This window comes from Sminthopsis crassicaudata, chromosome 3 (genome assembly GCF_048593235.1).
Source record: "Sminthopsis crassicaudata isolate SCR6 chromosome 3, ASM4859323v1, whole genome shotgun sequence".
Taxonomy (NCBI): Eukaryota; Metazoa; Chordata; class Mammalia; order Dasyuromorphia; family Dasyuridae; genus Sminthopsis; species Sminthopsis crassicaudata.
The window spans coordinates 278,747,385-278,808,332 of NC_133619.1; the positions used below are offsets into that span (position 1 = coordinate 278,747,385).

Consider the following 60,948-nt stretch of genomic DNA (forward strand, 5'->3'; position numbering starts at 1 on the left):
CCTGGTACATCCTCAATAATTAATAATGAGCAGGATATGATCTAAAGCGATATTATATAGCAGCAGTCACCAAAACCATTTGGTATTGGCTAAGAAATAGACCGGTCGATCAGTGGAACAGATTAGGTACAAAGGACAAAAAAGGGTACAACTATAGCAATCTAGTCTTTGATAAACCCAAAGATACCAACATTAGGGATAAAAATTCATTATTTGGAAAAAACTGTTGGGAAAACTGGAAATTAGTATGGCAGAAATTAGATATGGATCCATCCTTAACACTATATACCAAGATAAGATCAAAATGGGTCCATGATTTAGGCATAAAGAATGAGATCATAAAAAGATTAGAGGAACAGAAAATAGACTACCTCTCAGACCTGTGGAGGAGGAAGGAATTTATGACCAGAGGAGAACTAGAGACCATTATTGATCACAATATAGAAGATTTTGATTACATCAAACTAAAAAGTTTCTGTACAAACAATACTAATGCAAACAAGATTAGAAGGGAAGTAACAAATTGGAAAATATTTTTACAGTTAAAGGTTCTGATAAAGGTCTCATTTCCAAAATATACAGAGAAATGACTCTAATTTATAAGAAATCAAGCCATTCTCCAATTGATAAATGGTCAAAGGATATGAACAGACAATTCTCAGATGATGAAATTGAAACTATTTCCACTCATATGAAAGAGTGTTCGAAATCACTACTGATCAGAGAAATGCAAATTAAGACAACTCTGAGATACCACTACACACCTGTCAGATTGACTAAGATGACAGGAACAAATAACGATGAATGTTGGAGGGGATGTGGGAAAACTGGGACACTGATGCATTGTTGGTGGAGTTGTGAAAGAATCCAGCCATTCTGGGGAGCAACTTGGAATTATGCCCAAAAAGTTATCAAACTGTGCATACCCTTTGACCCAGCATTGCTGTTATTGGGATTATATCCCAAAGAAATACTGAGGAGGGGAAAGGAACCTGTATGTGCCAAAATGTTTGTGGCAGCCCTTTTTGTAGTGGCTAGAAACTGGAAGATGAATGGATGCCCATCAATTGGAGACTGGTTGGGTAAATTATGGTATATGAATGTTATGGAATATTATTGTTCTGTAAGAAATGACCAGAAGGAGGAATACAGAGAGGCTTGGAGAGACTTAAACCAACTGATGCTGAGTGAAATGAGCAGAACCAGAAGATCATTATACACTTCAACAAAAATACTGTATGAGGATATATTCTGATGGAAGTGGAAATCTTCAATATAAAGAAGATCCAACTCACTTCCAGTTGATCAATGATGGACAGAAACAACTACACCCAGAGAAGGAACACTGGGAAGCGAATGTAAATTGTTAGCACTACTGTCTATCTACCCAGGTTACTTACACCTTCGGAATCCAATACTTAACGTGCAACAAAAAATTGGATTTACACACATATATTGTATCTAGGTTATACTGTAACACATGTAAAATGTATGGGATTGCCTGTCATCTAGGGGAGGGATGTACCATACCCAGTCCCAAGTCACTCCCTTTCCTGGTATCCCCTCATCTCTTTGTCTTCTTATTATAAAAATTGTAAGCTTCTATAATGATGGGGAATCTTTTAGGCTCCACATATATGTTCATTTCTCTTGTAATAAACCTGGTTTTCTCATAAGTCTCATGGCATTGTGATTGCTTTTTGATAAAGACCAGTGTTCTATCCAAAGTGCTATCTACTTTTTTAAACTTTTTTTTTACTACTAATTAGCTATTTTTTTTACTACTAATGAACTAAACTATATTACTGATTTTCTGAGTTCTATAAAATATATCTTGCATATAATATAGAATTTGCTAAAGAAAATACCATTTGACTAAGTAGCATTTCACAAATAATATATCAAAATACCAGTTTATTTCATTTCAATTCCATAAACACCTGTTAGGTGCCTACCAGATACATGGCACGGTCACAGAACTAGGGATACAAAGCCAAGAATAAAATAATTATTACCCTTAAGGATCTAACATCCTACTGTTCTTCTGTAGAGCTGTGAGTGATAATGGCACTGTGGACATTTTTGAACAAGGAATAACTATAAACTGGACAGTGATTATATGCTAATTATTGAAAGCAGCAGGAAAGAGGACTCAGTGATAATGATCTACCCTAGGACTTCAGATATTTAGTCATTTTCATTAGTTTTTTTTTCCTTTCCTCATGTCCCTAGTAGTAATCAGTGCCAGACACACAATAAATATTTAATAATGCTTGAATTTTTGTTGTTGTTGCTGTTGTTCTTGCTGATGATTTTATCTTTAACCTTTCAGGTCTGGAAGGATCTCAAGATTACTCTGTCATTTCCACAATGTTTCCCAGATATGATTTAAGTCTTAACTTTGCTTTGATCTTTTATTTTGATAAAGTCCCATTCTTATTTTGATTCCAGTTTATTTCTACTCTCAGATCCTTCTGCATTATGTTACAGTGACTAATGATAGAGACAGAGATCATAGAGACATAGACAAAGTCAGACAGAGAGATGGAGACCCAATTAGAGATATAAAGAGAGAATGACAGAAATACAAATAGGCAGAATGGAGAAAGACTAGAAAGAAAAAGAGAAAAAAATGAGAGAGGTAATGAGAAAGATAAGTAGAGGAGAAACAGACCCAGAAAAATGGAGAGAGAAAAAAATGCAACAATAAAAATGGGAAACTAATGAGAAAGACAAATGGAAGAGACATAGACAGAAAGAGAAGGAATAAGGGTTAAAATGGAGAGAGGCAGGAAAGGAGAGAAAGGACCAAACCATAAAAATAAGGGATGCCTGAATCGTGATCAATTTTGTAGACTGTGCCCTGGATAAATACTGCCACCTGATGGCCATGACAAGTGTGTGTGATTACCTTGCAAATTGGAATAATTTAAAAGCACAATAAACTGGAGAGTGTTTTCTATTTAAGTTTCTTTGAAAAATGTTGGAGGGTGCGAGGCCGTGGTTCCCAGAGTTAGAAGAATGGTAAAAGTGAGTGAGCTTTTAGGCAAACAGAAGAATATATTCTTTGGAATTGTGGGAACCAACAGACCAGAGAGTTTGATGAATCAGTTGTTATTAAAGGTTGTTGCATTTCTTCTGAATGCTCCCATTACAAACATTAGTAGGCTGAGGGATATCAAAATAACCTAACAGAAGAGAGAATTTTTTTGGGGTCAATCATGAAGGTATTTGGCAGGCTTTGCAGAAGTGACTTTGAATGTGAAAGACAGCAGATAGGACCTAATCACGTCAAAATTTTTTATCATTTGAATTTTTATTTATTTTTAACATTTTTTTGTTTTAAATTTTGAGTTCTATATTCTCTTCCTCTCTCCTACCCCTTGCAATTCATATTCACTAAAAAGAAAAGAAATATGATATCAATTTAACATATGAAATGACTCATGCGATAAAATTAAATAATCATAATGCAGACCAATATGTAATGTAATATAATGCCTTGGTATAGACTATTAGCAACTAATGTGAAGAATTATGAAGGAGAAAGGTAAAGGATAATGAGTGAGCATACCACATTTTAAATCCAGCTTTAGGTTAATACATTTCCAAAGCTTCAAAGGGATTTAGACAAAGGAATAATATTGAATCTAATTTGATAAACTGAGTTTCCATTTCCCAAATTTTATAAAAGAAAAAAATGAACAGTTCCCTATTCTTTTATATTAGGAAAATATAAATCCATATGCCCAGTTGAGGATCTCTTTACTCATCAATGTTCCCCTAGAATACATCCCCAATACATCATGTGTATTGGATGTATGACTCACTTCCTTATAAGACTTTGATGTAAAATATGTATTTTCTATCAAAGATGAATTATGCAATGTCTCAGAACACAGCCATCTGGGCAGAATCTTTAGATTGAGCCATTCTAGCATCCTCATCAGTTATGAGAGTCCCTCTCTGGCTAGCTGGCTCCATGCCTTCTGACTGGCCTTATTCTAAAACTGGGCTTGGTCTAGTCAATTGGAAAATGTCATCCTAGGTAGCAGATGTGCTCTTATTTGGCTGACTGATTTAACGTTTTCATGGTTCAATTAGGTCTGTCAATGAGACATCAAATTCTACCAATTTATCTCTCAGGCCAGTACAAACATTGATTAGTCTTAGAGAATTAGAGAGTTATCTAAGTCATAACATTTATTTTCTGTAGGAAAGGGCTGAAAACAGTATTGCTCTGAGCTTGTAGCATCTTCATTTCTCCTATTTCCTGCCAAGTACCAGTGCCAGATCTGAAAATACTCTTGCTTCATCTGAATAATGTTGTGTTGGTTAATGGAACTCTGGCTTATCTCTCTTCTTCAGGACTGGTGTTCCTGAGGGGAGCAGGGAAGTAGAAAATGGAATTCAAATCAATCTGAAAGATTTATGAGACCCACAGAATGAAGTCAACATTCGCTGAGGTGAATCATGATTAGTTTTCCCTATCACACAAGAGGAAACTGGAGAACATGTCATAGAACCATAGAATATTATAATTGGGAGGGGCTTTAAAGGTCATTGAGTCTAATCTTCCACCTGTAGAAATAATGGAAGGAAGGAAGGAAGGAAGGAAGGAAGGAAGGAAGGAAGGAAGGAAGGAAGGAAGGAAGGAAGGAAGGAAGGAAGGAAGGAAGGAATTCTAACCACATGCAAAAATTACCAATCCATAGCTGCAAATTTTCAGTGTGGGCATTTACATGTCAAAAATTGGCAAATAAATTAGGACTTGATTTATTGTTTATTGAATGTCTAGACTTAATATTAATAAAGTGATAGAGAAAATCTTAATTCTGATAAAGCTTGAAAGTGTGTCCTGTATACTTTTCTTCTGAAAAACATGTTATTAAACACTTCCCTGCACTTCCTTCATTCAAAGGGACTTAAAGGTCATTGACTGTCATGTGTACCTGAACAAGAATCCTTTCTATGTGTCCCTAGCAAGTGTTCACCCATCTGATGCTTGAAGATTTCTAGTGAAAGGAAACCTTCTACTTTTAGATATCTCTGATGATTTTTTTTCCTTTATGTTAGGCCTAAATCTGTCTGTGAAAATTCCTCCTATTGTTCTTAGTTCTTCTCTCCGAGGTCATGCAGAACAAGTGCCATGAATATGACAGCTACCCTTCAAGTGGTAAACCAAAGTTTCTTAAACTATGGATTGTGACTCTACATGGGACTGTGTAATTGAATGTGGGGATCATGAAATTATGATTTATTATCAGTAATTGATTTGTATACATATTTTATATATCTGCACTTGAATAAAAATTTCTCAGGTGAAAAGGGATTGGGAATAGAACAATTAGTCAGCCAGTAGTGGCACTTAGTAGGCACTTAATAAGTAGACACTTACAGCTTAATAGCTATAATGTATTCTGTTTTCCTTTTTTTTGTCTTCTTCAAATTGAAGAGTTAATCTTTCAACCAATCCTTACATGTCATGAATTTAAGGCTCTCCACCATCTTCATTAGCTTCCTTTTGTTGTCATTCAATTTATCTAAAATCAACCATCATGCTAAAGTTGTGGGTCTGAGTTCAGAAGTACCATTGTCTTTGGAGTCTCATTCATTTTCTTTTTGAATTACTATTAGATTTTTATTCATTAAATTTGTACTCCACTAAAAACAGCAGGTCTCTTCTATTTAGCCATGTCTCTCCATCTTGTACTTGTAAAATTAAATTTGTGAACCCAATAATTCATTATTCAACAATTACACATCCCTATTAAACTTCATGAAATTAGATGCAATTCATTTCATTAGAAACATCCTGATCTGTCAATATGTTTTGGGATCCTGACTAAGCAATAATTTTCTTTCATTAAAGCTCTTTATTTTAAAAAATTATACATATATAATTTTCAACGTTCATCTTTGCAAAACTTTGTGTTCCAAATTTTTTTCTCCCTCCCTTACCCTTACTTTGCCCTGGAGAGTAAGCAATTCAATAAATGTTAAACATGCGCAATCCTTCTATACATAGTTCCACAATTATCATGGTACACAAGAAAAATCAGATCAAAAAGAAAAAAACGAGAAAGAAAACAAAATTATGCAATAAAAATTAACCAATCACCAGCATTTATATTTGTTCAGTTGTGTCCAATTCTTTCTGGCCACATTTAGGGTTTTCTTGTCAAAGATACTAGACTGGCTCGCCATTTCCCACTTCAGTTCATTTTACAGATAAGGAATTTGAGGCAACGAGGATTAAGTGACTTACCCAGGGACACACAGTTAATAAGTGTCCAAAGTCAGGTCATAATTTAGGAAGATGTTTTCTCGAGTTTAAAACCAGTGCTCCGTCCACTGCACTTCCTTAGTTACCCCAGTATTTATATAGTGCTTATTATGTACCAGTACTGTGCTAAGCTCTTTACAAATATAATTTCCATTGGTCTTCACAACACTCTGAGGCAGGTGCTATAATTATCACCACTTTACAATTGTGTCCAATTATTTGTGATCCCATTTGCGTTTTCTTGGCAGAAATGCTGAAGTGATTTGATTTGCCATTTCCTTCTCCAGTTCATTCTTTTTTGGATGAAAGCATATTTATTTCCAGTATTATCTTTTTAAAAACATATATTTATTTATTTAATTTTTCCCCAGTTACATTCAAAACAATTTTCATTTACATTTGTTTTTAAGATTTTTGAGTTCTAGGTTCTCTCTCCATACTCCTTCTGCCATAATAATGAGAATGTTTTAATGAGTTTTAAGTATCATCCTCCCATGTAAGAATGTAAACATATAAAATGTATTAAGTCCTTTATGATATCATTTTCCTGATTACCTCCTTATGTTTCTCCAAAGTCCTGTATTTAAAAATCAAATTTCCCATTTAGCTCTGGTCTTTACAATATGCAATCTTGAAAATTTTCTGTTTCATTGAATGGCCACCATTTCCTCTGATGGATTATACGCAATTTTGCTGGGTAGGTGATTCTTTGTAGCAGTTCTAGCCCCATTGCTCTCTGGAATATCATATTCCAAGTCCTTTGGTCCTTTAATATAAAAGTGGCTAAATCTTGTATTATCCTGATTGTGGCCCCACTATACTTGAATTGTTTCTTTCTGGATGCTTGCCTTATTTTCACCTTGACCTGGGACTTCCAGAATTTGACTATAATATTCTTGGGACTTTTTATTTGGGGGTCTCTTTCAGGAGATGATCAGTGAATTCTTTCAATTTCTTTTTTACTCTCTGGTTCTAGAATATCAGGACAATTTCTCTTGATCATTTCTTGAAAATTGACATCTAGGCTCTTTTTCTGATCATGACTTTCAGATAGATCAATAATTTTTAAACTCTCTCTCCTAAATCTATTTTCCAAGTCAGGTATTTTTCCAATAGGATATTTCACATTTTTTCTATTTTCTTCATTTTTTTTTGGTTTTATATTATTGTATCTTGATTTCTCATAAATTCATTGGATTTCATTTGCTCAATTCTATTTTTAAAATTATTTTCCTCAGTGAGCTTTTGTACCTCCTTTCCCAATTGGCCAATTTTGCTTTTGAAAGCATTCTTGCCCTCATTAGTTTTTTTGTATTTCCTTTTGCACCCCTCTCAATTCTTTCCCTAATTTTTCCTCTAGCTCCTTAGTTGATTTCCAAAGTGCTTTTTGAGCTTTTCCCTAGCCTAAGCCCAATTCTTATTTTTCTTGGAGGCTTTGGGTGTAGGAGCTTTGATTTTGTTATCTCCTGAGTGTGTGTTTTGTTCATTCTTGCCACCATAACAACTTTCAATAGTCAGAATTTTTTTTTTGGTCTGCTCATTTTCCTAGCCTATTACTTGGCTGTTTAAGTCTTTGTTAAAGTAAGGTTCTGTTTCCAGGGTGGAGGGTGTATTCTCCCAAGCTTCAAGGGTTTTGTGCAGCTATTTTCAGAGAATCTGACCACAAGCTCTCTTTTCTGCCCTGGAACTGTTAGGGGTTTCCCCACCCTACAGTAGCTGTAAGATCTAGTGGGCTGACCTGGGCTGAGGCTCTGCTGACCAGGAATGCCTTGGAACTGCACACCAGACTCCTACCTCATTGCCACAGACTCTCTCCACTGACCTTGTGAGTCCTCCTTGGTGTTCCTAGGCTGAGAGGTCCAGAAGCCTCCAGGGCTGCTGCAGATTCAGAGGTCCCACTTCCCTGAAGCTGAGGCTGAGACTGGGCCTGCAATGGGATGGCCTTGGGCTCCCACAGACCTTTTCTGCTAACCTTCCAGCTCCTCTTTGTGGTCACTGGGCTGAGAGGTCTGAAAACCCTCAGGACTACTGCTGATTCAGAGGTCAGGCAGGGCTGGGCTCAATGTAGGTCAGGGCTGTGCCGGACTAGGGACTCCCACCTTGATGTCATAGACCTTGCTAAATTGCCTTCAGTTGGAAAATGTTCTACTCCATCTGTCTTTGACTCTCGTGCTCAAAAATTTGTCTAGAGTCATTATTTAAAGGAATCTGGGGCAGTTTAGGGGAGAGTTTGGGTAAGTTCCTGCCTTTTCTCTATTGTCATGGTTCCAACTCCTGAAGTTCATTTTTCAGATGAGAAATCTGAAGCCAAAAGAAATAATTTACCTGGGATGACATAGCTAGTACATGTCTGAGGCAGGATTTGAATTCAAGTCTTCCTAGCTCCAGGCCCACAGCTCTGTCCAGGCCCTAGCTGCTCATCAGTCATTAACATAATAGCCTAAATGAGACCAGAAGCAAATGATGGTGCAATAGATAGAATTCTGGACCTAAGTTCAAATCCTCCCTCAGGGATTTACTACCAAATTATTATTCTAATGAGAATATTGATGTTAATAACTTAGTGAGATTAAATGATTTTCACATGCTCTTCAAGTTTGGAATCATGATTTAAAAAAAAAAAACAACTTTATTTCTGTGGGTTTGTAGTATAAGATGGAGAAGGGAAATGATGGGGTTCATAGAATGCTTTTAAAACCAAAAAAAATCTAAGATCATTGAACTCATCATTTCTTATAGTATACAAGAATTTCATCACAGTCATATACCACAACTTGTTAATCTATTCCCCAGTTGATGGGTATTCTGATAATTTCCAATTCTTTGTCACTTCAAAGAGAGCTGCTATAAACATTTTTAGAACATAGATAGTCTTTTCCTTTTTTCCTAATCATCTTTGGAAATAGACCTAATAGTGGTATAGGTTATTTTGACTGTAATAAATACACAATTGGCTGTAAAGGACAAATAAAGGACACTATCTACATCAAGAAAAAGAACTGATAAATAAAAGTACATATAGAATAATTTTACATCTCTCCCTCTCTTTTTCTCAATACTATTTGTATCTAATGCAAGCCATCTCTAGAGTAGGGAGAAGGGAGGGGAAAAAAGAATAAAAAGGAAAAAAAATTTACATGATATCTTTATTATATTTCTAAAAGGAATATCAAGTTGTACATAATAGATCTGCAGTTTTGCGTGCAGTCATCTTTTTATTATTCCGGTATAGAATGCTTGTTTTATTTCATAAATATAAAATAAAATAAATTTAAAAAAACTAAAGAGAGCTCTCAATTTTTATTCAGTGAGCCTCATGAATCGAAATGAAAATGGGAAGAGCCAAGTGCTTTGGAATGCAAATCATGCTCATTATCAAATAGGAAACCTTTAAGAAATATATAATAGAAAAACCATCAAGAGAGGGGGAAAAAAAGCAAATCTCTTTTCTAGCTCTATTGAAAGGAGTGTGTCTGGGAGCAGGTTGCCCAGAACCAGCTTATTATACTTTCTTCCTCTCTCTCCCCATCTCCCTTTCTCTCCAAAGAAAGCAGCGGATCTAATTGTGGGATCTCAGACCTTTACATTGGAGGAATATTGATAAGCAAATATATAATGCAGATGTCTGAATGAGATACTAGTTTCTGAACTTCAGGAAAGAGATGCATAAATTCTCAATCAGGACTTCATCATGTCCCTGCGACATGCCTTCCTTTTCTTATTTTTCTCATTCTTTCTCTTTTTATGTGTTATTCTCATTTTCAACATTACAGCAAGGAATGATTTTTTGCCTTTTCTTGTATCCCAGCACTCACTATCATGTCCTAGTGCTTAATAAATATTTATTGACTAACTAACATCTCCACTATTAAGGTTACTACTTTGGATTAAAAGCAATGCATCTACAATCACCAATTAAAATAGAAATGCATTATTTGGAGAGAGTAAAATCGTATATATTTCTAATGAGTCTTGAAGATCCAAAATATAGAAGACAGGCTGGAAGGGAGTACCAAAAGATATGTGTAAATGGGATGGGTGGGTGGAAGATAGAGATTGGAAAGAAAGCTACAAAGGATGATGAGGGGAAATTCTTAATAAACTCTAGTTCATGATGTTACTCAAAGCTAGCATAGGTTAAAGAATTATAGAAAAGGAAAATGAGATCATTGAATCCTACCCCTTCATTTTATAGATGAGGAAAGCAGAAGACCAGAAAAGTAAAATAAAGAGCAGTTAGATTGATTCGACAGGCATTTATTAAGTACTTATTGTGTGTCAGCACTGTGTTAAATACTGGGGTTACAAAGAAAGGTTAAAAAATAAATAAATCTTGACTTCTAGGAGCTCACTGTCTAAGGGGGGAGACAACATGCAAAAAACTACGTACAGAGAATACATACACACATACATATATGTGTGTGACTATGTATATGTTCACATATATATTATGTACACTATGCATATATACACACATATATTATATACACTGTATGTTTCTATATACATGTGTGTTTATATGTACACAAGTGTATGGAGGTATTACATGTGTATTTTTATGTGTGTGTCTGTTGTTATTCAGTTGTTTCAGTCTCCATGCCAATTTGTGACCCCACTTGGGCTTTTCTTGGCAAAAATAGTGGAATGGTGCGCCACTTCCTTCTTCAATTCATTTTATAGATGAATAAACTGAGGCAAACAGGGTAAAGCTACTTGCCCAATCACACAGTTAGTAAAGTTGGATCTGAACAAAGATGGGTCTGACTCCAAACCTGATGCACTGTGCAGCCCAGTGCCGGTATGTGTGCATGCAGATGAGTGTGTGGGTATGTAAATATATTTGTGTGTTTACATAGACATATATATGTGTATACATCTGTGCGTATTGGAGTCTCAAAAAGAAGGCACTATGATTAAGGAAGACAAGGGAATGCTTCAAGCAGAAGTGGGATTGTAGCTGAGAGAGAGGGAGAGGGAGAAGGGAAGGAAAGAGAGAGAGAGAAAAGGAAGGAAGAATGGGAGGGGGAGACAGACAGAGAGAGACAGAGAAAAAGAGACACAGATAGGCAGAGACAGAGAGAGACATACAGAGAGAGACAGAGATAGAGACAGAGAGAGAAAGAGAGAGATACAGAGACAGAGACAGAGAGAGAGAGACAGAGAGACAGAGAGAGAGACAGAGAGACAGAGAGAGGGAGAGAGACAGAGACAGACAGAGACAGAGAGAGAGACAGAGACAGAGACAGAGACAGAGAAAGAGAGAGAGAGAGAGACAGAGACAGAGAGAGAGAGACAGAGAGACAGAGAAAGAGAGAGGGAGACAGAGAGAGACAGAGAGACAGAGAGAGATGGAGAGAGACAGAGAGAGAGACAGAGACAGAGACAGAGAGAGACAGAGAGAGAGACAGAGACAGAGACAGAGAGACAGACAGAGACAGAGAGAGAGACAGAGACAGAGAAAGACAGAGAGACAGAGAGAGGGAGAGAGACAGAGAGAGAGAGAGAGAGACAGAGAGAGAGAGAGAGAGAGAGACAGAGAGAGACAGAGAGAGAGAGACAGAGAGACAGAGAGAGACAGAGACAGAGAGACAGACAGAGACAGAGACAGAGAGACAGAGAGACAGAGACATAGAGACAGAGAGACAGAGGGAGACAGAGAGAGAGAGACAGAGAGAGAGAGGGGAGAGAGAGAGAGAGAGAGAGAGAGAGAGAGAGAGAGAGAGAGAGAGAGAGACAGAGACAGAGACAGAGAGAGAGAGAGAGAGAGGGAAATAAGGTCTGGGAAACAGTCAATGAAAATACTGGGAGCTGAGAAGTGCAATGCAGTATGAGAAAAACAACTAGGAGAGTGGTTGTCACTTTTGTCACAAGTATGCATGAGGATAAGGTCAAAGAAGACCAAAAAGACAGGAAAGTACCAGGTTATTAATAACTTTAAAAGCCAAACTGGGGAATCAAATGTTAGTTTCCCTCTGACAGATTTCCTAGGTGTCAAATGGGGAAAAGAGAACAAATTCTGTAGTTCCCCTATTTGAATCTGGAAGTGATGGCAGAGAATCTCCGGTGGTTGGTGATCTCCTCTCTTTCTGATAACAAACAATGATCCAATCCATTAATAAAGATGCTGCGGCCCAGGGAGTTTGGGATTTGCCTGAGAATGATTGTGGTGTGACTTTCAGGGAATACACTGAGCTGGAGGAGAGAGACCACGAGAAATTCAGATTGAGCTTGGCCATCAGGGAGAGGAGCAGTCTGTTAGAGTGAAAGTGCCTGAGAATCCATATGTCTATCAAGAGAATTTCCACTGGGAAAAAACAAGCGTTTCTAAGGGTTCTATTTGGGAGTTCTTTTATTTTTCTTCCAGCTTTGTATAATATTCACCTTTTTTATTTTTGTGAAGGGAGTCACTTCACCAAGAGGGCTGCAGTCAGATGGTGATTTCTTCAGATTTTCTAGGCAGAAGCTGGAGAAATGAGAAACTGCCAAAAGTAAATCTGTGTCCTTCATTTTATGAGTCTCTAGCTTACATGAACTTTATTTTTTATTGTAGTTTATGGGCAATTTGGGGTTAAGTGACTTGCCTGGGACCACATAGTAAGTGTCAATTATCTGAAGTTGTATTTGCATTCAGGATCTCCTGACTCCAAGGCCAGTGTTCTATCCACTGTACCTATCTAATTGCCCTTAAATGGACTTTTAATTGCAAATTTAAAATTAAATGTTTAAAATTATTATACACATATAACCTGTATCAGATTGTCTTGGGAAGGGGAGAGGAAATTTAGAACTCAAAAAATCTTACAAAAATGAATACTGAAAACTGTCTTTACATGTAATTGGGGAAATAAAGCACTACTGAAAACTCTGATTAAGCACCTAGTATGTATAAAGGGAAAGGAAGCAAATAGTCACAAGGCCTGAACCTGAGTACCTCTTGACACACCATCGCTGTGGGACAGCAGGCAAGTCCCAACACAATGCTCCCGACTCCTCCTTCCGATGACAACTTGTAGATAAGTTGCCACTTTCATTGGTGGAGAGAGTTTCCTAATGGGCAGTTCATTACATAAATGAAAGGCAGAGACAGAAACAAAGAGAAAAAGAGAGAAATAAAGAGAGACAGAGACAGTCAGAGAGAGAACAACCACACCTGAGAAATCAGGAAGTCAGGAAACCTGGGGTACAAGTTCTACATCTGATAAATAGTAGCTATGTGACCATGCACAAGTCATTTTTCAGTGCCCCAGAGAGTTTTCTAAGCCTCTAAGTTACAGAAGAGTTGCCGGTGCATCCGGATAGGGAGTCCTCAGCCTGACAGAATCACGGTCCAGACTTAAAATCATAAATATTAATTTATGTCTCAACATTCCAACTCAGAAACTGGACCATCAAGATGACTGGGAAAAATATCTAAGCCATGAATTAGTCATTAATCCGCACCGTTTGGTAAAGGAAATATGGTGTATATTGCGACTTCCTCTTCAAAAGATCATATTGTATTTTGTAAAGGATTTATTTACAAAAACAATATGGCTCTTGACCTCAGGAAGTTTTGCCTCTTCTAGGGAGGGGGACACATTATAACATGCTCATTTAAGTAAGTGAAAATTTAACTATTAAATTATTAACATTTATAAACAAAAAAAAATATTCTAGGAAGATAGGAAACTAGAGTCAGTCATCTGCAAGTACTGACATGTGTGTTCCTCAAATAAATTTTTCAGAACGTATAGCAGTTTCCCAGAGTTTGTACAAAAGCCAAGGTTATTCTGTCAAGTCCTATCTCCATCAAAAGACAAAATCCCTGGGACTGCATCTGAGCCAGTAGCCAAAAGCCGGACAGATTGACTGTCAAATGAAGCAGTCCCAGATGGGCCCCTTCGCACACTGCAGTTGTTGACAGCCAGCTCTCTCAAGGAGCTGATTTAACATCAAGTGTGCTCATTCTAAGAGGCTTTCTAATGCTGACTTTTTAAACTCAAGGTCACTGCCAATTGATGTAGGATCCCTGTTTTTGTGGTAGCAAAAATACTGGAAGGAAAATGAGAGCTTAATGATCAGAAGAGGTCGAACTAATGAACAACTTTGCCATGTTAATGTACTATTTTTTAAAAATGAGAAATTCAGAGAAACATAGAATTAACCGCATGAATTTTTAGGGAAGGGGTTTTATATGTCCTTATATAAACTAACGCAGAATGAAGAAAGCAAAATCAGGAGAACTACATTCACAATGATGACAATAACATTCACAAATGATGAGAACAATCAAGGGCAGTCCCACCAAGACTAATTGTAATGAAAAACCTTAGCTCTGGAGAATAGACAATTAAATGCATTATTCCTCCCAGTAGAGAGATAGGGACCCAAAGGGATAGAATACTGTAAACATTATCATATGCATTGGTTTTATGGGTCAGATTGCTTAACTTTTTCTTTGAAAGATTCAATGGGGACTTGTCTTTGAAAATGAATGTCAAGTAAATTAAAACAAAAACCATCAAAAATGAAAATTTTCTTAGGACCTTATAACAATGGCAGTGGTATAATTCTGAGGAAATTTAGTGGCATGGGAAATAGAACAGTGGTTCTGGAAGCAGAAAGGTCTCAGTTCAAAATAACAGGCTTATATACTCATTAGATCTGTGGTCATGAACAAGTCTCTTAGCCAGTATACCTTAATTTCCTCATCTGTATAATGGAACTAATAAAAGCTCCTTAGGGTTGTAATGATATTAAAGTGAGGTAATATTTATAAAACATTTTTTCAAATCTTAAAGTGCTATAAAATTATCATTTTTATTATTTATTTTATTATATAAATAGTTTTATTACTATTAGTCTATTTATAGATCAGGAAACCAAGGCCCGAAAAAGTTAATTGTGCAAGATCATACATGGTAAGTGGTTGAGCTTAAATTTATATCCAGCTCCTCTGATATCGGATTCAACATTCTTTCCACTATACCACATCAATAAATCCTTTACAAAATACAGTGTGATCTGCAGAAGAGGAAGCATCACAACACACACCATATTTCCTTTTACCAAATGGTGCAGATTGACAACTAATTTATGGTTTAAGATATTTTTTCCAGTCATCTTGATGGTCCACTTTCTGAGTTGGAAAGTTGGGTCATTTGTATCTAAGTATTTCAATTGTCATAATAACCATATCATCTCAATTACTTTCAATTTATCACTGTCAAGTATTCAAGTACTCCCAGATACTAGAGTCCTAGCTCTGAGGATGAGTCCATGATTGGGTCCCCACTAGCTACTGATTATAGATTTCCCTAACAATAGGCTCATCCCTTCTTGGGCTGGGATTAATTGCCAGCTGCCCTGCTCCCTTGCTGGACTTCCTTTATGCTCACCTCTCTAGACCTCCTTACATTGCCTGCCCTGAATTTGTCTGCCCTGTCCTAGAAGGACTGTCCAGTCAATGGATCCCACTGAGCCATGGTGATAGTGCTTGCCTGTACACATGCACAAAATGTGGGAAGGGACAGCTAAGTTGCAAAGTGGGTAGTGTGCTAGGCTTGGAGTCAGGAAGGCTCATCTCCCTGAGTTCAAATCCAGCCTCAGATACTTAGTAGCTATGGAATCTTGGGAAGGCCACTTAATTTTGTCTACCTCAGATTCTTCAACTGCAAAATAAGCTGGAAAAGGAAATGGGTGAACAACTCCAGTATCTTTTTCAAGAAAAGTCCAAATGGGGTCATGAAGAAATGGACACAACTGAAAAACAACAATGTACAGAATAGAATAACTCCCTGGGTAAAAGAGAGGATCTAGGTATCCTTGGTTTAGTAACTAAACCCACCCAATTCTTTGTGACTACTGATAATAAGTAGCATTCTCTAACTGAAGTTTTAAATACATCATCTATCCCAGTAGAATAACTTTAAAAAATTCCTATTTTAAGAGTGGTTTTTGGATCCTAAAAGCAATAAGCAGGAGTACGTGCAGAGAATGATGTACCATCAAAAGAAACAAAAAAGCTATTTATTAGAAGCAATGACTGCAGAGTGGCAGCCAATAAAATCATAGGTCCATGATATATTTATTACAGTTACTGGAGTGGACATGATTCAGAATATAAAACTGGCAACGTGCTCACAAGAAGTACAATACTTGTGTATACAGGACCATGACAACTCTTTGATGATAAAGGTAATTTCCAAGGAAATGTTCTATGTTTGACAATCAGCTTTAGGGCCTTCTCTCTACTTTTAAGGCCAAAAAGATGTTTTTCAAACGAGTTAAATTCAAAACTGGTATTATCAGACTTCCAAGTTGTAAAGGTGATTACTGAAAGAGTATTTTGTGGAAGGATGAGGTCAAAAAATTTTTTAAAAGGACAGATTTCTCAGCAACAGATACATATTTATGATCCTGTGAAAAAAAAGAGGGTAATATTGACCCAGTCCTGTATCCATAAATTTGAGTTTTTATAAACACAGGCAATAAGGGAAACAACATCAACCAGAACAGATGTATATTTCTTCACCTCCCCTTACCAAAGTAGATGTTATTCAATCAAATCTGTTTCCACAAGGTCAAAGAACCAAGAATTCATTCAGAAGCTGTTAAAATACTGGCACCAATGCAAAAAGCCTTTCTTATTGCAACAAGTTTCCCTTATGAGCTTAGTGACAGAAAGCAATGACACCTTGGAGTTGCATAGCACTTTTTGAAAGCACTGTCATGATATCATCATCATCTACTTTGATGATAAAAACACCCCTATGAGGTAGGCAGATCAGATACTACATATGTTAGATGAGGAATGGAGAGACAGAGAGGTGAGTGAACTATTTAAATGTGGACAATAGGGGCAAAATTAGAAGCCAGGAATAGTTGTGCTGCCGTGCACAGAAACACAATCATAACAGAAACTTTTTCTTCACTAAGTAACTACAGAAAGAACAGCTTTAAACCTTAGTTTTATTCTATTTCTAATATATTAGTTTTTGAAAAAATATTTTATGTGGTCATATGTACATGTCTATGTACCTTTAAATATATGCTGCTGTTTACATGCACAGTTAAGTAACTCTGTGTATATATACAAGGATGTATCAGCATGTGAACACATGTGGGTACACACATACACACACAGATTTGCATTAGACCTAAAAAACAGTACCAAGGACTATTGATGTGGGCTAAGATTGATGTGGGCTAAGAGGCAGCAAGATGGTGAATAACACAAGATGTTTTGTTCTTATTTGAACGAAAAAGGGAATTTTCTGACTTTACATGCATACAATATTTAACACATTGATAAAACAAGAGCATTTCCAATAAATCTGCAAACACAAAATAAAGGTGAGATTGATCAGTAGTCTGTAGGACATGTCAACCAAAGTATATAAATATAGGAAATTACATGAGTATGCTCTTTAAAGTGAAAAAACATTTACACTGTCTCATTTTCCCAGAATATAACAAAAAGACATATCAAATTGTATGCTTGTATGTACATTTCATATTTTCTATATGAATTTAAAACCAATGTGAATTACAAACAAAAGTGAGAACTTTAATAAATACATCTTTCTAGACAGAACAACCATGCAAAAAGACTAGATCCCTGACACAATGTGCATTTAATGTTCTTAGTTTAAACTTATCTTACATTCTAATACTCTCATCATTTCCTTTTTAATGATATTAAATGATGTTCCAACCTGGTAACAGATATTACATGGGAAAAATTGTTAAGAGAAAAATAAAGATATTTGATAATAGTTTCCCCAAGACAATCAAATAAATATTTCCCAAATTCATGTCAATACACCTACATACATACCCTCTACACAGGGTACCAATTTGAAGAAGTAAATAAAAGAGGAATTGGTGAATCAGAAGCCTTCTTCAGTTTGTCATAATTACTACAGATTCAGAATGTATCCAAAAAATGAAGATCCAAGGTAGTCACTAGATTCTTGGTTACTTAATTTCTTTGGAGCAGTGGAGAAGGATGATGGTATTAGGATCTATATTATGGTTAATTTGTCTTTTTTAACAAATGAGTTTTCTCTTTTAATACCCTACCTAGATAACCCTGGCCTGGAATTTTCATGTGATTTTCTTATAAAATTTATACTGATTTGGCTAAGTTTGGGGGGATATATGATATACTTTGAAATAAATTTTTGGTAATAAATATCCGGTTTTTTGTGACTAAAGGAGAAGACTGAGAGAATAGAAAATTATTTTCAAGGTGACGTACATCTAACCATCCTGAAAAAGAGATCCTGTTTGTAGAAGCTCCCAGAGGAGATTGCATAACTCCCTCAGTCATTTTAATGCTTAATGAGCCTTATGGTCCAGAAAATTTCCTATGTATCTAATGGTATGACCATAGCAGTAACTAAGCCAACTCTTACACAAAGACCATCTTCAAATCTGATTAATAAGCTGGGATTTTAGACAGAATAATCAGGAAATCCAAGAAAAAAGGGAGATCTTTTCCTCAGTCAGATTTCCCTATTTTCAAAAAAAAAAAAAAAAAAGCTGACATAAAATTCTATGAGGTTCTGACCTGCCCTGTGACAAAAGCATGCTGTCCTTTGTTGTTGTTTTTAAACTGAAGAGGAATATACCAATTAGGAGAACACAATCATTCATATTTATAAACACAACCTTTGTTGGATAGGGTGTCAGGCATTGCACCTCGCTAGAGAGATAACCTGACATTCTCCTTGCCAGTCTCTGCACAAACATACATGCACATTCACACAGGTATTCCATACTCCAAGGGCACACAGAACAAGCTAGCTGGCAGAGAGTAGGGGGTGCACTTGCAGGGATAACTTCCTGTCCACTCAAAGGTATGTGCAGTATTGTTACAGGTGGTCTGAGCAAGCACCAAGCAGACCCCAGAAAATAAGACCAGAGGCTGGTACAGACCAGGAGAGACACCATCTTACTACTGGTCCCTTTAAGACTCAGCAGGGACTTTCAGGTTTGGATTTCTGTTCTGTGGCTCACTTTTTTGCCTCTGTATGGGGGTTTCCGAGTCATCGGGTGACTTCAAGTCTGCTCTTTCTGCTGGATCACTGCGTTTCTGCCTCTTACATGGAAAACAAAGACATCTGAAACATGTCAACAGGCCTTGAGAAATACTAAAGGAGAAGAGCTTTTTGCAAGGGTGGAAAAACTGGTAAAACACTAGCATGAAGAGGATGGCTGTGCAATATGCAATCAGCAGCTTCAGAATGAGCAAGGGAGCACACACGTGTATGTAAATATCTGTCTTGTAGATGTACCACATGAGGAGGAGGAACGCATTCTCAATGAACCTCACCATATAATAGACTGTTAACCTATACCAGTTCTGGGACTTATTAATCAAGTCAGGACTGTTGATCTTCAGTTGGACTGCAGACCAACAGAACATGTTGATACCTGCATACAGGAAGGTGAGGGAGCACAGCACTATGGTGGTTCCCAGTCTGCTCATGGTCTTGATATTCTCTGGAAAAGGAGAGCCACTCCTCCAGAAGAGAATCCAGGGATAGAAAAAAAAGCCAAATAAATTGAGGAGCACCACTGGGAGGACCCAGATCCGGAGCACGGAGCTGAAAAGGACCAGAACCCCAACCCGTGTGGCAATCTCAAAACTCCGCCAGAGGAAGATGCATAAATAGGCTGCAGGCTTCACGTGGATCTCATAATCATCATACTTGATCTTGATAGCCAGGATGTTGCAACGCAAGGCCCCATACACAATGGACAGCAGGGAGAGTGCCATGAAGGTACCTGTAAGACAAAAGATGAAGGAGGCTCAAGTACCAGCTCATATATAAAGCCTTACAGAAACCTCCATGAAGAGGAGATTTTGGGAAGATTGATTCATGAAGCCACAAGTACTTACTAAGCACTTGCTGCCGAGTGCCAGATGTTATGTTACATGGTACACACCAAAGACAGAAATGAAACAGTCCCTGCCTTCAAAGGCATTATAGTCTACTGGGGAAACAGAGCATGCCCAGATATAAAGTAATTTGGGGAGACACTACCAGTTGGGGAATGGGGATTGGGCTCCTAGAGGAGATGGAAGTTGATTAAAGTTGTGAAGGGAACTAGAGCTTTTAAAAAGAAGAGGGGTGGAGGGGGGTCCCCTCACAGGCACTGAGGATGGTGTGCACAAAGGTATATAGAGGTGGGATGTCTTCTGTGTCACAAAATACCACTCCCCTACCGAGGAGAGAGTGGAAAAAGCTGCTGGGCCCGGTCAGACCCCTTTGTTGTGTTCCATGAATAGAGGCTTAAAGGAACAGGTAATTGTTTTCTCCCACTCTGGCGAAGACTGAAAAGTTCTGAAACTTGACTATAAATTCAAGGATTTACAGTCTCAGATAAATGAAGTTTTCTCCCTGCCTGGAAGGGAATGAGAATGTTGTGAGCACTAAGCCAGAGAAAGGTAGGAGCAAGGTTCATCTATTTTTCTCTCCAGCTTTGGATGTAAAGGCAAAAGCATCCACCACATACACAAACTGCAACCAAGAAGAATAGGCAGCGGTGATGGGAAGGGAGGGAGTAGAGAGGGAGAGAAAGACAGGGACCAGGTGAGGAGGATGGGGAAGGAGGAAGGGAAGAGGAAAGGAAAGAAAGACAAAAAGAGAAAGGAAGGAAGGGAGAGAGATAACAGAGAGAAAGCAATCTACTCAATCTATTTCAACATCTACTAGAAGTCTGCTGTCATTGAAACATTATGAAACATCCTAAGCGCGCGCACACACACACAACAGAGAGAGAGAGAGAGAGAGAGAGAGAGAGAGAGAGAGAGAGAGAGAGAGAGAGATTAAATGATCTCCTTCCATCCCTCAAATGAAGTAGATGACACTAACTATACTGCTGTCATTGAAACATTATGAAACATCCTAAGCACACACACACACACACACACACACACACACACACACACACACACACAGAAATTAAATGATCTCCTTCCATCCCTCAAATGAAATAGATGACATTGACTAGACTGATGTCATTGAAACATTGTAAATATCATTTCTTCTTTGAATTCCTTTTTAGCCTGCTCACCATCTCTTTCATTTACCTTAATACTTATACCCTGTCTTGTTATGGGCCAAATCTTTGTACTTGAAACCAGGATTCTTACAAGGTGTTAAGTCAGTGGAATTGATAAGACAATGATTATCCATTTTAGCATGTGAGTTCTCTGGTTCGGTATGACTGAATTAATCTTACAACAAATAGTGGTTCTCTAGTGATATAGTGATTGATTTATATTCAGTATACTGCATATAAACTGGGACAAACTCAGCCAGAGACAAACTCAGAAGGGCCAGGGTCAGCCTCAGAGACAGACCGAGAAGACAGAAGACTGGAGCCTGGAGCACAAGCTCTCAGACTGAGACAGACTTCAAGACAGAGACCGTGTGATCCTCCTGACTCCCCCACAGAAACCAAGACACATTCTGGAGGCCCTCAAGAAAGCCCGGGCCCCAGGCAAGTAACTAGATTGTGAAGGGGATAATAAAGAATTTGGACTTTATCCCTGGCTATTCTCGTGGAGCTGAAACGAAGGCTGGTCAAAAGACCTCCAAAAAACCAACCAGAACACTACACTGTCTAGCACTGTTATGTACTATAACTGTTTGGCACATACATGGCTTGCCTCCTTTACTTGATTAATTTCTGTTAACCCCCAATCAGTGAGATTTATATAAGAATTCACCACCAGAGCAGAACAGTCAGTATAATTAAATATTCTTCCGGCTTAAGCTTTACCCCAAATGCTAATAGCACACTTGATGTGAAAGCATGAACATTTTAAAATTCACCATTATAACTGAAGAAAAAAAGAATTTTGAGAAATAAAATATTTTCCTGATGCAAAATATTCATTATTTCAAAACAAATTTCAACTATTGGGAAAAAATGTGAATATCTAAATTTTATTTTTATTAAGTATAAACAACAACTACTAATTTTTTAAAAATTATTTTAATGTAAACAGCATTTAGCAATAAAAAAGAGACAATATGGCGTAGTAGGAAGGACTCCTAGTCATGAAGTCTGAATTCAAAATCTTGCTCTGACACCAGCTGTGTGATCATGTCAAGTCAATAACTTCTTTGATGTTTGATATCTTCATTTATAACATTGAGATAATAAAACTCATACCACCCACCTTATATTATTTATGAGAAAAGTGCTTTGCAAATCTTTAAGGGCTATTAGGTAATTTTTATTTAAAAGGGGAAGAATTATCATAATATTAAGAAGGTTTGAACACAATCACAATAGGAGCCTTATTTTAAATAAACAGTTCTCTCAACCTGTAAATTTAAAATTATCAACATATTTTCCTATGAATTGGAGTGAGGTAAACATTTTTTATGCTATAGAATTAACAAAATAATTTTATATTTGTCTGCAAGTAATTTACTAGGCTTTTCAATGCAGTATCTTTAGTGCTTGTATTTTTTCTACTATTAATAAGAAGTGTAACATGAAGATTATTTATCATGCAGATGGAAAACAGAGATGGCATTTCAGGCTTAGAGAACAATGTGAACAATGATACAGAAGTAGAGCAATATACAACACGTATGAGGGTCACTTTTCCTGGAGAACAGTATCCACCAAAGGAAGGAGGAACAAGCATTTATTAAGTAATTACTATGCCAGACAAGTAGGGTAAGTACATTAAAATTATCATCTCATCTGATACTCACAACAATCCCAGGAAGTAGATGCAATTATTATCTTCATTTTCTAATTGAGAAAATGGGGCAGGTGGCTTGCACAGAATCACATAGCCAGTAAGTGTCTAAAGCTGGATTTGAACTCAGCTTTTCCTGACTGCTCATCTAGCCTTTTGTGCCAACTCGTGTAATAGTGTGAGATAAAGAAGAACAAGAAGGTAATCAGAGATTGTAGAGGTCTTTGACTACCAAAAGTTTCTCCTTCTTCCTTCTTTCATTACTACCAGTATAACTTCTTTGAACTATGAATCCTACCTAAGGCATCCATCCCACTAATGCACTTGCCTTAGTGCCTGGAACATAATAGGTGTTTAATGAATGCTTGCTGACAGACTGACCATTAGTTCAACTGAGCCAAGCTAAGGATTAAGAAGCTATACTGAAGAATTTAGGGAAATAATAATAGCATAAGGTACAAAGTTCATAGAATCATAAGCTCTTCCTTTCATTGTTACCCAATACAACATTGCTTTAACTAAGTTTCTCTCTTGACTTGCTCCTTTGCTTTGTATGTCCCTCTCAACACCTGTGCCTAGAACCGTGCCTAGAACAGTGCCTTTTATGCAAGAGGAGCTCAGTCAATATTTGCTGAATGAATAGAATTTATTATGAAAGAATATTTAACTAACATTGCAGGATTATATCTTCTCCCCACCCCCACACTTGTTTTCTGAGTTTCCCTTGAAAAATGAACTAATCAAATCTCATCACAGAAGGTAAAAAGTTTCCTTTCACCCATATAATTGAATTAGTTTTGGAAACACTTTTATCTCCCCTCATTGACCAAATGCCAAATATTAATTTAATATAGCAAGAGCTCAGTGCTTCTGGAAATCTCAAATAAAAAATTAATTTTCTATAAATGTAGTCAGGAAGAAATATTTACAGCAACATCATATCCAATTATTTAATAACTTGTTATATTTCTAAGTCTGAATAATAGAGATCTTCCAATTGTAGAAATCCTTTTTAAACATCTGGAAGCCTACCAAAAAATTTATATCACTTCAGTAAACATCTTCTCATCCTTTCTTCCTGTCTCCTCCTCCCTTTCCCCAAGAGGCAGTACTGTATATATAGAGAAAGTACTATATCTGAAGTCATGGAGCTGGGTTCAAATGCTGACTGACTTTTAAAAAGTCTAAATGTAGGCAACTCTATTTCTCTAGGCCCAAGTTTCCTCATCTAAAAAAAAAGACACATTTGATATAAATCAGTAGTTCTCAAAGGGCCACTCTTTCAGGAGGTCCATGAAGTCAACTATTTTAATAATGCTAAGATATTTCAGTTTCTAATATAGTAAATTTAAATAGACACATATAATCAAAATAGGAGCCTCAAAAATTTGTAAAGTGTAAAGTAAAAAGTTTTAGAATCACTGATCTAGATGAACTATTGTTGTGTAAACTCCATTTGGTTTTTTGTGGCAAAAATACTGGAGTAGTTTGCCATTTCCTTCTCCAGTTCATTTTACAGATGGGGAAACTGAGGCAGATAGGTTTAAGTGATTTGGAAAGCATGGTACAGTTATATAATGCCTGAGGCCACATTTGAATTCAGGACTTCCTGACTCCAACCTGACACTCTATCCATTGTGCCATCTAGCTGACCCCTTACGCAGAATTAGTAGAACAGATATTATGGCTCTTTACAGAAGATCCTAAGTTTAGTGCTGAAAGGCACCTTAAACATCATCCTGGTCCCTTGTCCCAGGACTGGTTAATATTTGATGCAATGCATCCCCAAGGATTCACATATGAAATCCATTTAGTTATATTATATTATTTTATGTGTGTGTGTGTATATATATATATATATATTCAAATGCCCTCAGGTTAAAAAAACTCTCTAAGGAAATGAAAAACATTTCATAAGAAGATTAAAAACAGGGAAAAGCCATAGGCAAGGAAATTAAAAGCAATAAACAAGAAATTCTCCAGGGCCTCAAAAGTTCTCTGCCACAGGTTTAGAGTTTGCCCAAAGGGATCTGTGTCAGGTCCCCAACAATCCACCTGGGAACAAAATTCATTCCAGGTCTGGTCCCTAACTTTTACACTCACAGAAATCCTGGCTGTATTGTGGGATTGTGAGGAGCTAGCTCAAGCCTGCCCAGATCCACTAAAACCTGGGCCTATGGCATTTTACAAGTGAAATAACTGGCGTCCTGGGAGATTGTGATATTGCATGCCCAGGACCACGAAAGTGGCTGAGTGACTGAGACAGGATTTAAACCGAAGTACTCTGACATCAGTCTGATGCATCACACTGCTTACTTGTCATTGCATACTCAAGCAGTCAATAAACATTGACTTAATGTTTATTAAGTGCAGACACTGTTCTCTGAAGGGATCTTCTCATTTCTCAGATATATTCTTTTTTCTTGCATAAAGAATTGGATTATGTCATCTCTAAGGTTTTTTTTTTTTTCAACTCAGAAATTCCCTTGAGTCCCATTTACAATTTCATCACAAAATAATAATAAGCCCCATGTTTCACAGGGGCAAGACTATGCAGCAAGCAGATTGATCTTGGATCTTATACTGTGAGATACCTTCATTTGTTGCCCTTTACATAACAGGAAGGGAGGAGTAATCAGGAAATTGCCAAAGGCCACCACAACCCTACCTTCTTCTCAGTTCCCCAATGTACCTTGGGGTTCATTTTTTATTTTAAAAGTGCTCTCTTATTTGGTTCCTTTAAAAAGAAAGCATGTAGTCATTCTGGGTCTGGCCATCTTTGGCAGGTGTGACTGACTTTTCAGGATTTTCTGTATATCTGGTTTTGGGAGTAAAGAATTTACAAAAAGAGAAAAGTAATCACCAGCAGGAGTTGACTTCCTCCCTCTCCAATCTACCCTAACAAGTTAATTCAAACTTTCTATAAGGAAGGTGGCAAGTGGACTGCTCCTAAGGGGCTCCATCTGTTAAACTACCAAAGATGTGACCATAAACCAGACCTGGAGGGTCAGGTGCTGAAAATTCCACCCTATGTTATCAGGTTTTCCTAAAAGAAATTAATAATTCACCGAGAGCTACTGGGGAACTAAAGCACCAAAACTGAGGTTTCTGCCCTTTAGATTTATCCTTCTAACCCAAGAATTCTTAATCTTTTGTGTCATGGATGCTTTTAGCAGGCTAAAAAAACCTATGGCCCCTTTATCAGAATATTTGTTGTTTCCATTTACAATTGTAGGAAATAATAAAAGTTCATTTAGAAGTTAGTAAAAATGAAGATGTGTTGGGGTTTTTTTTTTACCATACAACTTAGTAAAAATGAAGATGTGTTTTTCTTTTTTTTTTTACCATCCAAGTTCATAGTCCCCTGTAATCTACTCAAAAACTCCTCTGAGGATCCCAGATTAACAGTTCTTGCTCTGAGCCATGAAATGCTTGTGGGAAAGATGGTGATAAAAGATCAGATGCAGTGAACCAAAAATAGTGCTACTCAAGAAAGGAGACCTGATAAAGCAAGCAGCATCAGTGTTTGATCACTGAAAAGCTTGGCTCCCTCATGTAATATCCTTTCACCTGTACCACAAGCACAATCATACAACAGAAATAATAAAATAATTTTCCTGAAGGCCTAGAATTATTATTTAAGACCTAAATTCTTATTTAACTAATTTGGTATGTTAGACAAATGGAGAATAAAATCAATGCATAGTTAATAAGGATGTGTGAAAAAAAAAGAAAAAGAAAAAGATGGAGAGTTATAAATATAATGTGGCTAATTATTATATATGCTTTCTTGAAAGAGAAATTTATTATTACATATGTTGAATCCTTCATGATGTTCTACTGGGCACATGACAATGTTTTGTTTTTACATTTTACTTTTCTGTCTTTCTTTTTCTATTTTATTTTTTCTTATTTTATATTTAGTTTTAAGTAAGTAAATGGGGATATATGCATACATTTTATGCCTATGTCTATAAATAACACTCAATATATTATATATGTTTGCACTCAATAACTTAGAACTTCACTAAGCCTTCTGGGACACACTTCAGATGTCTAAATGACAATAATATAATACCAATTAGAAGCAACTATTTTCTATAATAAAATACCAGGCAACTCTCTTGATGAGAAATGACTTCCTTACAGATTCCCTGGAGAGTGAACTATATAATGATGGAGAGCTTTCACACTAAAAATCTTAATAATTAGATGAGGTGCCCTAATTTTAAAAAGACAATGCTGCCAGGGTATAGCTCTGAAGGTTATGTCAATATAAAAGAAGAAAGAAGTGGTAATGAGTGGCAGGATGACCCAGGTGTAGGATTAAATAATGATACAGTCCTGACACAGGATCAAGAACTCCTAGTCCTGACATGGGACAGGTTTTTCTGGCTCCACAACTGAACTGCTTGGTTCTCCAACTATAAAATGCCCCATCTGGTTTTGCTGAATTCTTAGGAATTTTGATGGAGAAAGATGAGTCAGGAGAAAATCTGAGAAATAGAAGCAGCAGAAGAAAGAAAGAAGGATGAGGAGGAAATTATGTTCATAACATCTTAAAGTTTACAAAGTATTTCAAAAATATTTCATTTTATTCTCACATCAACTCTAGAAGGCAGGTGCTATTATCTCTATTTTAGAGATAAAGAAACTGAAGTAGATAGTGACTAAGGGATTTCCCAGGATCACATATATCTGAAGCCACATCTAAGCTCAGGTCTCCTTGACATTAGGTCCAGAGCTCTATTAAATTTAGTAATCACAACGCATTTCTATGCAAGGGGCAACTCAGTCCCAGGTATTAGCTCCAGAGTGGAGTGTGGCAGAGTGGTTAAATGGCTTTATATAAGTGGCTGTGTATATACATAAAAGATTGTACTCAGTGTAATGAAAAGTACAGTGCTATGGTAAAAATCCATTCTGAATGAAAAACCCAGACAACGCAGAGAGAGAGTTGGTTTTCATTTCTATTTCCAGACAGAAGGGATATTGCTGAAAAAAGATCACCATAATACTAGATTCACTTCTATGTTAAAGTACTGTGAATCCCACTGTGAAGGATTAAATAGTCCTCTCACCCTACAAACCAAAAGAGCCAATCTTTCCCTAGTCATATATAAAGTCTGAATGTGTCCTTTTCTACCAGGGCAGAGTATGATTATGAACCAGTTACCAATTTCCTATTTTCTCCAGTACTCGGCTCTCAGATCCCAAATAATGGTCCACACTTGTAGGTACAGGGCTGGGATCCAGGCTCCCTTTATTTAATGCTTGATTCAGAGAACTCTATTTAAAAAAAATAGGCTTTTTACTACTTTTGCTATTTTTTTTACTTTTTAAAATATTTTATATTTATACATATATAAATATCATATTATAATATATAAATTATATATAATATATATTATTATGCAAATAATATATATATATATAAATTATATATATACATACATATATAACTACTTTACTATTTAAAAAATAACTTTGGGTGCTAGAGAACCTGACCTATATTTATCTCCCGGACTGCTATTTCCCCTCAATAATATATGTGAGCTTTTGCCTCTGGCTGTTCTGCTTTAGGTACCATTGAGGTACCTGAGAGAATGTTACCACAGCTTCTTTGTTTTTCCATTGTCAAACATCCCAAAACTCATTCAAGCTACAAGACACTTGCAGGGCTTAGAAAAGGCAGAGGGGAAAATTAGGTAGAGTTGACATTCATGACTAGCAAGACAACAGAGTAGTTGTTTTCTACTAACTAAAAATTGTAGAAGAAAAAGTACAGCAAAGGAACAAAATGTAGAGTAACTAAAGATGATTCCACAAGATAAGGCAGAAACTATTGTACAAGGTTAAAAACCCATGAAATAACACTGGAGAACTTGAGTACTTAATGCTTGCTACCCCCTATTTCCCATCCTCCCTACATTCAGGCCACTTTAGGCCAGTTGCAAACAGCTTCCCAAACTTGTAATTTAGAATTCATTTGAGGTAGCCCTGCCTGGCTTATCCATGGCAATGACTCAGTATGAAAATCTCCAATCAATAGGGAATGATAGGGAAATTCCAATGATAGGAGAAAAAATGACTTGTCCAGGATTACATAATTAATATATGCCTGAGGCAGGACAAGTGCTCTCTCCACTGTGTCACCTAGCTGCCCATAATGATTCCAAAATAGAGTTCTCTAAAAATTATTGATGAATTGATTAATTAATCTGTAGTGACAGCAAAGGAGATTAGATGAGTCTGCCATGTGCTTATTGAAACTGTTTATTTAGGAAATTCTAAAAACCATCAATAAAGATTTATACTTTATGATTCAGGGAAAAAATGTAGTCATCTGTGACCATTGGGAATTCTGGAGTACCCAGTGATCTCTAATTTTCACTTAACTAGCAATTCAATACAAAATACACTTAGACCCTAATGAATGATCTTATTTCATTTTCACAAATTTCTATGAGGACTTAAGAGCAATTATCATAGTCCCCATAATATATATTAAAAAACCAAGGCACACAAAGATTTTTAATAATTTGCATATAGTTACAGAATAATGAAAGTCTTCTAACTACTAAATAAATCTTCCCCCAAAAATATGGTGGTGGGAAGAGGTTCGAGAAAAGACGGATCTTTCATAGATCTAATATAATTTATAGTATATTATATTATGATTTAGATTAAATTCTACACATTGCATTAATTTATGACTGCATATGGCTATTCATTATTCACTACAGATATCATAAGGAATCCTAAAAGTCCCAACACTTTCTTGGCCCTAGAATGGTTGAATTTGGTTTTAAACACCAATTGGCTCACCCGAGCAAGGAATAGCTCATCTCAGCCAAATAATTCTGCGGCCTTTCTCATCAAACCTGGATCTCTCTCTCTCCCTATACTGCTAAGCCAGAAAATGACCCATCCTGGGAGGATCAAATTATCTAGAGGACATCTTCCAACAGAACTTTCTTTAATGTCCTTTCTGTTGGATGGACCTCACCTGGGCTCATCTCCAGTTCTGACCCTTTGAAGTTGGCTAATGAGATTCCTAAATGAGACTCTCCAAAGATCTGCCCCATGTTGCAATGCTGCAATCACTCAGAGAACTCCAACCAAGTAGCACAGCATCAGCCCTGCATGGACAGTGCATTGTGTGCCAGGGTTTGCTGGGATGGAAGGCACTGTTCCACAATCAGAGAGAATCTTTTCAAAAGACTTTGACAAGCCAAATGAGTAGGAACAGCAGGATCTTTTTCCAGGCTTGGCCAGTCCTCAGTCCCAATTCATTAAGAATCACATCTCCTGTAAGTAAATTATACTTAGGTAACAGTAACAAGCAGGCAGACAAACAAGAAATATGGATAGCCCACCGTCAGCAGATGAATTTTTAAAAGTTGTTTATACTGTCATTTTTGAATACCTTTTCTTTAGCATTTCATGCACACTATCTAGTTCACTAATTATATTATTTCCTGAAGGTTATGGGGGTAAGTAGAGAGAATTTCACTTTTTTTTTTTTTTTTTAACCAAGAGGGAAATATAGGATTCCTTGGTTCATAGATCATAAAATTACCACAGACAAAACAAATCAAGGTTTGATTCTGTTTTCACAGAATCTTTCATGATATTCTTGTGGACAAAGCAAGCATGAGTGTGCAAAAATGAGTCTGTTAATTGGATTTTCTCAGAAAACTGGAAAACCCCCAAAAAAGTTTTTCATTTTATTTAATGTTGTATTTTGAAATTAAACACTAAAAAGGGAGATTTTTACATTTACACAAAACAGAACACAAGAACAGAACATTTACACAAAAACAGAAAATAAAAGTGGGTCATATAGAGAACTGTGAATTTCTTTCATACTTCTTTTTTTAAAAAAATTAATAATTTTCATATATTACTTTTAAAATTATCCTATTTGTTTATGCTTTCTTCTGTATTTTTATATATTGCTAAATATAAGAAGAATAAATCCAAGTTTATCTGAGAGAGAAGTATTTACATTTGAGGGAACGGAAAATATTTCACTTAAGCTACATCTTTCAGAAAGCAGGGATTTTATAAGGTGGAGGTGAGAAGGGAATGAAATTAATTCAAAGGGAGCATAGAAAGGGTTACGAAATGGAAGATGGACCAGAATGAGGAGGAATCCAGGAACTTTGTCCTTAAGGGAAAATTTTTGAAAGAACTGTGAATTGATGAAAGAAAAGGCATAAGGGAGACATAATGGTTGTCTTCAAATATTGTCACAGCTGTCACATGGGACAGAGTAGATATACTCTTTTATTCAAATGCACAGAATATTTCTTAGCTTGTAATAGTTGTAGGGAAAGAAATATCAGTTTAGTGTTAGGGAAAACTATCTAAATGTCAGAATAGGCATAAGCTGTGTGGTAAAAAGCAGCATGTATTATGTAAGCTAGGCTTGGCTAGTTAAAAAGTATTATGTCCATTGTCACCAATATTACAATAAGAGAAGAAAAAGAAACAGAAAAAAATTAGGGAATGAGTTAATAAAAATATGTCTTCTTGCAAATGATATCATAATATACTTGGCAAGTCCCAAAGACTCAACTAAAAAGCTAGTTGAAACAATTAATAATTTTAGCAAAGTAGCAGAATATAAAGTAAATCCACATAAATCATGAATGTTCCTCTAAGTCATAAATAAAACTCTGCAAGAAAGGATAGTAAAAAAATACCCCATTTAAAATAATTCTAGACAGCATAAAATATCTGGAAATATACTTGTCAAAACAAACTCAAGAATTATATAAACAAAATTATTTTTAAAAAACTTTTTGTACAAATAAAAATTGGATTTAAATAATTGGAGAAATATTAATTGTTCATAGGTATGCAGAGTCAATATTATAAAATTGACAATTTTACTCAAACTAATTTATGTATTCAATGCAATCCTAATTAAATAACCAAAACATTGCTTTTACTGAATTAGAAAAATAATAAAATTCATTTGGAAAAACAAAAAATCAAGTATATTAAAGAAAATGATGGAAAAAAATGTAAAGAAACAAGTTTTATTAGTACCAGATTTGAAACTATAATATAAAGTACTAATTATCAAAACTATCTAGTACTGACTAAGAAAAAGATCACTGGAATAATAGTGTAGACATACATTTTGCTGCTGGAAATAAACATAATAACCTTGTATTTGACAAGTGTAAAGACATTAGATTTTGTGATAATTCATTATTTGGTAAAAATTGCTGGGAAAACTGCAAAGCAGGATGGCAGAAACTAGACATGGACAAATACCTTATATCATTTACCTAAAGAAGGTCAAATTAGATACATGATCTACATATAAAGAGAGATTTTACAAATAGTTAAAACTGAGGCAAACTGAGATTAAGGGACTTGTCCAAAATTACATAGTAGGCAGTTAATAAATGTTTGAATTTGAATTATGAGAAATAGAAGGGATCTTGAAGGTCAGTTCATTGTATAAATGGGGAAATTTAGGATCAGAAAACAGAAAACAGAGACAAAGCCCAACCTGGAACTTCGGTGTCTGTACCCCTTGTCTTCCTAATCCAGAGACTGCAGTATTCACACAAAATGGGAAAATTCTATTTTTTTAAGTTATACTGAATTTTTACCAATGAGTTAGCACCACAGGTTAAGTAAACCAAATGGAGCCCATCCACCACCACCACCATCAGTAAATGGCTTCTAATATATTTAATGAATTCATCTAAGGTCTTGGATACAAAGAGAAATGGCTTCCAGCAAGAGACTCTGAGACTAAATGTCTTTGTAAAGATCTTAAAAAAATAAAATAAAATAAGATTCCTACAGTCATTAACTGACCTATTAAGAGACTGATATGAAGATTTCCCTGGTATCATTATTTATCTGGAAACTTTCAGAGAAGGCAAAAAAAAAACAACAAAAAACCTTTTAATAGAAAAAAACAAAAACCTCTTTGGACAGATAGCTACAGAGAAAGAGAAAGAAAAGGAAAAAGGGAGACAAAGCTGCTTTCTTATCAAGTCTTCTCTGAGTCACTTGCCAATAACAATGAATAGCAGAGGAAGACCAAGTTTAATTTTTAAAAAATTTAAAGGAATCCTAAATTCCTGGGGATCAGCAAATAGATTGTGATAAATGAAGAGAACTATTTGAATATGTTTTCTTATTTTTCTATAAACTGAAAAAAAATGTGTTAATCTCACAATAGTTCTGTGAAGCAGGAAGCTCTGAAAATCTAGTTCTCATTTGATGGATGAAGGGAAGAAATCTAGAGAAAATGAGCAAATGAGGTATTGAAATATATTAGAATGTGAATTGGTTATAAATTAAGAAAAATTCAAACCCAAATATCTTTGATGCTGTGTGGCCATGTTGTAGCTTTCCTAGACTCAGTTTCCTCATCAGTAAAATGAAGGGGTTTCATTGGATGGCTTCTAGGTTAATGAGCTTAACAACTGGTTTGCTCATACTCAATAGACTTGAACCCAATTTGCCTATTCTTGACCCAGTAACTTCATTCTTTCTGGGCCACTCTTCCTTTTTATATACAATTATAGGAATAGGTAGGCAGAACAAGTCAAGTATAATCATGCTATTTAATTTACTAGTGTTTAAAGAATAGAACAAAATGTTATATTCTATTCCATGGATAATAAACACATACTAATACCAAGGAGCCAGGCCAAAATGAAAGTCCCAAGCTTATTTTCTGACTCTTTTCATTTTTATTATCAGAGCAGAAGACAGTTTATGGGTTACAGGGCCAGCTGAGGCAATGGGAAATTCAGGGATGGGGGAAAAATGAATTTGCTTCTAATATCTTACTCTCATACTCATTAATTGATATGTTTCAACCAACAAAGTAATAAGTTTACTTTATTTCAGCAAATATAGAGATATGTACAGCAACGATATTAGCAAAATTCACATGGAAAAATACTGGGTCTCCTCATGGGAAGATCTCATATAAAGAGTTTGCAAATTAAGCATTCTTTTTTTTTTCCTATTCTGCTTTATCTTAGTCTTCACCTGTGTAATTACTTACTTCTTACATAAGTCACAGAATTGAAGATCAGATCTCAAAATCCAAATTTTGTTGTTGTTGTTGTTGTTGTTGTTGTTGTTGAGGCAATTGGGATTAAGTGACTTGCCCAGGGTCACACAACTAGGAAGTGTTAAGTGTGAAAAGTTAAGTGTAAGATCAGATATTCTTAACATTGAGTGTGTGACTTAGTATTTGAAGTTTTCCATTTACAAAAGGAAAAATAAACTTTAACACTGTCTCCTAATGACATCACAGGAACACTGTGAGAATACCTGAAATGTGAGTCAATTTTGCACTTCCTTAAATAATCCTGCATTTTGTAGCTTACATTTTGTATCCCTGACCAACAAAATAAAACCACCCCTTCTCTAAGGTATAAATTATTATACGCTTTTTCTTTCTGTGTAGTTTAAAAACAACATTATTATATAAGCTCCTTGAGGGAAGGAAGTTTAACTTTTGTCTTTGAACGCTCATTGTTCAGAACAGTACCTGGCACATAGGGGCTTTATAAATTTGTTGGCTTCAACTGAATTGAATTATTAGGTATATGGTAAGCATTTGATGTAAAAAAAAAACTCTGAATTCATAGGCTCAAATTGAACCTTTAAATCCCTATGAACTTCAAAGTCAGCACAAGGTATTGTTATTTCTCAAATTAATATCATAATTCTCCCTTGGAAGACTAGCATATATACTACCTGACCAACTGTTGAATGAGAATTACTTCTATTTGACACACATTTTAAAACTATAACTCAGTGTTGTAATAATGTTATTTTCTAGTATAGATTGAAAATCATTTACCCAATCTGTCACTCAAATATTTATTAAGCACCTACTATGTGATGTGCAAGATGCTATGCTAAGTTCTGAGAGTGCAAAGAAAAATAAAAGAAAATTCCTACCCTGAAAGAGTTCACAATCCCAATAAATAAGACAAAATGCAAATAACTACATACAAGCAAATTACATACAAGATAAGTTGGAAATAATCAACCGAGAAAAAAACATTAGAACTAAGAGGAAGGGGGAAAGGCTTCCTATAGAAGATAGGATTTTTAGCTGGGACTTGAAGCCAGGAAATGTGGGAGAAAGAGAGAGGAAGAGTATTCCATGGATGGTAATTCTAGTGAAAATGTTCAAGGAATAAGGGGACCAGTGTCATGAGACTACAGTGTGTATATGTGGTAATGTACAGTGTAAGAATATTATAAAGTTAGGGAAGGCAGAAGGAAAAGGAAGGAAAGTTATGAAGGGCTTTGTATGCCAAAGGACCATTTATTCTATTTCCTAGTGAAGGCAGAAACTTTTTTTCAAGCACATGAATTGCTCCTCTAAGATCTAGAAACAATTATATTAATCTCACTTGCCTAAAGTAATCAAATATTATACTTTGCAAGCTAACAAAGAATGGAAATGATAAAGTTTTTAATACAAAAGACTATCTTATTGTATGTCAGTGAGACAATTTCAAGGGCTAATGATTCAGTGGTAATCATATAGTCTCAGATAGATAAAACAGTTTTAAAGAAACGTGATTTCTTCAGTTACTTTTGTAATTAATTTGAGTGAAATTTATATATGTTGTTATTAATTTCAGAATGTAGCATAGCAGATATAACTTTGGAATCAGAAGGAGCTGAATTCAGGTCTTGCCTCTGAGACATACAATTTGTATCAGTAAGAGAAAGTTAGTAAACCTTTCAGTTTCTCAGGAAACTCTCGAGGATTTTTCTATGGTCACACATAAAAAATGTCTAAGGAAGGACTTTAATTCAGTTTTTCCTGACTCCAAGTCCAAGAATATGGGGAAATGGTCAGAATAAGAGCTAGAATAAGTGGTTAATGAGGTATGTATCCAAAGCAGATGCACATAGATGCACAGCACAAAGAAGAAAACTTTTAATATTACTTTTTTTATAAATACCTACTTTCAATAGATAATTCTGTTATTCATGACACACAAGGATTTATTTTGTTAAATCATATGTGTTTCAGTGAGGTTCAAATTAACACCTGAGAAGATGTAATTTTCAAAACCTTTTTTGGATAATAATATGCCTTTCTTTGGCTCTGATCATAGTATGACATTCCCCAAGCAGATGAGGATACTCAAACACTAAAGGGTATAAAAAACCATGTTAGAATCACAAAGGAATTTCAGCTACTTTTCAAAATAACTACTGAGATATGAGGCTGATATTTTAAGTTTAGTTTTTTTGAAAGCAGCAGATGTGATAGCTATCATAATATTTCTTCTGACACCTAATGCATTAGCTTGGCAATTATAGTTTGCAAATTCCATTTCAGCACTTATCACGACATTAAGGTAATCCTAGTTTTTCAAAGGTTTGAGTGCAAGCTCTGCCAACTTGAGATTTCCAGTATGGGACTGATGCTCCTTAGCAGAAAGCTCACCACTAATAACAAAACTCCCACTTTGCTCTCAGCAGAATAAGGCTAAAATGTAAGCCATCCATGTTTATCTATAGAGACACTGTAGGATAATTGTATAGAGCTGGAAGGTCAGAGAAGTCCCTAAAACTCTCATGAATGAAGAATGAACTCATCTACTAAGGCTTAGAAGAGTGGTAGAGGATTGAGTCATTTGAAGGTTTTGAAGATGTTGGTTGTTGAATGTAATGCCTGAGTGGGATGCAGCAGCCAGTTGGCTCATAATACAGAAGGGTGAAACAGGAGAACTGTGCAAGTCCAGCCCCAAGAGGGAGGGCTCTGATGTGGCCTGAGGGTTTGTGGGTGGAGACTACTGTTGCTCTTCTTCATGCAGAAATCAGAATATTCAGCCCTGCTCTGAATATGAAGTTAATTAGCAACATGAACAATGCTTTTTCATCAATTTCCCTACTGTAACCCACTTAAAAGCACAAGAAAATTCAGAGGAGTAATTTTTATTTGCTTATTTCTACAAGCATTTTCAACTCTCATTTTTTTCATTCACTTTTGAATAGAATCTATATTTAAGTTTACTGAGTATTTCTTCATACATTTAATAATTTCAAGTATCCCCCTCTCCCTCATCACTTTCTTTTCTCTCTCCATGTCTCACATGAATACGGATTTTCTTAAATTAACCAAGCAGAAGCCACTTTTTGGTCAATCTACTGATGAAAGGATAATCAAAATATTCACTTTGTCCTAACTGGATCAGAAAATTATAACTTAGAAGCTAATAAATGATTACTCATTTTAAAGGCAGGTCTTAATAAAGAAATTGCTTTCTGGGTAGACTAAATACTTGGTATATACAGACATTTATTAAGTGCTCTCCCCAAATTTACCACCACAACAAAATTAGAAAGCCATCTATCTAGGATGCTTTTCATGCAATGTGACCCAAAAAACAAGAGATGAGATCAGATAACCATGGGAAGTGTGAATGAATTTAATATATACGTACTTCTCCCTATGGTGATGCTCTGCTGCAAAATGCTTATGTATAGCTGGAGGGTCAGCTGAGGTGCCGAACCCAAAAAAGCTTGGATCACCGATGCTCTGCTGAATGCCGATCTGTGGGTGAACAACTTGCCTTCTGACCTGCCCACTTCTTTCTCAATTTCTTCTGTAAGTCCATTTTTAGGAATCTGCCTCTTCTTGGTGATGCTGACATATGGCTCTTCAACTCTTCCAGCTTGAAAATATATGCAAAAGACTTCCACACACCTGGAAATGGAATCAAAATTTTTATTAGATGCCTAGAAATCCCCATTTTTATTTTTATTTTTTAGCTATCCCAACACATTTTATCTGTAGCTAGTATTCCCAGATTTACCAACATGTCACAGTACAATAGAAACTAAACTTGGAATTCTAAGACCAAGATTTCAGTTCTACTTCCACCATTATGTGCCTTAACCTTTTTCAGAATGTCATATAGGGATGATAATACTTGCTCTCTCCATAATAAGGGGTTGATGTGAGGATCAAATGACAACAAATGTGAACACATTATGCAGATGTGAGAAATAATACTTTGTCTCCATCATTAGTTCAAGAATGTGCTGGAGCCAGCTTCACTAGACTAGTGAATGCTGACTGTTAAATTTTCAATGTGGATCTTGACAAAATGCCACAAATCAAGGCTTGATTTATGATTTAAGAAAATAATGGGAAAATGGTAATAATGCATATCAGACTTAAAGTGTGTCATATATACTTTTTTTTCCCCAGAGTTCACATCCCTGCTATATCCAACTTTAACTTTTGTTTTTTAATATCATCTAATTCCCCAAGATCAGGAAGAACATGCAGAACTGAAAAAATAAAAGGAGAAGAGGAGGAGAAACTAAAAGAAAACAGAAAGAGGTTAAAGCAAGAAAAAGCAAGAGTATCAGTGAAAACATCTGATTGGTCCTGGCTCCAGCATTGTGGTTTTCGGATCCTGATATGTCCAGTGTCTCTTGAGGCTGGAGTAAGAAATAGGAAAGCAAGGGAGAATGAACAAAATGCATGGCTCAAAGGAGGTCAGAAAAGGGAAAATGGTATAGGGATAAAGTAATGGAAGAGCAAATTAGATGAGGAAATGCAAGCCTATGTCTCTTCCCTGCTAAACTACAAACTCCCTGAGGGCAGGAACTTATAATTCTTTGCTGATCATGTATAATCCAAAATATTCAAATTAAGAAGTATTTATTATACACATGCAAGACCCAGTTAAGATATGAACCTTAATTTCAAAGGACTTAAATGAAGTAAGGAAGATAATAAAAACTTAGAGCTTTAATTTTGACTGCTTTCTTCATAACAATCCTGTGAGTAGGTGATTCAAGTACTATTATTTTCATTATATAATGAGGAAACTCAAGCTCAGAGAGCTTTAGTGGTTTGGTTATAGTCACAGAGTTGGTAAGTTTCAGAGGCCTAATTTGAATTCTGGTCTCCTCACTCCAACTACCACACTGCAAAATCCAATATAAAAGCTCAAACAAGGTGGAAGGTAACTAATATCATAACTATTACTACCACCACCACCTACCACTATTACTATTACTGCTGCTACTACCACTACTACTAATTAGTATTACTACTATTATTCTATATCCTATTCTATTACTATTACTGCTGCTACTACTACTACTACTACTACTACTACTACTACTACTACTACTACTACTGCTGCTACTACTACTACTGCTGCTGCTGCTGCGCTACTGCTACCACTGCTACTGTTGCTGCTGCTGCAACTACTAGTACTACAACTCATGGGGGCTGCTTGCTACTATTACTGATGTTACTACTGTTACTGCTTCAGGGTGGCTGCTGCTACTAATTTATTATTTGCAAAATGCTTTACAAATATTTACTCATTTGATCCTCAAACCCCAGGAGGTCACTCCTATGATCCCCAATTTCACAGACAAGGAAACAGAAAAGATAGTGGTTAAATAATTTGCCCAGTATCACAAAATTAGTAAGTATATGAGGTTGGATTTAAAAATGAGGTCTCCTTGAATCTAGATCCAGGACTCCACTCACTGTGCCACCTATCAGCCTTTTCAGAAATAAGGAAATACTTAAACAATTATTAAAGTGGTATTTGTTCCTTGTTTGGCCTATGCTATGCAATAAAAATGACAGTCACCCAAATTAGGATACAGATTCATATATGGATTCATATGATGCTTCTTGTGGTAAGTGGAATTATATGTTGATCTAAATCTACTTTCTGCTAAACTGTTCCATTTTTCCTAGAAGTTCTCACCCAAAAAAGGTCTTTTTCATCTTAAAGTTTGTACCAAATGAATATGTCGCAAACATAAAAGGGCATATAATTAAGCACATAGGCACACATGTGTGTGCAAACACACACACACACACACACACACACACACAAAACAGTGAAGGACAGAGGCAGTAGTTTTCATAATTAGGATTGGGGGTAATTCTCAAACAAATAGAAATAAAAGCAATCTGAAAAAAGAATAGATTGTTTTGATTACATAAAATTAAAAAACTGAAGAAATTGAAACCATTTCTAGTCAAGGTGCTTGCTCTAAATCACTATTGATCAGAGAAATGCAAATTAAGATAACTCTGAGATACCACTACACACCTGTCAGATTGACTAAGATGACAGGAAAAAATAATGATGAATGTTGGAGAGGATGTGGGAAAACTGGGACACTGATGCATTGTTGTTGGAGTTGTGAACTGATTAAGTATATGAATGTATGGTTAATAAACCATTCTGGAGAGCAATTTGGAACTATGCTCAAAAAGTTATCAAACTATGCATACCCTTTGATCCAGCAGTGCTACTATTGGGCTTATATCCCAAAGAGATCTTAAAGAAGGGAAAGGAACCTGTATGTGCAAGAATGTTTGTGGCAGCCCTCTTTGTGATAGCCAAGAAACTGGAAACTGAGTAGATGCCCATCACTTGGAGAATGACTGAATAAATTGTGGTATATGAATGTTATGGAGAATTATTGTTGTATAAGAAACGGCCATCAAGATGATTTCAGAGAGGTTTGAAGAGACTTACATGAACTGATGCTGAGTGAAGTGAGCAGAACCAGGAGATTATTATAAACAACAGCAAGATTATACAGAGATTATTTCTGATGGACATAGCTTTTTCCAACAATGAGATGATTGAAACCAGTTCCTGTGCTCTTGTGATGAAAAGAGCCATATACACTCAAAGAGGACTGTGGGAACTGAGTGGATCACAACACAGCATTTTCATTCTTTTTGTTGTTGTTCACTTGCATTTTGTTTTCTTTCTCATTTTTTCCCTTTTTGATCTGATTTTTCTTGTGTAGCAAGATAATTGTATAAATATGTATACATATATTGGATTTAACATACATTTTTAACATGTTTAACCTATATTAGATTACTTGTCATCTAGGGGATGGGGTAGGAGGAAGGTGGGGGAAATTTGGAACACGAAGTTTTGCAAGGGTCAGTGTTGAAAAATTATCCGTGCAGATGTTTTGAAAATAAAAAAGTTTTAATAAAAAATAAGATAAAATTAAAAAAAAAACATTTGCACAAACTATTAATTCATTTTGAAATAAGATAAATTGTTGAATACAGAAATAAAATCTTTCATCAAATAACAGATAAAAGTTTGGCATACTAAATATATGTATGTATGATACATATGTGTGTGTGTATAGGGAATTGACTGTATACTACACACACACACACACACACACATATATATTTCACAATATATATGAAGATAAGGTCAAAATGGGTATATGATTTAGACATAAATGGTGATACTCTAAACAAACAAACAAATTAGGGCAACAGAAAACAGGAAATTTTTACAGCAAGTTTCTCTGGTAATGGTCTCATTTCTCAAATATAAAGAGAACTGAATCAGATTTATAAGAACCGCAAATCATTCTTCAAATGATAAATGGTCAAAGGATATGAACAGGTAATTTTCAAAGAAATCAAAACTATAGTCACTGCTCTAAATCAATATTGATTAGAGAAATGAGAAAACAACTGAGGTACCACCTCACACATCACAATCAATATCTAATTGGCTAATATGACAGAAAAAAAAACAAAAGATGTTGGAGGATAAGTGAGAAAATCGGCACACCAATGCACTATTGGTGGAGTTATGAACTGATACAGCCAGTCTACAGAGTAATTTGGAAGTATGCTCAGACTCTTTGATCCAATAATACCACTACAAAGTTTCTATCCCAGACAGATATTTTAAAAAGGAAAAAAGATCTATATGTACAAAAATATTTATAGCAGCTCTTTTTGTTGTATAAAGAATTGGAAATTGAGGAGATATTCATCAACTGGGGAATGGCTGGACAAGTGGTAGTATATTATTGTGATGAAAGACTATTGTGACATAAGAAATGACAAACAGGTGATGCTTTCAGAAAAATCTGGAAAAATTTACATGAACTAATACAAAGTGAGCAGAACCAAGAGCACACTGTACACAGTAACAGCAATATTGTATGAAATCAACTGTGAATGACTTAGCTATTTTGAGCTATAATATATATGAAACATATTTAAAATATAGAATATATGGTTAATATATAACAATATAATATATGACAATTCTGAAGGGCTCATGAGGAAAATGCTATTCATTTCTACAGAAAAACTGATGGAGTTTAAATACACATTGAAGCACACTTTTTGAAACTTTTTATGGGGGAGGTTTTGAACTCCTTTCTTTAACAACATGACTAATATGGAAATATATTTTGCATGACTATACAAGTATAATCTCTATCAAACTGCTTTCTCAATGAAGGTGCAAGAGAGGGAGGAAGAAAGAGAATTTGGAGCTCAAATTTTTTTTTAAATGTCAAAAATTTACATGTAATCCAAAAAATCATTTTTAAAAAGTCACTAAATTATTTATACTATTGATGAGATTTGAGCACCAAAATGATGTGTGTGGGTATGGAAACAACAGATGACAACAGGTTATGGAGACAAAAGTTGGAGTTTGGTCATTTAAAGAATTCACATTGGCAAAAGGAAGATTTATTTAGGGGAAAAGGTTACAGACAAATTGAAGGGATATAATAGACACTGGGAATGGTAAATATGAGATAAAGAGTGGAAGAGAATATGAAAGACAAGTTCCTCAGTAGAACTCACAATTACCCAGTAGAAAGGGAGCATCCATGAGGTTGGGTCACATGCCTTTAGCTGGCAGATTAAATCCTGAAAGGATCTTAGGACCCTAAAAGCATTAGTTGTAAGGAGGAGAAGTGGGGTTGGGACGCAGAGTGGAGTTAGGGGAGATGCCATGTAGCATGAGGCAGTGTGCTATGATTGAGCCAAAGGAGGCAGCAGCCTTGGGATGGATCATAAGTAGATTTCGTAGGGAAAATTTAACCTCAGGGACATGGCTGGGATTTGACAGGGGAGCAACGGGAGACTGCTGGAGACCCCCAAAAAGGGTGGGTCTCGGAGGTTTGACATAACTTGGATTTCAGACTAGACCACCTCCCCAAAGGCTGATCTTGGAGCTAAACTGATCTCTATCAATCTTCTCCCTGCCTGCCTCAGGGGATTTTTTATCAATTCCTCAACTAACCACGCCCAACTTTTAAAGACTTGATCCAGAGATTTCATTATTGGACACATACTTCAAGGAAGTCAATGACTAAAAGAAATGTTTCCTATATCCTAAAATACTTCAAAAACTAGAAATAAAGTGAGAACTCGATTGGGGGATGGTTGGATAAACTGTAGCAATGATTTTTTTTTTTTTTGGTACTGTAAGAAATAACACATACAAAGAACTAAAAGGAAGTATAGGAAAGTTTGATGAATATATGCAAAATAAAGTAAGCAGAACCAGAGAAAATAACTATATAATAACAATATATGTAATATATTGCTTTATATATATATAGTTTTATATTTTTATAATGTTTTATAATAAAATAACTATATAATAACCAAAAAGACAAAACTACAAAGATGCAAACGAAAAGAAAACTAATTCTAAATAACATATTTTAAGGATCAGTCTTGAGCCTGAAAGACACATAATGAACCATATCTTCCGTCTTTCCTTAGAAAGCCTATAAGTGTAGAATATTATAAGTGCTGTCAAATGCTGTCATTGTGTTTATTATTTTGGCTTTATTATTTTTATTTGCTATAAATGAGTTTTATGTGGAGTGAGGAGTGTGGGGGCAGTAAATCAAGACGTGACTGACATAAAATCCATCAAAAATATATTTTAAGGATATATCCAAGACCTATAATAAGAATTAAATACTTAATTGAATGATGGATAGATAGTATCACACTCTAAGAGGGAACAGCCACAGGCAATAAATACTTTCTTAGAAACAGGTTTTTGCTATAAAGAAGTCTTAAGATGGTAAAAACCTATGGAAAGAGTGTAATATTTAAGTCAGAGAATCTGGGCTGGTATCCTGCATCTGCATTACTTGTGGCAATCACCTAACTTCTCTGGGCTTCCATTTCCTCAGCTGTAAAATAAATGGTTAAGACTCTGGATGGTCTCTGCATCATCTACTTCTAAACTTATGAATCTGTAAATTTGTGGTCTTTAAAATCTATTTTCTAAGCTAAGGGTTAAGTAATGTGAGCTTTCACTCCTAGATTTTTAATGAAGGAATTCTAATATGAAGTGTTGGCTTATTCCTGACAGCCACAAGTCCCCTATCTTCTTCAAGGCATTTCCTTATAATTAATTGATCACAGCAAAGTTGTGAAATTCATCCACATAAAGCTCATGCTAAATCTATCCCTTCTAGCTACTGCTATTTATTATTCATTATTATTTCTATTTGAAACCCCTTTGCTATTCCTTACCTCTAATATATTTTTTCCATTACAAAGAAGGCTTATTTTTATTCTTCCTTTACAGCTCTTCTTATATAGCTATTATCAGTTTCAAAATATTCATTAACCCACAGTCACTCTTTATGTTTTATGTCAATATGAGAATGACCCATACAGCTTCACTTTAAGTGGTATTGAAATACTTATACCATATAGATCTTTTAAAAATTTATTCTAAACTTGACAAGTTCCAACAAATAAGCATTTCCATATGCAAAGAATAGGAAAAGATACTGCATGCAAAACTACTAATTTTTATTATGTATTTTTAGGATTTAAACATCTAACCAAAGCAAACCATTAGTCTCAAAATTGTCTTATCTTTGTTTACCTCTGGATTTCCTCTTTTTTTCTTCTATGTATTGTTTTGTTTGTTTTTGAGAGGCAATTGGGGTTCAGTGACCTGCCTAGGGTCACAAAGCTAAAGTGTTGTAAGCAACTTGGGCTGCATTTGAACTCAGATTCTCCTGACTTCAGGACTGGTGTTCTATCCACTGTACCATTTAGCTGCCTTTTGTTCTATATATTAAAAATATATATTCACTTTTCTATCCTTTTTCCATACTTTTGTTTCCTTAGCTGCAATATAATTTGCTTGCTCCAAAAGAATTTTAAACCCTCCCTTACAACAAATAAGCAGGATAAAATAAACTTCTATGTTGTCCATGACCATGAACGTCTCATTGTTCATCTCTAGTATAAAAAGTGAGAAGCGTGTTTTTTTTTTTATTTCTTTGAAGTCACTACTAATCATTGATCAGAATACTTAAATCTTTCAAAGTTTTTTTACAATGTTGTAGTCATTATCTAAATTATTCTCTTTGTTCTGCTCACTTCATTCTGTATCCTTTAATGTCTTCCCAAGTTTGTTTGAATTCATCCCTTTTGGCTCCACCATTTCTTACAAGATCATAATCAATTACATTTATATACCATACTTTGTTCAGTTATATTCCAAATGATTGGTAGCCCTCCTCTCTTAGTATCCAATTTTTTCTACAATAAAAAATGCTCTTTTCAATATCTTTATACATGTGCATCCTTTCCCTCTTTTTTTAATTCCTTTGGTTTATATTCCCCACACTAGCATCTCTGAGTCACAGATACACAGTTTAGTGACTTTTGGAATGGAGTTTTAGAAGTTTCCAGAATGACTACACCATAACTCCATTATTGTGCCTATTACTCTACATTCCCTCCAACAATTAATAAGTTCCTCTTTTAAAGCACTCTTTGAAATATGAGAATTTTTCAACTTGTATTTCTCTTGTTGAAAGAAATGTATTAGTCATTTGAAGCATTTTTAAATTTGGCAATTGATAGTTTTGCTTTTCTGCTTTTGAGGATTTTATGTTCATCCTTTATTAGAGAGTGACTCTTGTTCTCTTATTTTTAAATCAGCTCCCTATTTTAGAGCTGATTTAATTTACTAGTTTTTTCCCCAGTTAATTGTTCCTCTCTTTGTCTTAGCTGCATTGATTTTGTTTGTGCAAAATCTTTTCAATTTTATATAGTCAAAATTGTTTATTTTATCTCTGGGTCATGAACTCTTTTTTATTCATAATTGCAAAAGATATCTTTTTCCTTGCTCTCCTAATTTGCATATTAGGTGAGTTTTTATTTCTAGGTTACCTATCTATTTGGTATTTAATGAAATTAACCATTTGATATAGGCTGTTAGATAGTTTTCCAAACTTAATTTCTGTCAGGCTATTTTTCAGTTACTGCCCAGGGATTTCCCAAACCAAAACATATTTCCATATACACATTCCTCTATATGGGTAGTCTGTACCTATTAGAATGTAAGATCCTTGAGAGCAAGAACTGTTTCATTTTTGTATTTATATTGTGAACACATAGCACAATGCCTTTATAAATGCACACTTTATAAATGTTTTTCACTCATTTATTCATTATTATGTATAATAGTAGAAATATAGTCTTATGCTCTCAAATATGAGACAGAAAAGGATGTCAACTTCCCAAAGATGGCATTGTAGAGTTAGGAAAAAATAACAAAATTCATAGAAGAGCAAAAGTTCAAGAATCTCAAGGTAAAAGGTGAGAAAGGGAGGAAGGGCCTATCACTAACAGATTTCAAACTATACTACAAAGCAATAATCATCAAAGACTTTATTATACAGTTATAAACAGAAAGTTGATCAATGAATTCGATAATATATAAAATCTAGAAATAACTAAACACAGTAATATAATGTTCAAAAAACCTTAAGATCCCAAATATTTACTATTTGACAAAAATTTTGGTAAACTAAGACAAGCAACTTGATTCTCTTCAATTGCCATAAAAGTATTCTATATGTGTATTTATGTGTATATATGCATATATTTAAATGCACATATATATTACATATATACACAATACACATGTTGGGATTGAGGGGGACCTCAGAACATTGGTATTCTGGGCCAGTGATGCAGGTGTCCCAAAAGAAGATGGAGGATTTAGATAATGGGAATGGGGGCTAACAAAGACCTCTCTTTCTTCTTTCATGAAACTAAGAAACACTCATTGATTTGATTTAAAACCTAAGAGAAATGGGCCTTGATTTGGACTAGGCCTCCAGTGTCCCCTATACACACCCATACTGTGACAAACAAGAAACTAAGGCTATACATGTTCATTTGGCATCTAGAACAAAGGCACAGTAATAAAATTTTTATGCTAGTGATGATTCCCATTTAAATAACTTGTGTAACCCTATAGACTTTGTCCTTTGGGTTTTCTTGGCAAAAATACTAGGGCAGTTTGTGGCTTTCATTTTAGACGTCCTATTTTACACACAAGCAACTGAAACAAGTAGGGATTAAGTGAATTGCTTTGTGTCACAGAATAGTAAATTTCTGGGCTGAATTTGAACTCAGGTCTTCCTGTCTCCAGGCCTGGTACCCTATTCATTAAGCCACCCAGCTGCCCCCTTATAGTTATAACTTTAGTCTAACCTCCATCAAAGTTAGTCCCATTTTACATTAAAAATTCTTAATTAAAATAATTTTATAATCCAATTCAGAAGATTTCAGTAAAATGAGATAGGTATTGTCAATATTTTATGGGTTTTCACCTAGAAAAGAACTAAGACTTGTTTTGTTTGGTCCCAAAGAGATAGATGTGACCTACAGCATTTCCAGGAATAATTAATTCATGCTTTCATTTGCATACCATATTATTATTTATTTATTTATTACATTACTTCTTAAGCACTAAACTATTACTTTGGAAAGCAGAATTACTGCTTCATTATTTAATGCGGTGATAGGAAAATGCCTTAATAAGGAATAAGTGCAATGCTCTGCCAGAAAAATATGGCTCTGCCCTGAAAGGTAATGCATTAGTGAGCAAGTAAACATGTGGCAAGAGAGTTTATGAAAATTCCTATCACTTGACTGTTTTAAGGAAAAATTTTAAAGTTTTGTATGAAATACCTCCACATAATTTCTATAAGTTTATTTTTACCTTAAGTGATCAATAAATTGTACATATCTTCATATATCATGAGCTAAGTTTCTTAGATCATTTCATGGTTTGGAAAAGCCATAGCCTTTGAATTCTGGAACCATTTTAAGTAATGCACAGGAAATAGCAAAAAACAGGGTAAAGCCCAACTTACACAGCACTAAAGTCTCTGGATTGATTTTTTTTCCCTTTGCAAAGACAAGTTTTCCTGCTTTGCTATAGTTAGAAGTAAGGGGACTCACAGAACCCCTTAGGGCCAGAAATTTTTCATTCCTATGAATTGGGTAGTGAAATGACAATAACTTGGTATATTTTTGCTTCTTTAATCAAGCACATTAAATATAAAGTATCATATGGCTAAATCTTGTCACCTGAAATAAAACAAAATATCAGTAAGTTAAATCTGAGCTCCTAAGTATTGTGTTAAAAACCTCCAAAATGACTTAAAAACCTCAAAAATGACTCCTGGAATGGACCCAGCATTTCAGGACCCTCACAAATCCAGCCTGACCTTAGCTCTAAGGAAACTTGCAAGGTCTGGAGGAATTGCATGACCCTGTATAATATTACTACCTTCCCTTTTTTGACCATCTCCAATTTATCTTACAATATTGTTTGCATGTTGCCATCCCCCCTCTCCCCAATGGAGTGTAAGCTCCCTCATGAGCGAGGATGGTCTTTTTCCTTTCCTTGTAAACCCAGTGTTTAGCACAGTATCTGGCACATAGGAATCACTTAATAAATGCTAACTAATATGTAGACTATATCTGTTTGTGGGGAAAAGAATGCACTGATCCCAAACTGACCACTATTTCACTCCCACTTCCCACTGCTGCCATGGATAGAGTGCTGAATCTGCAGTCAAGACTTAGTTCAAACTCAGTCTCGCACAGGTAATAACTGTGTGACTCAGGGCAAGTTTGCCTCAGTTTTTTCATCTGTAAAATGAGCCAGAGAAGGGAATGGCAAGCCATTCTAGTATCTTTGCCAAAAAAGCCCCAAATGGGCTCATGAAGAATTGGACTGAGAGAAAATTAGAAATACTAACTCAGGATTGTAAACAGGGAGAATAAGAGAAAGGCAAACAAGAGATCCAGTCGGGGCTGAGAGTAATAAGAACAATAATTCACTTGTTTATAATACATAAAAGGTTTACCAAAACCAAGGAAACTTGGTTGGGTGAAATAATGATAAAATAATAATAATAATAATATCATTTATAAATCATTAGATGATTTATATAAAATAAACATTATATTATATAAATGTTAAATATATTTAATTATAAATAATAAACATATATAAATAAATAATTAATATATTATATAAATAATCATTTATATGATGTCTATTTTATGTCAGGCACTGAGCTAAAGCTTGCAAGTATTATCTTATTTCATCCTTACAACCATGGGGATAGGTGCCACTATTGTTCCCATTTTAGAGTTGAAGAAATTGAATCAAACAGATTTTTGACTTGTTGAAGATCACACAGTTAATGTCTGAGGTTGGTTTTGAACTCATTATCTCTGAACATACAGTCAAAAGTTCAAGTGCAGGGGTTTAAGGAAAATTAGTCAGAGATGATAATTATTTGAGGAAAAGAAACCAATTGCATACAAAATCATTCATATGACTAAAGAAATAATTCAGAGTATAAATCTCTCAACCTCCTTAAAATTCCCTAGGGTACTTTGTTGGATCTCTTCTTTGGTGTTATTGAACTTTATCTTGTATCATACGTATTCATATATGTCATTCCCTCACTATATGTTATTAGTTGTTTAAAGGCAAGATTATCTTATTTTTCATTTTTTGTCATTAACACCAGGCAGTGTAGTGAACCAGAAATCCCTGCAGTCAAGCCCCATTTCTGACCCATTCTATTCAAAATCCTAAATAAGTCCCAGACTCTAGCCCAGAAATGTTAATTTGCAGCCCACAACTTTTAGTTTTAATTGATATAATTATTTTATTGATTATCTTATTTATTTATAATATATATTAAATATTTATTTTAATATTTATTCTATACTATAATTTGCATAATATATAAATGTATTTATAAAATAGTAATAATGAAAATAATAGAAAATTAATAAACATTAAGCAAAATAAATAAATAATTTAAATTAGATTAAATTTATTCATTTAAAATGTAATTGATTAATTGAGAAATATTCAACAAAATGAATAAAAATATAATACCACAAAGATCCCTATAGTAAGGAAATCAACACTCTAACCCCTAATCCTCACACCTTGCACTGTGCATTAAACAAGCACCCATCTATCATACAGTTGCTAAATTGGAGTGAATTGATCAGGGCTTACTAACAAGTGAATCCTGCTGAATGGCTAAGTATTTTGCAGCTTGGAGGTAGTGTATAAAAATAACAACAATAATAACATGCTTATGCTGCTTTTTAAAATTTTGTGAAGTGATTTATAAATATTTATCCATCTTCACAGTTCTCAGAGACAGGTGCTATTATCTCATTTTTTTCAAAAATTGAGAAGTTAACAGAAGTTAAGTCAATTAATCAATAAACATTTATTAAATTCCTGCTATGTGCCAGGCACTATGCCCAAAGTCATACTGGTAGTAAATAAACAAAACTAAATTTGAAGTTAGGTCTTCCTGAGTCCACTGCTCTATCTTCTGTGGCATAGATGTCTCAAAACTAATTTTTTAAAATCACAAAATCATTTATCTTCTTATTTATGAGTCTTATTCATGCTATAGTATTTTTTAAAAGATGGTTCAATCATAACATCTTTCAAAAAAAAGCAGTTGATACATTGAGTGCCATGGTATGCAAGTATTGTGCAAAAACTGTATGACTACCTTTTAAGACCTTGCATCAGTGGAGAGGAACTTTAAATCAGGGGATCAGGATTTGAATCTTGGCAAATAATTTCTCCAATCTGCTTCTCAGCTTCTTTATGTATGAAATGAAGGATGACCTCCAAAGTAGTTTTTACATATACATCTAGACAACGTTAGAGAGAGCTTTTTTAACTGGGTAATTTTTCTGAATTATTTCAAAAAGGAATTTTACTTAAAGGAATATACAAGCAGTCGCCAACTTCCACCCACTCAACTTCTGCATGAATCTCACACACATACACATATATATATATCTCACAATGACCACCAGATGGTCACAGAAGCTCCTTCCCTTCTCTATGGCACAGTTTGGGATTTCTCTCTTCCTTTCCTTCTTTTTTTTCCCTCAGAACCTCTGCCAAATTGTTGTTTGCTAATGTCCTTCAAACCCACTATCACCTCAAGCACAGGGTAATTCAGAGTAGGATTGTCCAGAGGGGGGCCATACAAGAGGCTGGACTCATGAGGGAAGGGAGAGGGTAAACACTTAAGTTATTTCCTTTCTCTCTTTTCCTCCTCTTGACTATCCAGCCTCGAGTCTTACTTCTATCCTGATCTATGAGAGCCCTCGGGTTTGGAATCAGAGTTCTTGAACTGAAATCCCAGGTCTGCTAGTATTATCGGTGTGGTCTTGGACAAGTGATGTTCTCTCTCTGATATTCATCTATCAAATAAAGAATTTAGGCTAGATAATAATTTCTGGTGGTTCAATCATGGGCCAAGAGTCAGGAGACTGCTTCCTGAGTTCAAATCCAGCCTCAGACACTTAACTAGCTGTGTGACCCTGTTTGCCTTATCTGTAAAATAAACTGGAGAAGGAAACGGAAATCCACTCCAATATCTTTGCTAAGAAAAACTCTAAATAAGGTAAAGAGTTCATTCACCATGATTAAAATGACTGTATTCCAAATTCTGTGATCGTGCCAAAGTATCCCAAATCCTACACCATTTTCTTATTTCCTACACCAAAATACCTCAGAAGCCCTGATCTGTCTCTAAATCCCCATTTCCCTTTAGGATTTGTGACTAAATGTGAGGGGTAGTTTGTGTCTTTTTTCCTATTTCAGTATTTTCTGTATATGTATTATACACATTTAGCTCCTATTTGGAAGTTTTCTTATGAAACCATAGAAAATGCAAATGTTATTTTGTGTTAAAAAGAGAAAAAGGAAGGCTGTGAACCCAGAGAATAAAACAAAAGAAAAGAAATGGAGAGCTAGATTAAGTTGAAGAACTTTTTTTGTGGATTTACACTAGCAAAAGACCTCATGTTTCTCTCTCATGCCTTCTCCTACTTCTCAATCTATGTCCTGCAAAAAGGTGAGAAGATTCAGGTTATCTTAGTTCTACTGGGATTAGGGGAAAGATATTTCTGGTATACCAAAAACTTTGGATTGTTTTCCCAGAAAAACTGTTAACCCATATGGTTAGATTTTCTAACAGTACTGGAACCACACTGTCCGTCATATATACCTTGTGAACTAAATAATAAGCAACTGTAAACCAGTCTGGTGCACTTTTGTAGGATTTTAATAGGATTGTTCCTATGGGAAATACAGGCCAGGTCCAAATAACTGACAAGTTTTATGGTCATAGCAAATTAGCTGTCTTTCACTTAAAAAAGGGGGCAAAATTCCAAAATAACTTTAAAAGATGAGTCACTAAATACACTATGCTGCAACATTCTTTATTTCACTTAAGAGAAACTATTTTGACCTGTTTGGACATGAGCAGAGTTAAAATAGAATCATTCAGAAGTAGAAATGACCTAATTGATGTATTTGTACATAATGTACATAATATTACATAATAATTGCATATCTGTGAGGCACATATCTATGAATGATATGTTAATTTTTCCAAATGCATCAACTATATAAGATTCTCATTTATTCAGAAGAATAAACTATTCATTCCAATGTAATCTTTCTGGATCTTTATATTTTGCAAAGTAATCTGTCTACACTTTCAAGTATAACACTAGACATATGAAAGGAAAAAAATTCAAGCACTTATCTAACCTATCTGGACCACAGTGTAGAATTGGCAAGAGTAAGATAAAAGGCCTTTCACCAACTAAAACTGATGTAACTTAATATTTCATTAAAGCAGCACTTTTCAAACTATTCTGAAGAGCCCTAAAATTCCTATGAAGCATTACAAATAGATTCATGAAAGAAAACATTACAATGACATATATATAGCACAGCAATCTTTTAAATTTTTAAAAATATCATGAAGGGTAATTATAAAATTGAAAAGTCACAAGAGACAAGAATGCAAAATGGCCCTGTCATTTCTATAATGATAATGACTCTTTTCCCATTCAATTCACCTAAAGATCAGGCTTTCATCTTGCCTGAACCATTGTAATAGCATCTTCAAATACCTTCCCAGTCTCCAGTAATTTCACCCTTTACACAATCACTCAACGAATTTTCCTAAAGAAGCAACTCTGATGGTTCAGTATATAGGGCCTGGAATCAGAAGGCCAAGTTTAAATCCAGTCTCAGACACTTACTAGCTGTGTGACTCACTGAACAAGTCATTTAAATTCTTCTGGACTAAGTTTCTTCAACTGTAAAATTGGGGTGATAATAGCACCTACCTCCCATGGTTATTTTGAGAAACAAATGAGGTAGTATTTGAAAAAAAAAAAAAAAAAAGGCACTTTGCATAGTGTCTAGTCCATAGTAGTCATTATATAAATGCTCATTCTTTCCCTTCCCTAAAACACAGATCTCATGCCATAATCCCTTTTCTACTCAAATACCTAACTGGGAATTCTTGGAAGACAAAATACAAACTCTAATTTTTGCCCTCCACCATATTGCTTCAAGTTACCTTTTCAGTTGTATTTTATGCCATTAATGCTTTACTCATACTACAATCTAGGCAATTTAAACTATAGAAGTCCAGCAGGTTCATTTTATAGCCTTCTACATCCAGACATTCATTTAAGAGCTTCCCTCATATTTGGAATTTGTTGTCTCCTTATCTCTTGCCTATTGAAATGTACTTTCCTCCAAGGTCCATTTTAGGGCCAACGGCTCCATGATTTCTTTTCCTCCAGTTAACAGTCATCCCTCCTCCTTCACATTTTCTAATGACATTTTGTCCTGGTCTCTGTTTTGCCTCTATTAAATTTTATCTTGTATCACACAATGTACTAATATGTGTTATATATCTCCATTAGACAATTAGCTCTTTAAGGACAGAAACTAAGTAGATTTCATCCTTGACTTTCTAATCTTGTTCAATAGATGCTTAATTAATGTCTTTAATTAAACTAAAAAATATCAGCTTGTAAAAAAAAAAAAGACAATTTGTAAATAAGGAAGACATAGTCTTAGACTAATAATCCCAATTTATCCTTGACTTGAAAGTGTTGAGTTACTAAATCAGCTTTATTTATGATTCCTAGCGTATTTACAATGAAAACCATTGATTTCCAAACTATGACTAATGATCCATGAACTAGTGCTAGCAACAAACTTGAAATACAGAAGAAATATGATTATGGACAACTAACTACCTGAGGTTTACTTCTAGTGATGATGATGGGCTATAGATACTGTTAACATATTTTTTTCAAATAGTCCTACAATTCCAGCAATATTCCAAAAGCACTTACAATAACTGGCATTCATATGGAACTTAAAAGTTGGCAAAGTGCTTTATATATGTTATCTTACTTGAGTCTCACAAACTTGTGTAATATTATGAGTATTATTACTCCACTTTAGCAATGGGAAAACTGAGGCAGTTTGGAAGTAGAAAGCTTTAAAATTAATTGACCATGTCAACAACAAAAACAAACAAACAAATATATATATATTATATTTGCATATATAATATATATACAATTGCATCAACAGACTAGAAAAAGTTTTTGATGAAATATAAATCTCAGTCTTATCAAAAATGCTAGAAAACATAGGAATAAATGGAACTTTCCTATAAATGATAAGTAGTATCTACTTAAAAGCATCAAAAAGCATAAACTGTAATGAAGCTAAGCTAGAATTGTTTCCAATAAGATCACTAGTAAAGCAAGGATGTCTATCACTGTTACCACTATTACTCAATATTGTGCCAGAAATGCTAAGTATAGAAATAAGAGAAGAAAAATAAATTGAAGGAATTAGAATAAGCATTAAAGAAACAAAATTATCACTTTTTGTGGATAAAATAATGTTATTCTTAGAGAATACTAGAAAATCAACTAAAAAGTTAATTGAAACAATAACTTTAACAAAGCTGCAGGATATAAAACAAACCATATAAATCATCAGTATTTCTACATAATACAAGAAAGTCAAGCCAGGAAGAAATAAGAAGAGAAAATTCCATTTAATATAAGTACACTCTGGACTCTACCTGCCAAGAGAAACCCAAGGACTATGAAACTCAATTACTAAACATTTTTCACAAATAATGTCAGATCTAAACAACTGGAGAAATATTAATTGCTCATGGGTAGGCTAAACCAATACAATAAAAATGACAATTCTGCTTGAATTAATTTACTTATTCAGTTCCATATCAATCGAAATATCAAAAAAAATTTAGGAGAGCTAGAAAAATAATAACAAAATTCATCTAGAATAACAAAAATTCAAAAATATTAAGTGAATTAATGAAAAACATGCTATGAAAGGAAGCCTAGGAATACCAGATCTCAAATTGTATTTCAAAGCAATAATTATCAAAAACAATCTGATACTGGTTAGGAAATAGAGTGGTGGATCAGTGGACTACACTAAGTATACAATATGCAGTAGTAAATGACTATAGTAATCCAGTATTTGATAAACCCAAATGTCCAAGTTTTTAAGACAAGAAATACTATTTGACAAAAATTCTGGAAAAACTGGAAATCATGTAAGACAAAAACTAGACATGGGCCAACATTCACATGTTGTAACAAGACATGATCAAGATGGGTGCATGATTTTGACATTAAGAATGACAACATAGGCAAAGAATGATAACAAAGTGAGCATGTGATAATTTACCTGTCAGATTTATGGATTAGGGGAAGAATTTATGATCAAACAAGAGACAGAGAACATTACAGGATATAAGATAGATAATTTTTATATCATCCAATTAAAAACACTGTGCACAAACAAAATCAGTGAAGCTAAGATGAAAAGGAAAGTAAAAAACTAAGAGAAAAAATTATAGCAAGTTTCTCTAATAAAGGCCTCGTTTCTCAAATACACAAGAACTGAGTCAAATTTATAAGAATATGAGACATTCCATCATTGATAAATGGTTAAAGAATACAAATAGTCAGTTTTCAAATTAAGTTATTAAATCTATAGTCATGGGGGGAAATGCTCTAAATCACTATTGATTAGAAAAATGCAAATCAAAATGATTCCGAGATAAAACTTCACATCTATCATATTGGCTAATATGAAAAAAAAAAGAAAAATGAAAAATATCGGAGGGGAGGTAGAAAAATTGATACGGTAATGCATTGTTGGTAGAATTGTGAACTAATCCAGTCATTTTGGATCATAATTTAGAACTATGTCCAAAGAACACAAAACTATATATTCCCTTTGACCCAGAAATGCCAATTCTAGCTCTGTATTACAGAGATCAAAGAAAAAGGAAAAGGACCTGTATTATACCAAATATTTACAGCAGATTTTTTTTGTAATGGCAAAGAATTGGAAATTAAAGGGATGTCCATTAATTAGGGAATGGGTGAGCAAATTGTGGCATATGGTTGTGATTAAATTTTGGTTGTTTCAGTAGTTTCAATTATGTCTGATTTTTCATCATCTCATTTGGGGTTTTCTTAGTAAAGATATGGAAGTGGTTTGCCATTTCCTTCTCTGGCTTTTTTAGATGAAGAATTGGGTCAAGTGACTTGTCTAAGGCCACAGAGCCAGTGAGTGTCTGAGGCCATAATTGAACTCAGGATTTATAGATAGAACTCTATCTACTATACCATCTAACTGACCTGTGGTGGAATACTATTATGCTATAAAAAATGACAAACAGGAAGGTCTCAGAAAAAATAGGGAACACATAAATGAACTGATGCAAAGTGAGCAAAACCAGGAGATTGCATACGGTAACAATACTGCAGGATAATCAACTATGAATGATTTAGCTAGTCTATGGAATATAATTATGCAGCCATCTGAATGAAATGAATAAAAATGCTCTCTGCCTCTAGAGATAGAACTAATGAAGTACGAATGCTGATGTAAACATAATTTTTAAATTTTATTTATTTTCCTCTTTTGGCAACATGGCTGATATTGAAGTATGTTTTGCATGACTTCACATATAAAACTGATATCACATTTCTTGCCTTTACAATGTGTGGCAGAAAAGTGGGAGGGAAAGAGAAAAGTTAACTCAAAACTTTTTTTAAAAAATGTTAATAATAAATAAATAAGTGAACAAAAAAAGCTTTAAAATTTTAAAATTTTCAAAACAAAAATATCATTAACTGAAAAAAATTTCAAAATAATGGTTCATGTAAATGAAGGGCAAAAGGAAAATAATTGAAGCAGTACAAAGTGAGCTATGGTGTCTAATATTGTTCTCATTTATCCATAATATTAAAAAATATTTTTTCTCAAGTAATCTGTTTGCAATATCATTAGACTTGGGATAAAATTGGTGAGAAAAATAAGATATTTTTAAAAATCACTTTTGCATTATTTTTTTTTTCATTTTAAAGAACAACATAGCATTCTCAAGTCTTGTCAAAGTTTTAGGAACAATCTGTATTTGAAGATATAAATGTACATGTGTATTTGTGCTTTATATGTGTAGTATATGTTTATAGAGCAGCCAGTAGTAGAATATGATTAGACTTTTTCAAAGTCTCCCCCCACACACAAGAGATCCATTAAAGCTTTGCTTAAAGTAAAGGATTACATTGCTGCCAAAAGTTTTAGACACATCATATTAATATCCCAGATTCAAACTACTCATCACTCTAATCCCTACTTTCTGAAACAAAAGATACTGAAAATCTAAATTTTCCATGATGCCTTGAAACACACACACACACACACACACACACACACACACACACACACACACATATATACACACACACAAACACATATATATATATATATATATTGTTTATCATTCTTGCTTTTAAAGTACAAAGGGGTATGTATCTCTATACTAAATGGATTCATCCCACTGGTATTTTGGTTTGATTTGGTTTGGTTTTGGTTTGGTTTGGTTTGGTTTATTACTTCAATCTAAGCTTTTAATGTTTGTTTGTTTTTTGTCCCTCACTCTCAAGGAAGTTATCTGTTAGTTGCTGCAGTGGCCCATACTCATATTAGCTCCTCTTCTCATTTCTTATTTAATTTGTTGTGAGCTGGAAGTCAAATTTGTTATATATGTTAAATATTATATAAAAGAATTTGTTTTATATATATGTTATATAATTGTATATACAGTAAGAGAAAAAAGCTTAGTCCATAATTTAACCATTTTCAGTTAAATGCAAGATCAATGGCTTTAGTTAGAGGTTCTGGTTTTCAATCTTGTCACTTAACTACTCCAGTGACCATGGTCAATTCACTTAACCTAGTTGGGACTCAATTTCTTCATCTGTAAAGTAAGAGGATTGAACTTAACATCCTCAAATTTCTCTTATACATCTAAATCTATGATCCTGTATTTTATTGTAGTTGCCAAGGGATTTGTTTATTTTATTTTACTGATTGATCAGTCACTCTCTATTTGAGTCTTGCATGTCACAGCTGTTCAGAATTAGTGAGACTGAGATCAACTTTAGTCCCTTCATTTTCAACATAAAGAAACTAAGGCACTCACTGTATCAGTCACACAGGCAATAAATAGTTGGGTAGAGTAGCAGGTCAGTAGACTGTTCATGACTGGGCTGATTCTGGCTAACTTCAGATGCATTTCTCCCCTTTCTTCTCTCTCTAAAACCATTCCTCTGTTACAAAAGTTCCTAGGATATTTTTGTCATGGACTCCCTTGGAAGCCTGGTGAACCTTATGAATCCCTTCTTTTTAAATGCAGGAAATAAAATTCATAGGATTATAAAGGAAACTAATTATATTGACAATAATTGTTAATTTTTTCTTAAGTTTACAGATCCAATGCTAAGAATTCTCAGTCTGTTCCACTGAGTTTATTTGTATTTTCCATGGTTGACACAGGTGAGGATTTTTTGTTTTGTTATCTACAAATATTATCCTTTTAAGGGTCTTTCAATGAACTAAAGTGAAATTTGTAGAACATTAATTGTTTGAATTTGGCAGTGATGGATAAACAAGGGACTCTTTTGATAATAATCTGAACAAATATTCCAAAAAAATGATGAAGGATTAATAAAAAAATGATGAATGATTAATAAAAAAAAAAAAGAATGATGAATGGTAGGTCCTTTTTAAAAAATGGCTATTGGTAAGAGGTTTTAATATTTAATTTAATTAATTTAAATACATGCCCATAGCCTAAGAAAGACAGGAAGGTTATTCCAACAACATACTACCTGTATATGTAGTCATTTGCATAGGAGCTCAATATCCAAATATGGGGGGGGGGGGAACAACCACCGCAGGACATAAGGCCATATAGCTTTACTTTTCCATTTCCCCAGACTTGGGAAGGGTGTGGCCCTCTTGCTTTTCTAAGTTTGTCAGTATACATGTCCTAAGTAAAATCCAAACAGCTCCTATTATTGTAGAATAAAATCAGATCTAGTTATTGGGTAACTTAAACCCTGCAGCCCGTCTACATTATCCCAGCTGCGACCTGCAGATGCGAACAGAGAGTGACAGATGGGTGGGGATCTTTCCCCCCACCGATGACTCGATGGCCCACGAACCTAGCGCCAATATTAATACACGGGGAGCTCGATCTCTTTCCCGTCCCGGTGGAGGGCGGCCTTCCTCTCTGGTAGGCCGCGGGGGAGGGGGAGCGGGAGGGGGCACCTCCCCTGGGTCGGCCTTGAAGCTATAGATATGGCCTGAAGGGAGGAGCGCCGAGAGGAGAGGATGAAAAAAAAAAAAAAAAAAAAAAAGGAAAGAAAGCGCTCCGAGTTTGGGCAAAGGAGTGCAAAACAGTTTCCTCCGGCCCGGGTCCGCCCGCCCGGGCCCCCGGCCCCCACCACCCACCTGATCAAGGGTCCCAGCTGCAGCAAGTGCAGCAGCAGCACCAGCGGCCGGTCCCTTTTCAGGTCTCGGTGGACGAAGATGAGCGTGAGCTGCACCAGCACGCAGGGCAGCAGGGAGAAGAGCAGGGTCAGGGTCAGCCAGATGCTGTCCCCAGCCAAGCTGTAGATGCTGCTCAGGTACAGGGCGAACGCGTTCTCCGCCACAAACAGGAACACGGACACCAGGACGGAGCCGGGGAATTTCATCTCCACCCCTCCCCCGGAGCCCGGGCCGCCGCCGCCGCCGCCCCCTCAGGCCCGCCCGCCCGCCCGCGCTGGTTATCTGGGAGCGCCAGCGGCGGGGGGGAGCGGCGGCTGACAAGTGCCCGATAGGTCCATCGCTCCTTCCCTAGAGTTCCCCGGGTGCCGGCTCTCGCTTCCTGCGCGCCGCGGCAACCGCGTCGCCGAGCCCCCGCAGCGAAGCCCGGAGAAGGGGCTGCCCGGGGCAAGCCGCCGCTGCCCGGCGGAGTCGTGGCCTTCGTCCCCCTGCCTGCCTGCCGCAGCTCGGCTGCCCCGTCCCTGGGGGAAGGGGAGGGCGGGGAGATGGGCCAGCTGCAGCCGCCGGCCTTGGCCCCTCTCAGACCTGGCTGGGCGCCTTTCCAAGAAAGTGCTAGTCGCTTTGCTGGGAGGCTGACCTCGCACTACTGAGGGAGAGCTGAGCGCCGCTGACAGGTGGCAGCCTCGAGAGGAAGGGGGTGGGGGAACGAAGGGGGCGGGGATTCAGGTGTCCCCCTCCTGCGGGTGCTCCCCACGCCTCACCTTTTTTTTTTTTTTTTTTTTTTAAAGACTCGCACTTGCACCTCTCGGCTTACCTCCGACCGCAGCCGCATCTGAAACCTTCCAGGATTAGCTGGGCCAAGAGGAAGCGCCGGATCAGGAACTTGGTCTCCTGAGCCTCTGAGGCAACCTAGTCCTTAAATAGTCATGTCAGCGCCGGTCAAACGCATCCCCGCGGGGTTAGAGCCGGGGAGGGCCCTGGCAGCAGCGCGGGCACGG

General features: G+C 35.5%; 1 protein-coding gene across 1 annotated transcript; it reads right to left on the reverse strand.

Annotated features, from left to right (window-relative positions):
• Positions 1 to 17,217: 17,217 nt before the first annotated feature.
• On the reverse strand, positions 17,218 to 60,638 carry XK (X-linked Kx blood group antigen, Kell and VPS13A binding protein). The gene is made up of 3 exons (XM_074300847.1): positions 59,915 to 60,638; positions 37,475 to 37,737; positions 17,218 to 20,059 (listed from the first exon to the last, which is right to left on the reverse strand). Exons 1-3 carry the CDS (start codon positions 60,157 to 60,159, stop codon positions 19,239 to 19,241), a joined length of 1,329 nt encoding a protein of 442 aa, XP_074156948.1. The 5' UTR covers positions 60,160 to 60,638; the 3' UTR covers positions 17,218 to 19,238.
• Positions 60,639 to 60,948: the final 310 nt, after the last annotated feature.

What these genes read in the sequence shown, in the direction of transcription:
- XK (XM_074300847.1), bottom strand. Translation starts at nt 60,159, where the DNA reads ATGAAATTCCCCGGCTCCGTCCTGGTGTCCGTGTTCCTGTTTGTGGCG. An exon ending in CAGCTGGGACCCTTGATCAG is followed by an intron (nt 37,738 to 59,914) that starts GTGGGTGGTGGG and finishes TTCCATTTCCAG; the next exon opens with GTGTGTGGAAGTCTTTTGCA. An exon ending in GAGCATCACCATAGGGAGAA is followed by an intron (nt 20,060 to 37,474) that starts GTACGTATATAT and finishes TTTGTCTTACAG; the next exon opens with GTACCTTCATGGCACTCTCC.